This window comes from Protopterus annectens, chromosome 9.part0, assembly GCF_019279795.1.
Source record: "Protopterus annectens isolate FY-2018-M chromosome 9.part0, PAN1.0, whole genome shotgun sequence".
In the NCBI taxonomy this organism is placed as follows: Eukaryota; Metazoa; Chordata; order Ceratodontiformes; family Protopteridae; genus Protopterus; species Protopterus annectens.
The window spans coordinates 660142303-660214391 of record NC_056743.1 but is presented as its reverse complement, the minus strand read 5'-3'; positions in this window follow the sequence as shown (position 1 = coordinate 660214391).

Here is a 72089-nt window from a genome sequence, read left to right as displayed (position 1 = left end):
TATAGTGATTGCCATTACAGGTGACCTACTTGGTACATCCAATATTGTGTCACTTATAGATTTTACCATTAAAATTGGTGAATAGAAATCATGCAGTCTCTTGTCAGAAACTTCGTCTATCAACCTCTCTAGTAAATCTTCAGGATATCCACGATCCAGAAACATCAACTTTAAATGGTCACACTCACTATAAAAGTCAGACATCTGTGTATTAATACAGGCCGCTCTTACCAACTGGCCTTTAACAACCGTACATTTCTGGTAGAATGGGTGGCAACTCGAAAAATGCAAAAAGTCATTTGAATATATTGCCTTCCTGTAGATATTGCTTGATAACAGTGTGAAAGTTTGTTTTTTACTACTAACAGGTCTAAGTATGCTATTTCCTCTGTTCCAAACGTCGAAGTAAACTTAAGGAAGTTAGTTGTATTGTTTAAGTACTGCAATGATTCTGACCCTGCGTGGACTGATCAGTTCAACAATGTAAAGATGTCATCCAGAAATCTGGTATAGTATACTATTTTACTAATTACATTAGGGTTATTAAATACATACTCCCTCTCCCATTGAGCCATGACGATGTTAGCAAAGCTCCCTCCACAAGGGGAACCCATTGCAACACCAGAAGTTTGCAAGTAGAATGAATCCTCAAACATGAAATAGTTTTTGGTTAATACTAGATCAAGTAGTTCAATTACTAAACTGATCTCACTACTAGATGCACCATTCTGTTTTAATCTGGAAGCTGCCCAGTCAATACCCACAAAGTGGGGGATGCAAGTATAAAGATCTTTAACGTCTATCGTTAAAAACTTATGGTCACTATTGTAGTCAATTTTATTTAAATCAGCTAAGAAAGACCATGAGTCCTTACATACTTGGGTCTCAGGCAATAAATACTTTTTTAACAAATCGCCCACAAATTTCGCTATAGGATATGTAGGCAAATTTTGACCATCAATTAATGGATGAAAAGGTGGATGGACTACACTTTTGTGTAGTTTGAGGATCCAAAACATGTAAGGATATCGTGGATAAGACAGAGAAAAATAATTGTACATTTTCTGGTCAATACTACCATCGATGAACAGATCCTTAATACAAGCATTAATCAACTGATAGGCTCCATTCACCTCGGAGCGTGAGCTTGCTTGATAAGCTGGTGAATTAAGTAACAGTTCCATACAGGACACATAGTCACTAATGTTAAATATTGCCAGCCCACCACCTTTATCTGGTTTACACACCCTTATCTTCTGTGTTTTGATAAAGGTTAAGAAATCTTTTTCTTCACTAGATATATTAGATTTCACTGCTTTTTTATTTAAACGTGGAATCTGTCTAGTATCTAACTCACAGATTTGTTCGAATATTTCTAACACAGGATTCAAGGGTGGGTTAAAAGTACTTGAAACAATAAAAGGTTCAGAAATAGGTGCAGATTTACCTAACATCAACATTAAGTTTAACTTTCTTACAAACAATGTAATGTCTATAATTGTTTTCACAATATCAAGTCTCTGGGTTGGTACAAAGGTGTAACCTTTTGATAATAAATCAGCCATCTCTCTAGTGATATTCGAACTGGAATAGTTATAAACTTTAAAATCACCTTGACTGTTAGATATTATTGCTGGGTTAGGCAAAACAGTACTGGCTTATCCTTGCCCGATAAAATCTACCTCACTAACTTCATTCAAATCAACACTAACAGAAAAATTATCAATATCAAATGTCACATGGTTTACGATGACAGTATTAGTTGCATAGGTGGTGTTGTCACTAAATGTACCCATAGTATCCATTGTGTCAATCAAATTTTCACGATCAAGGTCACAAGTGACCATGCCAGTTTCAAAATATGTGGATGGTTTTAATACTATTTCCTCCACCTCTTGGTCTTGTTGTTTTGTTTGTTGTTCAACGGAAATGTTTTTTTGCTTCGGCCTTACTCCGGTACGACTGGCCTCCTGAAAAAACAAATTTTGGTTTTCCTGATGGTGGTTATCTTGAGGTTTAGGGTTGGTTGTAGTATTACATAGTCTTTCACTGCGTCTTACACCTATATCACCGTCTGGAACAGACCAATTAACATTCACGCCAAACTCTTCATCGACAACCGACATATTGATATTGGCATCCAAATGGGTGGAATTTGAATTAATGATACCATTACTCAGACTGGCACTAACCATTTTATCATCATACATATTATGGTTAGATTTACGCCAGACCTGAGCTGAAGAAGGTTTGGGGTAGGCAATACCCTGTTCATATGCATGTATGTCTTGGTTCAATTTCTTAATTTTGTTAGATTTCAACTTTACCATATGGTCATTTATACTTGAAAAAACGGTTGAAGTTAAGATCTTGTTTAATTTTATGATCTAAGTCAGACACCGTTTTAGCCATGTTGTCGACCCACAAATTATAGTGTTTAATAATAACCTCTAAAAGTTCAAGACCCTGATGGTAGAAAAGACTAATTAGATCCGCATGGAAAGGTGAACCAGCTTCCAAGCCAGTTGGAAAATGGTGGCATCTGAGACCTTTAGGCACAACTTTAAGTTTTAAACATTCTTGGAAGTAAACAATTTCAAGTTGTAACTTTTTCATTTTAACCAAATAAGCATCGAACAGTTTTATTTATTTAACATTAATTTATTTATTTAACATTAGTGACTATGTGTCCTGTATGGAACTGCTACTTAATTCACCAGCTTATCAAGCAAACTCACGCTCTGAGGTGAATGGAGCCTATCAGTTGATTAATGCTTGTATTAAGGATTTGTTCATCGATGGTAGTATTGACCAGAAAACGTACAATTATTTTTCTGTGTCTTATCCATGATATCCTTACATGTTTGGGATCCCCAAACTACACAAAAGTGTAGTCCACCCACCTTTTCGTCCATTAATTGATGGTCAAAATTCACCTACATATCCTATAGTGAAGTTCGTGGACGATTTGTTAAAAAAGTATTTATCGCCTGAGACTCAAGTATGTAAGGACTCGTGGTCTTTCTTAGCTGATTTAAATAAAATCGACTACAATAGTGACCATAATTTTTTAATGATAGACGTTAAAGATCTTTATACTTGCATCCCCCTCTTTGTGGGTATTGACTGGGCAGCTGCAAGATTAAAACTGAATGGTGCATCTAGTAGTGAGATCAGTTTATTAATTGAACTACTTGATCTAGTATTAACCAAAACCTATTTCATGTTTGAGGATTCATTCTACTTGCAAACTTCTGGTGTTGCAATGGGTTCCCCTTGTAGAGGGAGCTTTGCTAACATCGTCATGGCTCAATGGGAGAGGGAGTATGTATTTAATAACCCTAATGTAATTAGTAAAATAGTATACTATACCAGATTTCTGGATGACATCTTTATATTGTTGAATGGATCAGTCCACGGAGGGTCAGAATTATTGCAGTATTTAAACAATACAACTGCCTTCCTTAAATTTACTTTGACGTTTGGAACAGAGGAAATAGCATACTTAGACCTGTTAGTAGTAAAAAGCAGACTTTCACACTATCAAGCAAGTATCTACAGGAAGGCAACGTATTCAAATGACTTTTTGCATTTTTCAAGTTGCCACCTGTACTACCAGAAATGTTCGGTCGTTAAAGGCCAGTTGGTAAGAGCGGCTCATATTAATACACAGATGTCTAACTTTTATAGTGAGTGTGACCGGTTAAAGTTGATGTTTCTGGATCGTGGATATCCTGAAGATTTACTAGACAGGTTGATAGACGAAGTTACTGACAAGAGACTGCATGGATTCTATTCACCAATTTTAATGGTAAAATCTATAAGTGACACAATATTGGATGCACCAAGTAGGTCACCTCTAATGGCAATCACTATAGATAGAAACTACAGTAGTCCATTATTTAATGCCAACAATCTCTGTTTAAAACTTATCACCACATTTACCTGTGACAGCCATCTAGTAATAGGTATACTTAAGAAAAACTGGGAGCTATTTAGATCATCCCTGACGTTATGGGAAAGATTAGGTGACAGACCCCATACAACTTTTAGAAGGGGAAGAAATTTAAAAAATATCTTTGAATCAGTAAACTCTCAGATTACAAAGGTAACTGGGATGTTCAAATGTGAAGCATGTAATTATTGTAAGTTTATGATTAATTCTAATAACTTTGTTGTCAATAATGTGAAATATCAAGTGCGATTGAAGTTTAATTGTAACTCCAAATTTGTAGTGTACCTTGCAAAGTGTAAACAGTGTAATGGTTTCTACATCGGAAAAACAGAGCGTAAATTATGTGAGAGAGTTTACGAACACCTGTATGCAATTAATAAAAGCAAATTGGACAATGCATTAGCAAAGCACGTACAGTGTTTCCCCGGCCATAGTTTTTCATATATGGCCATTGATCAGGTTAACATATCTCCAAGAGGGGGCGCATTACCAATTCTTTTAGAAGAGTTGGAATTAGCATGGCAAATTAGGTTAGATGCACACAGTTTGCCTGGGCTAAATGATATGTGTTCCGTAACTTGTATTTTGAAAAACAAAAATATGCATAGATAGCATATAAGTTGTTTATATATATATATATATATATTTTTTATATATAGAAATTTGATTATGGGTTGATACAATATATTTCTAATACATTTTATTGTTATATTACATTAAAGGCAGGTGATGGATATTTCAATATATAGAGAAAACAAATTCATATTGAAATACTTGTTTTATATGTTTGTACAGACACATGTTCAAGTCAAAGCTGTTGCACGGAGATGCAGAAATCTGGATACATAATGTCCGTATGTACTCAATGCGGCTACCTGCTACAGCACACCACCATGTGCTGTTTGAGTTTAAACTCAGCATATGCAGCTACAAAAGTCTCAAATTGCTATACAGCACTACTAGGATCTTTCAATTACACCAGTCAACTCCACCGAACAATAACTTGCAGATCGTACAGATAAAATAATCCAAGCGTTCAGCGAAGTAAAAGTAGATGAAAAAGTTTATTTAAAACACCCGGCAAGCGCTTTCAACAAGGTCTTCTTCAGGCCGTTATACAATTTTCAAAATACATTCACATACATTTATAGAGGATGTGACATAAGCATTTTGATATCACATCCTGTTCAAGTTTAAAATACATTAAAAATAACAAAATATTTTCCTAACCATTTAGGCGCTTTAAAAATGAAGCACCTAACATTCTTGTTAGGTATATAAATCACAAATGCTATTTCCACGTACATCACCTAGTACAGCTCTATAACTATTATCAAACAAATCATACATAGGATCTACGTGTGTAGATTAAGTATTACTCTAAAATGGTACATAAAAAGAATCCTAGTTCAATCATTATTAATAGTAAAAAGCGCTAAATCCAAAGGTACATAAGTACATAAATACATCATACCGGTGTGCTGCTTCGAGTTCCGGCATTTGGAAAATTATAACGAATGCAGAATCAATATTCCTGATTTAACATAATATAAGTGATCGTTATACTGTTGTGAAAGCCATGAATAGATGGAGTGCCTCACATAATCCAACTGAAATAGCAAAGAGTTTTTTATAAATAACTGCAAAGTTTTAATATATCTGTATACATTTTACATGATCTAACTTAACATCCTATTAGCATAGTATGCGCTGAACTCACAGTGCAGAATTTCAAGTGGCGGTTACTATCCGTCCCCACATGAGTGCGCTATTAGTTGTTTGCACACTAGAGTTTGACACTAGTATTCAATAATTTGTAGTTAAAGCCTCATCACCGGAAAAAGCATATTAGTTACTAGCTCACTTTTACTGGGTGTAACTAATTATGTATGGATCTATTACTAATGGCGCAAAGTGTCCACACTTGTTCCTCATTTCTATATTTAATATATTACAAAATGCAAAGCATTATTTTATGCTATAAGTGCAAGGTGCAATCGAAAGGGTATCTATGGCATTTATTACAGATAACATGTATAAGTATAACTATAATAATGATAATAATTATAGAAGTTTACATTTATTCCAAATAGCATATATAAATATAATGATAATTGTAAAATTTACATTGTAAAAACTTAATGATAACAAGTAGTTATAAAACTGCTTGTAAAAATTCCTTATAAAAATGTTATAGACAACATGGTGGTACTAATAATTAAAGCTATAAATACCTCTGTGAATAAATCACTTCAGATCCGTGGGGGGGGGTTCATGTAGGAAGGGCGGAATAAAGGGGGCAGAAAGGTGGAAAGGATAAAGGATGATACAATCACAAGTGGTAAAGAAGATGAATGGAAAAATAATATAAGCACAGCTACCAAGGTAATGATACAGTGCTGATAAGGAAGTGTGTTTGAAATTGTCTGAATATAAACTAGATATCTAGATTCAGCGAATGGATTTGCCTTTAAGTATGGGCTTAATTGATACCCTGTCATTCAGGCCGGGGCTCCTATCAGCCCTCAGTCTAATAATCCATTTCACCTCCGTCTGTTCTGTTTTGTTAAACACATCCCCTCTTCTATTACTAGGTTTATTCAAGTCTATTACTTGAAATACGAAACTGTGTTCATTCGAGGTGTTCGAAATATGTTTGGCCAGTGCATTGGATAAACATAGCACCTTAATTTTATAAACATGTTCCCTGATTCTCTCTTTTAGTTTTCTGTCTGTTTTTCCTACGTAAAACGCAGGACAGTGTACACATGTGGCCAAATATATAACATGTACAGAATCACATGTAGCTGGTGACGTAAATGTGAATTCTTGTTTGGTAGTTGGATGCGTAAAGACATTAGACTCTTTAATATATCTACATTGGTTGCATTTATGACATTTCTTAGTTATATTAATGTTATCACCAATAGGTGCTCCTCTATCTATCCTATTTGGACCACATAACATCTTATGAAGGTTCATTTTATTTTTATATGTAAATTTGGGGGTATCACCTATCACCTTAGAAATGGCTGCATCTGTCAATAGGATATCCCAATGTTTCTTATAAATGTACTTAATGCTATTTACGTCTTGGGTAAAATGTATAGGAATTCGAAAATTATTGTTACTGTTATCAGGGAAATATCCAGAACTCAATGTGTCAGCATGTTGCATAGCAAAATACGGATGTGCTCTACCTTCCCTTAGAGTGTCTATCTCACTAAAATTTTCTTCAATTTCTTCTTCTGTGTATGACCTATCTAAGAATTTAGTCCGTAAGTCATCTAACTCACTTAAAAATCCTGGATAGTCAGAGTTCAATCTAGAGGCTCTCATCACTTGGCTCCTCATAATATTACTGAATATGTGACCTGGATGCATGCTACTGCGATGGAGTAAGGTGTTTCTGTAACATTTTTTCCTATATACCCCTGTATTCAGGGTACCATCAGGTAACTTCTCTATGTACACATCTAAGTAGGGTATTACTTCTTTCGATTTAGTCATAGAAAATTTTAAAAAGTCAGTGGCCGTGTTCATTTCAAATTCCAAAACATTTAGTTCCTCCTCTGTACCACCCCAAATCAAAAAGAGGTCATCAACAAATCTGGTATAACAAAGAGCATATTTCCTAAATATATCAAACTGAAATAGTGATACATCCTCCCAATCAGCCATAATTAAGTTGGCGTAGCTATTGGCACAGGAAGTGCCCATAGCTACGCCATCCTTTTGTATATAAATCTGACCATTGAAAATGAAAATATTATTCATTAGTACAATTTCCATTAACTTACATATCACCTCAATTCTACCTGCAGAATAAGTGCCATCCTTCATTAACCGTCTATTTAGTCTTATGAGTCCATCTTGATTTGGGATCACTGTGAAGAGTGACTGGACATCAAAGGTTACTAACAATCTATCATGTATGTCATGCCTATTTTGGGTTTCTACCATTTTCTCATATAATTTGATTAAAAACTGTTTCGTATCCCTTAGTATATATTCATACTTGTTAACTATAGGTCTTAATAAAGATTCCAAGTATAAAGATATGGGCTCGGTAATCCACCCTTTACCAGCAACAATAGGTCTCATTGGTGGACATTTCCCATCTTTATGTATCTTGGGGATTCCTTGAATGATAGGTATAGTAGGATGTTCTACTGTGAAGTATTTAAACAATTCATCATTAATTTTACCTTCCTTCAACATAACATCTAAACTGGTATACACATTAGACGTAATCCTATCAACTATGTTAGTATTAATTTTTTGATAAAAGCTGGTATCATCTAACATTGAGGTCATCCGTTGCTTATAAAATTCCATATCCATCACAACAACTGGGCCACCCTTATCAGCAGGTCTTATCATAATTGTTCTATCATTCTTTAGGCTTGTAAGTGCTTTTCTTTGGGTTGGTTTTAAATTGCCAGCCCATCTCTTATTCCTATTAGCATGGTCATTTTTATATAAGTCTTGTTCAACAAGTTGAGAATACGCTTCTATGAGGGGATGGTAGCTAGGAACATAAGTACTAGGTTTTCTGAATGGATGTTGTATATCCAAGGAGTTACAAAAATTTACTTTAATTTGCAAGTTACGAATAAATAGTTTCAGATCAATAACACTATCAGTAATGTCGCTTCTAGTAGATGGAATAAAAGTTAGGCCTTTTTCTAGGACAAATAGCTCCTCCTTAGTCAATTACCTCGTAGATATATTCCATACTAGGGATTTTTGTTCCCTTGCCAGATCTTCTTTAATGTAGGTCCAGTTTGAGTTTGTTCTGCTGGCCTCTTTCTCTGTCTCCCCCTGCTTATGGACCGTCCTCTTGCCCCTCCCCCTCCTCTCCATTGACTGGCAATAGGGAAAGGGTGGGGTGGGCAGTTATTCTTCCTGGGAGTTCCATTAGTGGTAGTACATGGGGTCAAACTATTATTTATGTTATCTCCACTTATACTATTATTACCATCTTCTATATGTTCACATATATCTATCCGTCTGTTTGCTTCCTCAAATATAGAAATATCATGTACATTACTAATTGGTGATGCATTACCATTATTTCTGTTGTCATGGTGTATCAAAGCTGATGTTATTATAGTTTTATTTTTCATGCGATCTTGTTCACCCTCTTTTCTCTTTGCTGTATTATTACCACCATGTGTATCTGATACATTCAGGTCTCCATCCCTCCGTGTATCTATTAATATATCCTTTTTGTTACTATTGGTAGTGAGCGATTTATCTTGCATATGTTCTCTACCATCCTTTGGCCTTGTGACCGATGTCTCCACCCTAGGCCAGGTGAAGACATTCCCCCTTTTGAAATCGTTAGTATCCCTCCTAATTTTATCTCTTTTTTGTTGTAGTAATTTTTTCTCAAAAATGAATACACCATCTAACATCCTATCTAGTCTAGTATCTAATATTTGTTTTGGAAACAGTGTGTATAAGCTTAGTTGTTGTTCTTTAATTTTATCCCTTAGGGCATTTTCATTAGGCAAAAAATACATGTTCAGTAATTCCATATATTTATAGCTAGTTTCTAAGTTAATTTGTTGCCATAAATACAGTAAATCTGTATATACTGTTCCAGTAGTGGGCATTTTTAAAACTCTCAACCCCCTAGGAACAATTTTACGTGCTATACAGGCTTCAAAATGTTGTCTCTGTAATTGGAGATGTTTTAACCTCATAAAATCACTTTCCATTTCTTGTAGCATTATATCAAGCCCTTGATATTCATGCAATGTGCCTTCATTCTCATCATTCCCAGTTGGGAAACTGTAATGAAGTAGTGGGTTACTCTCACCTTTAACAGCATTCTCAAACCTGCTATTGTTTTCAACAGGACACGTCTTAGATTTCATTATAACTTCCGGATTATAGGGTAGTTCTACAGAAAAACTTTCAACATTTTTATCTGCCATGCTTGTGTGAGTGATATAAAGTAAATAATCAAAATACAGAGACAAGTTAACACTCGCAACAAGCTCCGTGCACAAACAAAATAATACCAAGTCCAAATGTTCAAGTCAAAGCTGTTGCACGGAGATGCAGAAATCTGGATACACAATGTCCGTATGTACTCGATGCGGCTACCTGCTACAGCACACCACCATGTGCTGTTTGAGTTTAAACTCAGTATATGCAGCTACAAAAGTCTCGAATTGCTATACAGCACTACTAGGATCTTTCAATTACACCAGTCAACTCCACCGAACAATAACTTGCAGATCGTACAGATAAAATAATCCAAGCGTTCAGCGAAGTAAAAGTAGATGAAAAAGTTTATTTAAAACACCCGGCAAGCGCTTTCAACAAGGTCTTCTTCAGGCCGTTATACAATTTTCAAAATACATTCACATACATTTATAGAGGATGTGACGTAAGCATTTTGATGTCACATCCTGTTCAAGTTTAAAATACATTAAAAATAACAAAATATTTTCCTAACCATTTAGGCGCTTTAAAAATGAAGCACCTAACATTCTTGTTAGGTATATAAATCACAAATGCTATGTCCACGTACATCACCTAGTACAGCTCTATAACCATTATCAAACAAATCATACATAGGATCTACGTGTGTAGATTAAGTATTACTCTAAAATGCTACATAAAAAGAATCCTAGTTCAATCATTGTTAATAGTAAAAAGCGCTAAATCCAAAGGTACATAAGTACATAAATACATCATACCGGTGTGCTGCTTCAAGTTCCGGCATTTGGAAAATTATAACGAATGCAGAACCAATATTCCTGATTTAACATAATATAAGCGATCGTTATACTGTTGTGAAAGGCATGAATAGATGGAGTGCCTCACATAATCCAACTGAAATAGCGAAGAGTTTTTTATAAATAACTGCAAAGTTTTAATATATCTGTTTACATTTTACATGATCTAACTTAACATCCTATTAGCATAGTATGCGCTGAACTCACAGGGCAGAATTTCAAGTGGCGGTTACTATCCGTCCCCACATAAGTGCGTTATTAGTTGTTTGCACACTAGAGTTTGACACTAGTATTCAATAATTTGTGGTTAAAGCCTCATCACCGGAAAAAGCATATTAGTTACTAGCTCACTTTTACTGGATGTAACTAATTATGTATGGTTCTATTACTAAAGGCGCAAAGTGTCCACACTTGTTCCTCATTTCTATATTTAATATATTACAAAATGCAAAGCATTATTTTATCCTATAAGTGCAAGGTGCAATCGAAAAGGTATCTATGGTATTTATTACAGATAACATGTATAAGTATAGCTATAATAATAATAATTATATAATTTTACATTTATTCCAAATAGCATAAATAAATATAATTATAAAAATGATTGTAAAATTTACATTGTAAGAACTTGATAATGACAAGTAGTTATAAAACTGCTTGTAAAAATTCCTTATAAAAATGTTATAAAAATGTTATAGACAACATGGTGGTACTAATAATTAAAGCTATAAATACCTCTGTGAATAAATCACTTCAGATCCGTGGGAGGGGGGGTGGTTCATGTAGGAAGGGCGGAATAAAGGGGGCAGAAAGGTGGAAAGGATGATACAATCACAAGTGGTAAAGAAGATGAATGGAAAAATAATATAAGCACAGCTACCAAGGTAATGATACAGTGCTGATAAGGAAGTGTGTTTGAAATTGTCTGAATGTAAACTAGGAATCTATATTCAGCGAATAGGTCTGCCTTTAAGTATGGGCTTAATTGATACCCTGTCATTCAGGCCGGGGCTCCTATCAGCCCTCAGTCTAATGATCTATTTCACCTCCGTCTGTTCTGTTTTGTTAAATACATCCCCTCTTCTATTACTAGGTTTATTCAAGTCTATTACTTGAAATACAAAACTGTGTTCATTCGAGGTGTTCAATATATGTTTGGCCAGTGCATTGGATAAACATAGCACCTTAATTTTATAAACGTGTTTCCTGATTCTCTCTTTTAGTTTTCTGTCTGTTTTTCCTACATAAAACGCAGGACAGTGTACACATGTGGCCAAATATATAACATGTACGGAATCACATGTAGCTGGTGACATAAATGTGAATTCTTGTTTGGTGGTTGGATGCGTAAAGACATTAGATTTATATGTTTGTACAGACACTTACACAATATGGTTTATGTAGATATATTACATGTTACATATTTTATTATAAATACATTGTATAACATGTAAGATACAATTGTTTTTTGTTAATTTAAAGTGCTTGGTAGTTCGAGTGGTTTTATTTTCATGTACTGCAACTTTCAATTTTAAAATCATGGTATTGGTTCTGTGATGATAGCAGAACAGAAAACCAATTTAAACTTGCGGGAATTTTTAAATTACAACGTCTTCTGAGGAAGTTTGTTTTAGTACAAACGAAAAGTGTTTATTTATTATTGTGCTTAAAGCATTGTACAATTGTTTTATACAGTAAACATCTCTTTTTGATTTTCACTTTGCAAGCTGTTATTTGTTCAGTTTACTAGTTTTGTTTGCGTATAAATTTTCTGCCATTAAGCAAAAGCCCATCTTTTCTTGGATGACCCATCACCACTGTCTGGTCAAAGTGATTTGCAAAAAGATAAACATAAGACAAATGAGGGATGAGAGTATTAAACAGACAACTGCACAATGATGCAAATAGCAGTTGCCCTCTCTGTTCCTCAGTACAATTGCCTTTTCATCTCTCATGCTCAGAAAGCACAATAGATAGGAATATGTAATGAGTTTGAAATCCTTGCAGACCCACACTCCAGAATGTGTACATCAGTGCTGTTGTTGATCTAGATATTTTGAGTTGTTTTGCTGACAATATAATATATAGCAGAAACACTATATGTGAATAATGCATCTGTCCCAGCCACATGATGATTTAAGGAGTAGGTGTAGGAAGAACATATGCATTTTGTCTTCAGATGTATAAGCAAATAGCAAAAAGAAAAAAAAAATCCCATCATGAATCATCAGCATTTGACTGGTGGAGGAGGAATTAGGAAAAAAAATTGTCATGCACTTAACTCACCCATTTCAAGTGTTTGTTGTTTCACTGCTAGGTAGTGTCCTGGGAAATAAGTAAGGAAGAGAGACATGTCATTGCTTTTGCAGCACTCCAGGCTTTCTGAATGCTATTTTATTTGTCTACACAAAAATCTAATATAGTACAAAATGTATGGAATCAACCAACATTATACTCTGACCCCTCCAAAATTAGTACAATTCAGTACAGGTCATTTAGATAAGTGTGCCAAAATAAACTACTTTGGTCTGCTGTAGGGTGTGATCACAAAAAGCAGTTCCGTCTTCCTGTAAATTCCAAAAGCTTCTAAGATAAATGCTGAGATAAGAAGACCAATTAAACATAAGGAAATAAAATACGTATACTTATACATAATCTAAGTGCCTTTTATAGCTGCATCATATGTCATTAAGCACGCTGCATCAAGTAATGTGCATTTACAATAAGCACATTGCATACACCTTATACAGCTATGAAAACATTTATATCATAACATTTAGGAAACTACTAGAACAAGTAGTTTCCTTGTGGAGCTTTTCTCCCTGAGGTCTCTGCTGAAAATGTTTTTTGCCCATTTGGACTTTCCAGTTAACAAAGACAAATAAATAAATAGCAGTAAAGTGAGACTGTTATTTCATAAAGGCATTCAGTACAGCTTCATATGAAACAACAAAAAAACACTTTTATTTAGTAATAGCCATCATCTCTAATAGTATTACTGAAGCATGTTTAGCTTTCAGTTGTGCAGCAATGTAGAATCCATTGCATTTCCGAAGAATCTGCAACATTTCAAAGAACTGCAACATAATGGTTTGCCAGTCTGAACCAATACAATAATTCTGTAGTATTGCTTGCATTTGCCTAATTATATCAGATATAACATCTGATCATTGTTCTATTACTTTCCACATGGTCTGCAGACTGCAGCACATAACAAATCACCTCTCTGAATGTAACTAGGATTTCTACAACAAACTGCGTTTTGCAGTAGATCATACCAGCTGCACTGACAGTTAACCTGAGTTAAGCATGAGCTTTCCAGACCACTCAGATTGAATATGTTAACTTCATTTAAGAACCAGGACTGTGCATCAAAAGTGCCCATGAACTGACAGGTGTTTGCAAATGTGTTAACAGATAAACAAGTTTCATATACCTGATTTGTCAGAAGCAGTCACAGAAAAGTCAAGATCACTGTAACTAGAAGGAGGTGACGACTTATCAGAACACTGTGCTTTTATAAAAGAGCATTTATCAATTTCTGGTGCAGCAAATCAAGATTCGTTTCATCGTTTCATGACGCAACTACAGCCCTAAATGCACAATGTAAACTGCCCTTATGTTAAGTGCCAAAGCCACACCTTAAATCTCAGTGCCAAGAAATGCATTATAGTACCTTCTGAAAAGTCAGCCACAATGGAAAACTATGTTTAATACCCTAGGAAGCCCAAGCTGCTGAGCGACCCTGGCCCCAGCACCTTTAGCTGTCTCAACACCCACTCACTGAACTCCATATCCTGTCCTTGGGAATCTGACTCCTCTGACCTAAAGGCTAAGGACCCACTCCAAGCTGGTGTTACAGCATAGCAACTACCATCCTGCTCCCCAAAGTATAAGAAAGGAAGCAAACACCCGCTCACTGAACTCCATATCCTGTCCTTGGGAATCTGACTCCTCTGACCTGAAGGCTAAGGACCCACTCCAAGCTGGAGTTACAGCATAGCAACTACCATCCTGCTCCCCAAAGTATAAGAAAGGAAGCAAAGTATGTTGGTATCCTAAACCTGCTAGTCCAGTCTAGTATTTCTACAACTAATTGAAGGTGACTAATAGGTCGCTTTAAGTCAGGATAGCCAGCAGCATTTCCAGTGTAGACTGTGTAGCTTTCCTCTGTACACACGCTGTACCTTACTTCTTGCCCATTAATCTTTATCCCTGGTCTGTCCTCTCAGAATTTCCACTGTAGGCAGAGATTGCGAGATGGCCGCTGTCCTGTAAGGAGTGCTGAAACTCAGGAGAGCACCACCTAAAAACTTCTCTGCTTACTATACATGTAAGACTTAACAATTTTCCCAGCAAAAATACGGATTAATTATCTCTATACTTCGTTTCACATACCTGAAGAAAAAAAAAAATCTGAAACTCTTACCTTTGGGGCTGAATTTGAGCAGATTGCCTGTACATCTGGGGCCGCATGTGAATCCGGTGCAGAGTGAGGCTAGGCCAAGGATCCTGAAACTAAACCACAGAAAAGAGTACTGCTAACTTTCTGCTTGATATTCTCAACAACCAGCAATCAAAATGCCTCTAGCCTCTGAGGATATGGAAAGCCAAACTACAAAAACTAAATTTACAGCCCTTAACTCTCCAGAGAAAGACTCTACATCCACTTCTAAAAGAGCCAGATTCCAGAAGGCTTTGGATACTAATAAAAACACTAATATAACCAAAGGTAAAACAGAAAGCCCTAACCTGGATGACCTAAAAGCTGCACTACAACCACTGCAAGATGCGATTCAAACTCTAACTGACCAGACAAAAGCTATTGGATCATCTACTGGCAAGATATTAACCAGGTTGGATAAGATGGAATCCAAAATAATGGACCAAGACATCAAAATAGATAAAATACAGGATGAGATGAACACGAATAAAAAATCAATTCAGGATCTGAATACTAAAATATTAGATCTCGAAGCTAGATCCAGAAGAAACAATCTAATTATAAGGGGTATTCACGAAAACGTTGAACAAAACAAACTACCAGAGGTGCTAACATCCATATTTAATCTCTTACTGGGCGATGAGCATGAGGTGAAACAGATCACAATAGAAAGAGCCCACAGAGCATTAAGACCCCCATCGATGGCTACCAATCCTAGGATTGTCTATGTTAAAATTCTAAACTTTTACCATGTACACAAGCTCTTAGCCGCAGCTAAACTCAAAAAAACAATAACGTGGCAAGGAATGAAAATTTCCATATCACAGGACTTACCTCAACAAATCAAGTTGGCAAGACAGCAATTAGCCCCATACTGTGCATATGTTATTAACAACAACATAAGATTTCAAATGAAGTACCCCAACTCTCTAACATTCTCAACCCAAGATCAGAAGCACACAATTTCCAACAAAGAAGATGCTGCAATCCTATTCACCAAACTTTTCAGAACCAACCCTGGTAAAGAAACGAAGTAAACCGACCTTATCAACTTAGCGATGTTACAACATTGACTCAGCTGCAATAAAAGCATAAAAAGTCGTTTACCTAAATCCTCTAGCCCTAGAAGAGTTCACCTACCTTAAAAAATATATATAGCCGCGGAAGTGCCAGGTCGAGGATGGGCCTGAACATTTTAGTCTTGCCCCAAGTGTTTAGTTTCTTGGCCCTCGCTGCTCGTGATTTCCAGAAGCCCTAGAACGCAAACGCAACCTCGTGGACATGAGGATTCATCCTTACCACCTTTAACTACAACTCCCAGAAGACGTACGATCATTACGTGGCCTCAGCGTACCTGCTAGCCTCCCAGAGTGCAAAGCAACATTAAAGCCACAGGACGGGCTAACAGATTTCTTGGTTCAGCAGGTTTATCTTCCTCGCACATCGCTGATTGCGTGTACTTCTCTGAAATGATAAGAAAACGTCCACACAGATGCCAGACAGGTAGTTACAGCGCCGGAAGAGTCAAGAGACGTTATCTGAAAGGTACTGTCAACCCTATATAAGAAAGGAGGTCTCAGTTAAGCAACAGCTTAAATTCAGCTACTGTATTAACCGCTCTCAACCTGCTATGATCCCTGAGCAATACATCTAGGGGACATCAGTTTACTTGTCGGAGCATGACTGGAAATTATTTTTTCTCTCTTTGCGGATATGCTTGTTGGGCTTTTAATGTGGAAGTTAGTCAGACACATGTTAAGGGTATAATGTTTATTGCTAGTCTCTTTGTGAAAGGTTCAAAGGTGGCCTGCTTGGTGAAAACGATCTTTTCACTTGGAGTCAGCAATTAGGATGGAAGCTTAGCAGCTTTCTTATGAGTGATACTGCTAGACAGCATTCACAAATATAGTGATCCACCACTCCTTTCTCCTAGTGTATATTGGTTTGGAGAAACCAGTGGTCTGACTGATGGGGAGGGAGGGGGGGGTATGGCTTCCCGGATGGGCGCAATATTACTCTGCCTTTATCTACATTTATCCAGATAATACGATGGTCTGCAACTATTTCTTGGATTAATTATCTCTGCATTTAAGCGATGCTTGCCTTTTAAAAGCTCGATTTGTGAATCAGCTGGTTCATGTTTCTGATACAGGGTTTACTTTGTTAAAGTGATTGATCCTTTCAGGTGCTACGTTTTGATCACACACAACATTGGAGGTACACTAAGAGGGTTCTTATTGCCCAGGAGCTGACTTTTGATCATTGATACGACTTCCGTATATTCTGTAAGGGATGACATGTTTTCTTACTTAATAACAACTGAGTGCCTGTCGCTGGAAAGGAACCTAAATAAATATAGCTGTGGATTAAATAATTTGTAGCCAATCTAGCATAACAGCTCAGCCACGATATACTACTCTAGTTTATCTTGCTTTATTTGACCAATAAACCCTGACTGCTGCTCAAAAGGGGGATACTACTACAGAGAGACATGACAGAGACATCCCCCCCCCCGGCAGTAGGTTTGAAGGCTACTGCAGACATAGTACTTATGGATCTTGCAAGTATGGTCCCTTACAATGCCCTAAAAATCCAGTGTCCTCAAGGGAATGATGGTCATACGGTTGGCAATCTTCAACCTCAGGCTACCCTCACTTTTACCCCCACTGACGAGTACAAGATTACAGGCTGATACACCTTGAAGGACAAGCTTTTGAGATTGATTAGAGGAAAAGTATAGATACATACAGTGGTAAGGGTGGATGCAGGTAATACTCATGACATGAGTAAGAACGGGACTCTCCGTAGTGCCTCCTACATTCCAATACCATTCCGATTTCTCGTATGGAGTTAGACTTCACCATTTACGTTCTCACAACTTTAAGGGCGAGGAACGATATGGGGTCCACACAGCACAAAAATAACTACTTGGGCTTAAGTAAAGGTATCCTATAGGACGGAGGCAACACTGTCCTCCTCCAATAATCCCTGAAATAGGAATGATATCCATGTAGCCAGGCAGTAGTAAAAGTTACTCGGTAGTACCAAGGCCCCCTACATCAAAAGAGACCATGGCAATTGAAATGGCAGGACGCACTCTGTAAGGCTCACTTTCGAGAGCTGTTACTACCTATAGCAATTCTTAACTCATTGACTCGATCAGTGATTCTCCCAAGGTCTGGGACGAAAACATCTTTGGGACATATAGACATATTATGATTATCACTCACTGAATGATATAAAGTAGTAACCTGGAATAGGGATATGTAGGAGCACATATTCTAGGTAGACATGTACCCACAAGACTGATTTGAACAAATACATTTGTTTTTTGGGGAAACAAAACTTGGGTCAATATTGACAGATTTATGAATATATTAAATAATTCTTGGAAGTCTTACTAACCTATATAAGTAAAAATTTGTAATATTTTTTTATTTAAGGTTTGCTCTCATTGAGTTTGTAGGTATTGTTACTAGAGACAGTTTAGCTCTCTTGTCGTTGCATAATTGAGCTCAGTAAGCTGGGATACATACTTCTTATAGTATACATGTGTTTTACCCTTGTAGTTAGAAAGTTGTTATTTGTAATGATTGAAACTCGTTCAAATGTTGTATATCCAACCTCTTCCAGGAGGAAAGAGGACGTGGTTAGGCACTGGATGATCGCTGGAGGAGTCACCCATCTATGGCTAGATAATAGAATGCTCTTTTTTATACCCTCTGTACTGAACTCTTTTATCATGAATAGGTTTAACCTTTACTGTCTCCTACAAATGTTAGGATTGTTATGTGGAAGATAGCCTCATGGAATGTCAAGGGTTTACAGTCTGATAGTAAAAGAAAATTAATCCTTCATCTGGTATTCAAAACCAATTTAGACTGCATTTTGTTACAAGAAACACACTTGTTAAAAGAACAGTGGAACACCATAAGTAATAAAAAATGGAACAAAGATATTATAGCAGCGGGGAATAGTACTAATAAGGCAGGGGTAGCTATCATTATTAAAAACTCCTTCTATCACACTATCCTAAAACAAGAATCTGACCCTGAGGGAAGATGGTGCTACTTTGTAGCTAAAATAGACTACTTGGATAAACCTATTATGGTCTTAAACCTATATGCACCTTGTATGTTCCAACACAAATTTATAATGAACCTATACAACATCCTTCATAACTTCCAAGAACACTACTTTATAATAGGGGGAGACTGGAACTCTATCCAGGATCCAATTCTAGACAGATCTAATAACCTATCCTCATATAATTCACAGGCCTCCTCCGCCATCTCGGAATTTAAAAATGATTTTAATCTATTTGACCCCTACCGGAGTAATTATGGCAATCTGAATAGTGAAGGATATACCTTTTTCTCACAATGTCACAAGTCCTGGTCCAGGCTGGACTTTTTTCTAATTTCGGACATATTTCAGAAATATACATCTTCTGTCTCCATCGAACCCAGATCACTCTCTGATCACTCAAGGATTACTCTATCCATAGATCGATCCCGCTCCATCCCCCCAAATAATCTGGTGAGATGTTGGAAACTTGATTCTAATTTACTAGGTAAGACTGATATCAAGGAAGAAATTGATACTTTATTAGACCAATGTATTCTTGCCATTAAAGACGCCAATACTCCGTTCGATATTTCATGGGCTACCACCAAAGTTCTGATCAGAGGAGTATTAATCAATAAAGCCGCCTATTACAGGAATAAGTACATCTCTAAAGAGAGGAATATACAGGAGGAATTAAAATCCCTAGAAACACGAATTCAAAAGAACTACTCGGTGGAATTAGAGAAAGAAATTAACCAACTACAGATAAAACTTATTTCACTTCAGGCTGAAAATCTAACATTCCACGAAATCAAGAACCTGGCTAATTACTCACACTGGGCTCAGCTCCCTTCTAGGTTTCTAGCGAGATTAATTAACCAACATAACAACTCGCCCCCTATTTCTAAAATTAAGGTTCATCAAAAATATATCACTAATACACAAGACATAATAAAACTATTTGAAGAATTGTACGAAGGAGTATACAATCCCACCCCCAGTACTATAGACGAACATGAACTAAGCCTATTCCTCGATAAACTAACAATACCATGTATAGAAGAACAACATCAATCTGTTTTGGCAGCCAAGATCAATCCAAGGGACACTAGTTCTGCGATCAATAACCTTAAAAATAATAAAGCCCCAGGACCAGATGGCTTCACAGCCGAATTTTATAAGGCTTTTAGTCATAAACTAACAACCATTCTTTGCCACCTTTTTAACTTCATTATTCAGAATGATGTTTGTGACCCCCACTTAAATGCTTCTAGAACTATTCTAATTCCCAAACCGAATAAAGACAATACCAATCCTAATAACTATAGACCCATCTCTATTATTAATATAGACATTAAAATTTTGGCAGCAATTGTAGCAAATAGAATGAAATCTGTGATTAATAAAATCATATCTCCGGAACAATCAGGGTTCATAAACCACAGACAAACATTCGACCAGACCCTCACCCTAAATGCTATGTCTTCCTTATCACTGATTAAGCATACCCCTATTTACGCACTCGCTATTGATGCATCCAAAGCATTCGACAGAATAAACAAAAAATTCTTGATCTCGGTTCTACAAAGATTTAAATTCCCTACACAGTTTATCTGCATTCTTAATACTCTTTATAAAAATGCATATACTACTTTACAAATAAACAAGCATAGCTCAAAGAGGATAGTGATTAATAATGGGATTAGGCAGGGATGCCCCTTATCACCACTTTTATTCAACCTTTATATAGAGCCTTTGCTTTTACTAATCAAACAGAGAACATTCCATTATATCCCAAGGTTATTTAATACCGTAATACCCCTATCAGCATACGCGGATGATTTGAATATTTACTACTCCCTTCCCAACTCTGATATTAACAAAATTTATAATGCATTACAAACTTTCTCCAATTTCTCAAACTATAAAGTGAATATAGATAAGACAACGATCTTCCCAATTAACATTTACTCACAATTACCTAGTGAAAGATCCCTACCTAATATAAAGGTTAACGACCACCTACAATACCTAGGAATATTTTTTCATACAGATGGAAATATGCAACAACAAGAGGGGTTATCGAAGTGTTGGACCATGATACAAAAAGACCTGGAAAGATGGTCTCAACTTAAACTGCCGGTTTTCTCGAGAGTGGCCATTATCAAAATGATATTCTGCCGAGACTGCTTTACGTCCTGAATGCTACCAATACTCTGATACATAATAAAACTTTTAATAATATACACTCATCTCTCTCAAAATTTATATGGCACCCTAGACCCATCAGAATAAGCTACCAAAAACTTATTTACCCTAAGGATAAAGGTGGTTTAGGACTTCCAGATTTCAGACTAATGTATGAAATAAATAGATGCAGCAGAATAATCAACATTGCCACCTTCAGAGAAGAATCAAATACTTGGGCCCCTTCTTGGGTCAAGCTTTACCACAATTATATCAAAACGCTGTCCATTAATCCCATGGCACTCCCTTTTTTAGACATCTCAGCCAAAAGAAAGTATAAAATTCAAAATGACCTATGGTCCCAAATCAAAACTACGCAAAACCTGTTTAAATCCCTAAATCTATATTTACCTTTTCTCCTTCTCCAACCCTTACACCTTAATCCTAACATTAAACTAAACGAGAAGGTGATTAACTTGAATCCATTCCCCCTGATCAAAAGTAAAACCGTCCTGGATTTTTTTGTACTCAAGTTGGATGATACTTCTTCCATCAGAAATAAACTTAAACTTTCACCCAAGTACACCATCATGATTCGACAATTAAAAGACATCTGCAGTAGATTCTGGATAGATATTGACATTCAGGAATACCAAATTGAGTTATGTAAGGTTTTATGGAATCTACTAATTCGTAAAAAGAAGATGGTCTCTCACACATATAAACTAATCTCTACAATCAGATGCTCAAAGGATGCTATTCACTCTGATTATTGGATAAAGCAAGACCCCTCGATTTCCTCTGAGTCTATAGCCCAAGCCATTCGGAAATTTTCCAAAGCTATTCCCCTGCTAAAATTCAGATATACCCAACTTATGATAGTAAATAATTCATACTACACCCCAGCCTTATTCAACAAGATGTACAAGGAAGTCCCTCCTTTTTGCCAATTTTGCCCAACGATGGTAGCAGATACCATTCACATTTTTTGGAGCTGCAAATGTTCATACAAGCTTTGGTGTGCCCTCAGAGTCAAATTAGAAAAAATGGGCTATGAGAAATCTACGCTCTCATGGCAATTCGCCCTCCTACATATACCCCCCCGAAGGAAAGGACATTAAGAATATACACTTTCTTATAACGTCTTTTATGCTGATAAAATTCTATATCACCTTAAATTGGAAGGATAGATCTACTCTCTCTTGGGAGGGTCTCAAAAAGATGGCTGGGAAGCATATTTCTGCTCACAAATATTTGTGGTATTCCATGAGGCTAAATCCTACACAGAGGGACACATGGAGAAGGGTGTATGAGTCTATTCTAACATAATTTCACTGCATTTAAACCTTCTATTTAGATGCCTCCCATAGGTGGGTTCTGTATATAGTTTGTTTTTTGTAGAGTGATTTTTGTTTGTATGTTTTATGGTATTATAGTTGTATGATAATTTGTTATGATTTAATTAAAAGTCAATAAAAAGAAATTAAAAAAAAAGAATTTCCACTGTAATTTTAGAGTTTTACCACTAGGTGGCACCCTCTCCAAGCTTTTTTTCTCCCCTCTCAGCTTGCCTGCTACCTCAACTATTTATCCCTTTTTTATCTTCTGGCCCAAGCTTCATGGTTAAATATTCTCCACTTCTTCTCTGTGACTACTCTAGTACACTCCACTTCATCCTGCTATAAATATATTTTACTGACTAACCCCCCCATACTTATCCCACTTCTACCCTATTTCTCTTTACTTACCTCTTTTACTACCCTACCTTATAGCATACGCTCTTTTACTGATTGTTTTTCTCAACATTCTGTCCTCTCTTGTCTCTACCCGCTCCGTTCACCCTGCGGGCTCACTCCGCTCTCTCCCCTACCCCCAATTCCCACCCACCCCCAGGGGTCCTACTCTTATACTTTCTAACCACACCTCTTCCTTTCCCACTACCCAATTCACATTTCCCATCAGCTAATTGATCTTTCATTTCCCATCTCAAACCACTCCCCTCTTTAATCACCACACCCTCCTATCACTGCACACTCCCAGCCTTTTCACCTCCCTCCCTACCTAGTCACAACATATAACTAATCTTTCCAAATGGCCTATTCAACTATCCCTTTGCAAATTCGATTCTGCTTCATTCTTTTACTGCTACCATTACTAACCTTTACATATTTTCTATCTTCATATGAGCACCTATTATATCCACAACCAGACCACCCCAAACAACAAACCAACTCCCAGTCCATACCACACCTATATAACCATGCAAACATAACATACTCACCTAGCTACCTACTTTCAAAGTATCATAGAACACTACACATTAAATATAATACAAAATATTTCAAAAGACTGTTATTTCTCTACAACAAACTCCCTATCCCAAGCCATCTACTACAACTTCTCACAGTAAAGGATGGTGATATTCATCCTAACCCAGGTCCAACTGCAACCCCTGTCACTCTTCATTACCTTAATCAGTCTATCAATTCTCCCCTTGCAAGACCTTCTAACTCACTCCTACTGGCTCATCTCAACATACATAGCATTAACAACAAATTAACTCAACTCCATGCTCTCCTAGAAGTGTACACCTTTGACATTATTTGCCTAACTGAAACATGGCTAAAACCTGCCATCAAATATAATGAAATTATCCCACCTGGATATAATATCCTAAGGCTTGACAGAGTAGCTAAGAAAGGTGGTGGTGTGGCTATTCTATTTAAATCAGGCTTTCAACTAACCACTTATAACTGTAACATACCACTGGACTCCAAAACAGAAATTTTCATTACTAAACTTGAACTTAACAATGCTAAATCAATCTATATCATCTGTATGTATCTGCCCCCTGGAAATAACATAGCCACCTTGGAAAATATCCTCTGCTGGCTATCCCAACACCTACCTCAAGAAACCATTATCCTAGGCGATATGAATTTAGACTGGAATACTTATTGTAGTAGCCTCCCTACCACTCACATAAACCTATATGGTTTCTCCCAGACCATTACCTCCCCCACCAGAATAAATAAATCTAACAAGAAAGCTAACACACTAGATTGGATTCTAACTAACAATCATACTCACTACTATGACTCTGGAACCCTCCCTGATGACATTAGTGACCACTCACTCACCTATATCATTAGACATAAAACCAACACCCCTAACCCAACCTCTACCAGACATATTAGATCCAAAAAGAAATTTAACCCTGATCTATTCAAAATTGAACTTACAGCTTGCAACTGGGCTCCCTTAAAACATCTTCCTTTAGATGAAGCAGTTAATTTCTTTAATTTTACCTTCCTTGCCATTCTTAATCACCATGCTCCAACCAGATCTATAAGAATTAAGGCCAAGCCTGCCCCATGGCTTTCCAGTGAAACCAAACACAAAATTCACATCAGAAATAAATACTGGGCCAAATGGAGAATGACAAAAAACACCACTGACCAACTAACATTTAGAAAGCTAAGAAATGACACTAAAAAGGCCATACTCTCTGATAAGCAAAACTACTACTTACAATATCAACAACCTAATCACAACAACCCACAGAAATTCTGGGCCAGCATCAAGCAATTACTGCACCCAGGTAAATCTACTACACCAAACCCTCAAAATACAGACTTGAATAATCCAATCCAAACAGCTAATACCTTCAATACCTTTTTTACAGATACTAGCCAGGCAACTAACACCTAATACCTTCACAATACCCTCATACTCCTCAACACCACCCCCCCCCCCTTTAATTTCAAACCTGTTACAACCTCATTTATTCAAACCCTTTTGAATAAACTGAAACCATGCTCTCCTTCTGCAGACCTACTGCCTTCTGAATATCTACAGATATCATCCAAGGCCATAGCCTATCCTATTTCTATATTGATAAATAGATCGATTACTGAAGGTTACATCCCCACTATATGGAAAGTCTCCCACATAATCCCCCTACATAAAGGAGGGCATTCCAAAGAAATATCAAACTATCGCCCCATTGCCCTACTTTCTCCCCTAGCTAAAATTATGGAGAAGTGTATCCATAAGCAACTACTCCACCATCTAACTGGAAATGACTTACTTTCCAACTGTCAACATGGTTTCAGACCCTCACACAGCACTACCACTGCCCTCTTGTCTTTCACTGACTATATTAACAGGCACCGAAACCTGAACAACCTTTCTTCTGCTCTATTCATCGACTTGTCCAAAGCATTCGACATGGTAAACAACCAAATTCTCTTAAACATCCTGAAATCTCTCTCATTAGACCCACTTTCCATAAAATGGTTCCAATCCTACCTTGACAACCGACAACAAGCAGTACTTTGGCAAAACACTTTATCCACCCTTCTACCTGTTACCTTAGGAGTCCCTCAGGGATCCATACTTGGACCTCTTCTTTTCTCTATATTTATTAATGACCTTCATCTAGCTATCCCACAAGCCACCTGCATACAATATGCTGATGACTCAACCCTATTATGTTCAGCTACATCATCCCATGACCTTCATGCTCTCACCCAAAAAGTATTCAACATAGTTGAAAAATGATCACAGGATAAAATTGAACGTGGAGTAAACCACTTCTCCAAACAAAGTACGTAAAATTAAAAGAGTAGAACAGCAAAATTGGAGAAGCGGAACACAGCAGACAGGAACAGGATGTCCTAGTGATGAATGTGGAACAACTCAGTTCATAGTCAATATCCAGATACTCCGAGAATGGTTAAAAGCTTTTATTCATAAAGTAGTTGAAAAATGGTTCTCTTAGCATTGCCTCCTCTTAAACCCTAAAAAAACCAAACTTCTCCTCTTCACACCTACTCATAAGTCCTCCCCTCTCCAATTCTCAGTGACATCTACCAATGATACTATTATATCTCCTGACTCTACCACCAAACTACTCGGTGTCACCATTGACAATAATCTCAACTTTGACATCCATATCAATAATACCATAAAGACTGTTAATAAAAAAATCGGTACCCTCTACAGGATAAAACCCTTTCTTTCCCCCACTGCTAAAATTACAGTTGCCCACACACACTTGATCTCTACACTCCTTTCTGCCTCTCCCATTTTTACTAATCTCTCCAAGAATAACCTCAACAAATTGGAAATGGCTTATAATAACATAGCACGATTTGCTACAGGCAACCCATTCAGAACCCATCATTGCATTAACCTAAAACAGCTAGGATGGTTAGAACTACAACACCTGATTAAATTTCACCAACTCACCCTTGCCCACAACATCCTTTATAAACCTTCTAATACTCCAAGTTTATCTACCCTAATCACCCCTACACAAATCTGAAGTCCTTACGCTCATCTCACAAACTACTAGTCCACACCACTAAACCTAACAACAGAGCTGGGGATTCCCTTTTCTCTAATTCTGTAGGTAAATCCTGGAATCTTCTCCCTTGTGACCTCTCCTCACTCACCTCATTATCTCTCTTTAAAAATAGACTTAAACTTCTCCTCAAAACTCACTGGCTATGCCCCTGTTCAAAACCAGACTAGTCATCTACCTCTACTAAGTTATCTAACCTATCCAGTGCTTACTAGCCTCTGCTACTTTTTTTCCATCTTATCATACTTTTCTTATCTACCCCTTTTCTTTTTTTATATCCTCTTTTTACTTTCTCTTCTTAAGTAACTCCTTTGCTACATTACTACTCACTTAACTTACTTTGTTTAACTATGACCTAACCTGATATGTCTCCTACTTGAAATTTCACTGTTTTATGATTTGTTACCTCAATAATATATTCTGTTACAAACTCTGTACTGTTAATTACTTAATACCATTGTTGATGAGTTTTATTTCCTTTTTAAAGTTGCTATTTTTATTAGTATATTGATATTTTTTTTCTGTGTTGTTTGAACTTGTACTATTGTATTTAGACCATGTCTTGGAGCTTATCTCCCCGGGCCTCTACTGAAAAAGGACATGTATCCAGCTAGACTAGCCCGGTCAACAAATGTAAAATAAAATGTAAAATAAAATAAATATGTCTATGATAAAACACCCCTAAGAGTTGACTCACTAGTCATGGATCTGGGAACTTATGGAGATAGTAACCTAGCTTTCAACCAACATGTGTCCATGATAGTAAGATAATTCTTTAATGTTGCTCATCTTTTAAGTAAGGGCATGGCATGCATGTCCAGGAAAGTCATCTTACCATTGTACTCAGCCCTCATTAGACTGTATCATAGAATATAATCCTCCTTTCAGTATGCACATGACCAGATGCATGCAGTGAATGGAATGTCCACAAAGGCTCCTTACAAAACAAATACAGGGCATAATCACAATGTCCTATGTGGATTGTCTCAAAGCCCTGTTTCTATAATTGGTTTTCCACAGACTACTGAATGGAGATCTATACTTGGCTTGCAAGTCATCCTTGGAGCCACTCCAGTGAACCTTTTGCACATCTAGAAAACAAACAGCATCAGAACTACTAGATCCAAAGACTTAAATTTTGCTTGCAACATAAATAGGACATGTTTGAGAGACAGATATTGCAAAGAATTCCCATTCTGTGGAACAGGCTCCCCATCCATGTGAAATAAAGTCCCTCCCTAACCCTGTTTAAGCATAACTTGAACCACTGGATGGGAAAGTGTAAATTCACACCTGGTCTGACACCTATGTCACTGATGAATAGAGGCAGCCAGCAAATTATGTCCAAACCAGAAATCACCCCATGTTATTCTTCTTTTGGCTTTTCCTGGTTAGGGGTCGCCACAACGGAACTCCGGTCCGCTAATGCTTGGCAATAGATTTTTAATGTGCTGAGGTGCCAGCCCAATGCCCAACCTTCAACGAAGGCACACCTACTCACGTATGTCTTTCGAACACCACTCGACCGTGGGGAGGATGTGCAGACTCCACACAGAAGGCACTCCAGCTGAGAATCGAACGAGAGAACCTCTTGCTGTAAGGCAACAACACTACCACTGCACCACCGCCAGAAATCACCCCTATATAATGTCTAAAACATAAAACAACTTGTGGATCACATTTGGGTTGCTCGGCCTGGATTATAAAGGCCCTAGTCAATATTTGTCTCGTACACCTGTGAATCTAAATACATTTCATTAGGTTATTGACAGCTAATGGAATGTTACAGAACAAACAGAGGTCTAATACTGTAAGGCAATTAATGAAAGTTACATGTTGATACAGAAAAAAGCATACTTCAAAGGCACCATATAGGGAATTTATAGGCGACACTGCTTGCGTAGCATTTTTTTGCACTTTGTTTATGAATAACCAAACTTTACTACATTATTACACAACACTTAACTTTAAAACTCATATTTATCAGGAAAGTAAATTAAGATTTCACAGGTGCCATCAAAACATTCATACTGGGAATATACTGAAATGAGGCAATTTTCAAAACATCACCTAGCTTCCTGCTATACCCACCCATGGCATAATTAATGGCGGGATAAATTACTAACACTCTGTGGTTGTCAGTAGGAGTACTAACTAACTGGCTGACCTGCTTAGCAACTCAGCCTTTTATTCTTACAGTTCCAAATGCATTTCAGCTACCTGGTCTGGATGTACTGTAACTAAAGAAATTAGAAACCACATGTCATTTACAAAGGATGGTATGACATGAACTGAATCATGGAGAAATTTTATTTTTGATTGGGAGATAATTTTATTTTGCTGCTGTGACATACTAAAACATAGTGACAAGATTAAGATCTGTGCCACACACCTTGGGAGTTCCATCCGTTATTTGGTCATTGTCCATGTAGAGTTTTACATGTTCTCCACATGTCTGTGTGGGCTTTCTCCAGATATTAGAGGTTCCCCCTAACTTTTGAAAAAAAAAAAGATTTTTGATTGGTCACTTTCATCTCTACATACATACTAGGGATATATGCAGACTAGGTCAAGTGAATCCAGGGCATCAGTTTTGGCCACATTACAGCCGCCATCAATGAGTTAATCTGTGAATATGATTAGTTAAGTGGGATGCAAGTTCCTGACTTTGACCTAGACTGTATTCTCATTTTCTCATGATGACAGGTCCAGTGACTAGTGAGTTTGATAAGGATAACTTAACTGAACAGAAGGCAGAACTTACATCCCACTTAACTAATCATATTCACAGATTAACACATTTAGCTGACCAGTGATTCTAAATTGCCCTTATATGTTATGGGCTGTAAACTCAGGAACTGTATGTTTGATATTGGACTGGCTGATATAGGAGGTTAGCAGATATGAACCAGACTCACTGATGGCGGCTGTAATGTGGCCAAAGCTGATGCCCTGGATTCACTTGACCTAGTCTGCGTACATCCATGGTCAGTTATGTGTTAGGAATGGTATGGCCCTGAATTAACATATTTGATTGCTAAGACAGCAGAAAAGGTTTGAGCAATCCTGGTGTGAAACTGACCTGAGTACACAGCTTAGTTTGGATCTATACTGTGTTGTATACCAAACTATGATATCATGGAAGAAGGCATTGTTTGTGCTTGGTGAGATCCTGCTGCATCTGGTGGACAGATTGTACGGCCTAGCCTGCTTTACCTATTACAGATATTTATCTTGAGAAATGGAAGAGGAAATCACACACCACTTTACAGAAAAGCTGTCCATGATTATGCAGTCATTCTACACTGAGCTATTAAAAGTACTTTGTGATGGTTTCTTCACTGTCGTGCCATCCGGCTGACAATTTGATCTCTGAAGTCATTGGAACCATCATAAAGGATAAGAGTGTTAAAAGAAATCTTGATCATTCACATCTCCACAAAAAAAGACGCTTGACACTGACCTCCAGGAAAATTACCACACTGTTTCTAAATTCCTAGTTTTTTGGAAAGTTATACAAAATGTAGTTTATGCACTGATATATATCATGACTTGTAGAAACATTTCAGTGCAGTTTTAGACCCAAGAACGAGACTAAGATCACCTGTTTTCAAGTGGCCATTGACCTGCTAATGACAAGGGATCAAATATGATACTCCATCTTGGTACTGCTGAAGTATCTGAAATGTTATTGCAGTTTTATTGCCACTATACTTGAGTGGTTTGCTTCCTACCTCTTGGGTCACTCCCAAAGGTGGTCAGGAGCTAATTCTTTGAACTCTGACACCCTGGAATTCAGAGTACCGTAGGGCACCATCCTGGTAATTCAATTGCCTACAGTGGATATGCTGCCCCTGAAGGAGGTCATTTTCGGAGAGGTATATGTCCTCATTGATAATTTTATGATATCCAGTGTTTTTTCTCCTTGTCTTAGGAGACTGCTTTATTTTACTTCAAAGGCCTACTTTGGAGATATTCTATATTAACTGGTTCTGAGCTAAATCAAATACAACCCCAACAAAATCCAAAGCTCTGTCGATACATGTTGCCATCTGCCTATCACATTTTCCCCTCTTGACCACATAGATCATGTATGTTGGAAATAAGTTGGATCACGTTGTTCATGATCTGGGTGTGGTTCTTGACAATTGATTGACAATTGAAGACCAAGGTTCACCTGTCATTAGGAAATATATTTCTAGCTCAAGAATATATCCTAGAGCAAGTGCTTACTTTCTTTCATATATTTATTTATTAAAAGTATTTAGATATCTAAAGCTAATTATTTTCTATAAAATGTCACAACAACAAGGCAAGAAAACAGATTCTGGCAAGCTTACAGGAGAATAATAATTACACTAAACTAAGTAACCATAAAAAAATGTAGACATCTGAAATTATTTTAGACACCCCTTGAAGTGTCTAAATAGACTCGTATAAAGATGGAATTTTTGAGCCTAATACAAGCTCTAAATATAATGATAGCAGTTCATGCTCCAGTAGTGACTTTCTCAAAGTACTGCTGTGCATTTAACCTGTGGCTTTTTGATGGTGTTCTGGTTAATCTGCTAGGAGTACAGAAATCCAGCACTCATGGATTTGACCAGCACTTCTTAACCTATTTCAATCATGTTAGTCCTGTGGGATTTGTCAAGGCATTCAAATGCATCAAGCTTAATATTTAAACTTTTGATTGTCAGCTGTTGTCCCCTTCACAGTTTGGTCTTTTATAACTGAAGTTTTGGTCTTTTATAACTGAAGTAGCACATCCAATCTTCAGCTGATGGGTGGCTGGCAGTTCCATGGACTCTTTTAGAGACCTAGGCAGGTTGTCCTTTCCATACCTTTTCCAGATCCTGTGGAATAAGTTAGCAGGTAAAGCTCAGTGCTCTTTCAGTAAATCCCTGAAATACTGTCTATTTAGGAAGCGGTGCTTGGTTACTAGGAGATCTTCACTTGGTTTTGGAATTCTTCATTTTTAACTCATCTATTTATCATGTTATGTTTACTTTTCTATCTTGTGGCATTTCTTTGTTTAAGTGTGCCACTTTTATTACTCTGGATATTCTAGCAATTTAACGTGTAAACTGCTTAGAAATTTCAAATCCTTTAAAAAGTAAATAAAATACATGCATACTTTTATACATGTATCTTCTTTCAGCTTTTCCCGGTTAGGGGTCACCACAGTGGATCACCTGTCCGCTCATGATTGGCAGTGGAGTTTTACAGTGTTGAGTTGCCAGCCCGGTGCCCAACCTTCCATGGAAGGCACACATGCACAAACTCACACCTAGGGCCAATTTGGAGTGTCCAATCCACCTACAGCACGTCTTTGGGATGTGGGAGGAAACCGGAGCACTGGGAGGAAACCCACACGACCACAGGGAGGACATGCAGATTCCGCACAGAAGGCATCCCAGCCGAGGATCGAACTGGAGAACCTCTTGCTGTGAGGTGACAATGCTAACCACTGTGCCACCATGGCTGCCCTCAAATAAGAAAGCACTAAAAAATAAAAAATAAAATAATCAGCTTTCAACAAGTTTTAAACAATAAGGGCTAACAAATACATGCATTGAGTGTGCATATATTAAAAGATACTAAGGAACAAGAAAATAATTATTACAACTTCTCTGCTTCTTAATCAAGTAAGGCTTAATGGAGATGTGGTAATTTAAACTGGGGGGGGGGTGACATTCAATTTTAACTGCCAATAGGTTTCTTACACCATAACCAATTTTCCCAATCATAATATATAATAATCGGATGATGCAGTGGTGCAGCAGTAGCGCTGTTCCCTCACAGCAAGAGATTCTCCTGTTCAAATTTCGGCTGGAGTGCCTTCTGTGCGGAATCTGCATGTCCTCCCTGCATTCATGTGGGTTTCCTCCGGGTGGTCCAGTTTCCTTCCAAATTTCAAAGACATGCATCTGGAGTGTTTCCCCCCAGGGCTGCACTGAAAATTGGCTTTGTTCCAAGTCGGACTTTCCTGGTAAATAAAAATGAAATAAAATTAAAAAAATATATTGCAACAAGAAATAATCATCTATTAGTGTATTTGAAAAAAATGCGTAACTAGTGGGCAGAGATTTTTACTTTAGAGTAGATTATAGATAGGACTTATTACCCTAGAAAGTGATTTCTGCTGAACCTTTGATTTATTTTAGAAAGAAATTGTATCAGTGATGAGGCAATATATTTTTTGGAAATTATCTTGAAGGTGTATGGCTTGTATTGATATAATTTGAAGTCTTAAATCCTAATAGTAACATTGTAGCATTATATATTTACATATATTCACACTGATACACACATTTACACCCACTCCCACAAATGTATAGTGATTCATGGCAGACCACCAAAATCCACAAAACTGAAAACTCACCACAGCAGAATTTTATTAACCAAAGCACATGCATTCAAGTAGTTTAAAAAACACAAAAACAGAGGGGGAAAAAGCACCAGTGCTAGTTACACCAGTGTTATACAAGCTAGACTTGCTTGTAATCAAGGTAGGTTTTCTAAATGTTGAAAAAAGCAGAAGCTGTACCAGAACCATAAAACTGTATAAAACCACTATGTTACATTCTACTTGTTTATTTTGCTAGTACACAAACACAAAGTACTTTCACAGACAGTGGTCTGCTTCATCAGGCATCAGCTCAAATCACAATAAGCATCATTATATAGCACTAATGAAGCAACAATTAAGACACCAATGAAATCTTAAAGCAGACGTTAATCATTAATTAAAATATATCTTACGTATAAATATATATATAAACATTTATGACTACAAACATAAACATTGTTGTATTTGTATTTAAATCATTTAATACAACTATGTAAAAATATGTATTATAAATGTTAACGGATTCTGATAATGGTCACCATCTTAACAATTTTAATTCTTCACTCAAATTTTACAGCTATAATGAATTTCCCTACGCTTTAACTTTTCCTCTTCTCTAAGTTATAAATGGAAAGGGATCTACTACATTTGTTCGAGTGCAACTTATTCGAGACATATTTGCTCACTGTTACTTGCTCTGACTGGTAAGTGCTCTAACTGCCATGAACCTGACAGACAGATTATAGTAAATTATATATTTCTCCCACCACCTAACCCTACAAAATTACATAGCCCTACAAGAACCTTAACTCTAATTCTAAAATCTCCCTGTCTCTAAACAGAGGAATCCTACCCCATAACTCAAGCCCATAATCAATCCCTTAACATAATTCATCACTTCCACCTCCCTAAATCTAAAGTCACCAATCACACCATAGCCTTAAAACTCCCCTCCCTCTTCCTAAACCCAAAACACCTTCAGGATTCCTTAAACTTAACCCTCCCCCTTTTCCATCTCTACACCTAATATCCTGAATTACTTCCTAACCCTAAAATCCCCTTCCCTCTCCCTAAACTTAAAACTCTTTGGTTACTCCCTAAGCCTAAACATAAACACCCCCTCCTGATGGCTACCTAAAACCCCAGCCTTTACTCCTGTCCCTACAGCTGCTGCACTAACCTCACCAAAACTCAAATACTATATTCGGGCAAGGTTCTCTCCCCATGGTTGCTGGGTTTCACTTGAACGCCATATCTGAGGTCAAGCTGTGAGCAGCAGGCTAAGTGAGCAATCAGTTGTCCAAGTTCCTTGCTGTAAGGCTGTGGGAAATGAGGAGCAGGGGCTTGTGAAGCTATTGTACATCCAATGGAACGTACATTTCCATATTAGTCAGTTATGAAACTATATGCTTCAATCACATTTGTCTTACCTCTTGGTGCCCTTCACTTACAGTTCCTCAAGATAACTTCATATTTGGAAATATGCTGGCTCTTGAGAGGAAAATGCCTTTGTTGACTTTTATTGTTAACTAGAATGATTCTGGCTATTCTTGTGATTTTGTTATAACTTGTTTAGCCAGTTTTTGTGTGTGGATTGTTAACTTGTTATATTTTATTTATCTGTGTTCACAAACTAAATGCACTGAATACTTTGATACTGAACATTTTATTAAATATTTACTAAAAGATTTTTGAGACAAAGTTCTTGAAATGTGCATGTCATGTGCATAGTTTCACTATAAACACATAGTAAATCTGTTTACAGGTGGCACTCTGACTTAATGGTAAGGTCTATACTTCACAGTTTCAGGCTACTGAGTTTAGGAATGATTTCAGGTCACCATATGTGCATGGTTGTGTATGTTCTTTTTCTTTCTGTATGAACTTTCTTTGGTGCTAAGACAATTTGGAGACATATGGGACAAAGCCACAAATTATAAAACAAGATTTATAATATTACAGTAAATCATAGTTCTTGTATGTGTTTTTCACTTATTATGACTTCAACTGCGGTGGTGGTGCTGTGGTAGCGTTGCCGCCTCACAGTAAGACGTTGTCCTGTTCGATTCTCAGCTAAAGCGTCTTCTGTGTGGAGACATGCATGAATGAGCGTACCTTCGTTGAACGTTGTGCATCAGGGCTGGCAACTCGGCACGTAAAAATCTACTGCCAATCATTAGTGGACCGGAGTTCCACTGTGGCGACCCCTAACCAGTAAAAGCTGAAAGACACAACAACAATGATGATTGACTTCAGTGGGTTATGTTAATTGTCTAAGTTAATACTGAATAAAAGTTAAGATAACTTAATTTTTTTACTTTTTTTTTGTATTTTTCTTTCTTAATTAAATTTTTGCTCTTATTATAGAATCAGGTCTATTTTACTAGAAGTGGCATTTTCAGTTAGCAAGTTGTTGTCAGTTTGATTTTGCATTTTATTAAATGAATGTTTTTACTTGTAAAATAAAATATTTAAATTCAAGGAGAGCAGTGTTGTTCATAGGCGTATAGGTTTATACTAGGATAATGACCACAAAGATTTTTACAAGCCTAGCTGTACAATCAAACCCAGTTTTGTCCCCACATACCTTGGATGCCTATATGGTTAGGTATGTTTCAAGAGGGTTATATTAATTTGGGATTAATTTGCTTATTGTCAAACTCTATCCATCAGAGACATGGGAGCCAGACCAGGGGTGAATTTGGGATTTCCCATCCAATAATCAAGATCTTTTGAAGAGGGTCAGGGATAAACTCTGCTACATGTAGCTGGGGAGCTTATTCCATAGTGAAGGGATCCTTTGAGACACATATAGGTCTCTTCGCCATGTTCTATATATGTTGCAGGGAAAATGCAGGTCCTTGGAGCTATTGTTAATGGTGCTGTTTGTTTTGCAGATGTGCAAGAGACCATCACAGCTGGATCACAGAAAACCTTATACCTAGGCATAGATAACCTCTCAGTAACTTGTAGGAGACTGAGTACAAAGATAGGGCTTTAAGGCGATCTGTGTACTAGAAGGTATCCATACCCTGAATCCTCCTGGTGAGGAACCTTTGAGCATGTTCCACCTGTTGCAAGTGCCTGGTTAGGTGCATGCCGAACAGGGACATTATACTCATTTATGGGTCTGAGAAGGGCTGAGTAGAGTGGTACTATAATGTCTTTGGACCTGAATGCCATACTCCTTCTTATGAGTTGGTGAGACTGATTGTCTTACTATCTTGGCTAAATATTGGTCGAAGGCGAGATTAATGTCTATATATGATCCCAGATTCCTAACTATGAGATCAATTTTTAAGTGTGTTTTATCAATGGAGTAATTAGCTTGCATGGATGATTTTCCAAAGACCACTATAATGCATTTTTTTGCATTGAGTTTTAATCCATTGATTTGGCACCTGGCACTTGTCTATTACATTCTCTTATAAGATGTTAGAGTCATGGGAGTGGGATCTATGCTAGCCTCTAATTTGCAGTCATCTGTAAATTTGGTGAGCCAGAGACATTTGACATTAGCCTTGACTTCTGAGAAGATGATGCCAAAAAAGAGCATGCCCAACACAGTGGCCTGGGGTTCTCCACTGGGGACCAGTCTCCTGGTGGAGACAGGACCCAAGGAATCAGGATCAAAGTATGCAGTGTGCACCTTTTTTCTCTCATCCATAGCTTTGTTGCCCTCTCAAAGAAGTCCACCAGTTTATGTGAGCAAGACCTACCCTTCATAAAGCTAGCTGGGAAGGGTCCAGTGTCTGTAGGTTGCTATTGTCCTTGTTGATCATTTCCATGATAATTTGATTCAAGGGTTTACATATTAGACTTGTCAGATTGATGGGTCTGTAGTTCCTGGGGTCACTTGATGTCCTTATGAAGAGGGATGACTGTTTTTGCTCTCCATTCACCTGGCATGTAACCAGTTTTGAGGCTGTAGTTGTCCTGCTAAGTCATATGACAGATTATTTAGGAGGAAACTGAGGATATTGTTGGGGCCTATTGAAGCACTGTTTTGTGGTCTTAACAAGTGCCGGTAGGACCTGTTCCCTGATGTTAGTTGGGGGGATATTCTAGAAGGCATTTTACAGGCTGTAATGGGGGGGAGTATTAGTGACATAAGAATCAAATTTATCAGCTAGTCAGTTCACTATGTCACTCTTGTCTGTGAAAGTTGTGCCATTTACCACTGGTTTTGCACACTGGTGAGTACTAACTTTAAGGTTCTTGGCATAGCTGAAGAAGGTCCTTGTGATTGTCTTGAGCCTAAGAAGCTATCCTGACCTCATAATTGATCTTCTTGGACTTTATCGGACTTCTTAGTTTCTTCTTTATTTGAATCAGATAGCTCATGTCTCTATGAGAGATGCTCTTCTGATTTTGGCCATGACTCTCTTCTTTTGTTATATACCCTGTTAAGGTAAGGATTCCACCAGTGTTTTTGGTGTTATATCTTGGCTTCATTCTGGTAGGTACATCAGCCTCGGTGCAGACAATTACATGTATGTACAGGGTTTATGTAAATAATTTTGCATAGGTAGCGATGCTTTCAGGGTTTGGGGGAGCCATGAATTTTGACAAACTTGATAGGAGGTAGTTTGCTTTAGAACAGCTCCTAACCATTAGATGTTTAGTTGAGTTTTCCAGGTTGATTTTTTATTTCGACAGCTTTGTCTTCCAGTCTTATCAATGAGGGCATGAAATGGGGTGGGGGGTGCAGTGCTGTCACATGTTGAAGTGTAGTAGGTCCAATATGTTTGATCCTTTGAATAGAGTTTGCAATATCTGGTCCAGGTTGTTTCCTCTGATAAAGTCCAGGAAATATTGTGCCTGTGAGTTTGAGGCAGTGTATGCTTCCCAGTATATAGAGAGGTAGTTAAAGTCTCCCATGAATATGGTGTTTGGTTGGATGGTGAGCACCTCTAGTAGGTCTAGGTAGGAGTTGTGAGCTTCATGGGTCATAGAGGGTGACCTGTAGTTGACAGGACACAGTGAGGAATATCGTCTATTGGAACTTGGAACTCCAGGGCATCATTCGACCTGGAGTTGAATTTGTATTAAGACATCTCAACCTTTAGTCCTTGTCTATCCTGCTGTGCAGCTTTAAACTGAGTCTCAGTAACAGCACAGATGTCTACATTCTCCAGACTGAGAGAGCTTATATGGTGAGGAGTTCCTTGTTTATACTTCTACCATTGAGCAGTAATACTCTAAGTTTGCAGTGAGTTTTTTTTTTTCTTCCCAGGTTGGTAGTTTTTTTTTTTTTTTTTTACATTGCCTAAAACAGGCTCTAAGGTGAGTGGATAAAGTTTTAGCCGATATTCGAGAGGCCGGGGGGAGGGAGGTCAGGTGCAAATAATCATTGTTCAAAGCAACATGGTCTGTTAACCATGTCCTCCCATGCAGCTGGATATTACATTTATCCTAGAGTGACAACAAAAACTAAGCTAGTTCTTAAAATCATACTGTGGCATCATCCCTGAAGGCAGAGTTTGGCACATATCTGTGTGTAATACATATTCAGAGAGATCCAAAATGTCTCTTTTCATATAGTCTAGTGAGAGATTTCTCAGGTCATTTACACCCAAATGGACTATGATAGAATCATATGGGTTCCTGTGGTACAGTGACTTAAGTGAGTTTGTGATATCATGGGTCCTTGCTCAGCTATGCAACTACCCATAATCCTCCCCTTGTCCAGCCTGGTGAGAGGGACATCTGCATGTCATACAGTAGCATTCCCTATGACAGGAGTACTAGGTAAAGTGATGCTTGACTTGTGGGCTTTGTTCTTGGGGGATCAGTGGGTTTAGACGTATGTGTGGTGTCAGGTGTTGCATTTGGTGTGTGCTTTAGTGATTGCTGGGGATAGGTGATGCTGTTTGATGACTTAGGAGGTCTTTGAGACATATACAGAGGTATAAATGCCTCTGAATAAGAAGGTCTATGTGTGTTGTGAGTAGTATGTGTGAAGAATGTAATGTGTGTGTGTGTGTGTGTGTGTGTGTGTGTGTGTGTGTGTGTGTGTGTGTGTGTGTGTGTGTGTGTGTGCACGAGCATGCATGTCAGCATTGTTTGCAAGTCAGATTTTTGCCTCCAAAGAAGTTATGAAGGTACAGCATTTGCCTATTGTGTTTGTTTCTTTAAGAATTGAAAGCTTATCTTTATACATGACACAATTACTATATTGTCTCAGAATGCCCATATCTACTAAACTGACCATAGAGACATTAAGAAATTGCAACCCCATGATGTTAGGACCTGTATTAGCGATAGGCTATTATGGTTTTGGGACATTGTTTTACAGGAGTCACCTGAATGGTGTCTAGGTTTAAGGCTAGACATTAGATAGTGGTATGATCTGATATTATTGCTGTTTGATGCACTAACATACCTTTCAAGCATTTCTGTGTTTCACATTAAAGTCATAAGTAAAAGCTTTGTAGGTTTGATAATATACAGGGTACTGCTAAACACCACCGCAAGATGAACAGCTCCTACAAAAACTGCCTAGTTTATAGCAGAGAGAAAAAAGCTGAAAATGAACTCTGATGCCTTCTGATCAATAAACTATTGCATGTTGAGCTCCCTGGAGTACTTCCCATCTCAGAGAGACCAGAAAAACACCTTCTGCCACAAAATGGCTGATCCTGGAACTTAAAGTTCTTAAAGTTAGCAAAAGTGCAGCTTCACACCAAATAACTAAGTCTATAAAAATCCCTCTGACTGATCAAACAGTCTCACTTTAAGCCTCTCTGTGTATTGTTCAACTCAGACTGACCAGGTTACTTCACTACTGTCATTGGAATAGCAGTCCAAGTCTTTTTAATGTAAAAACACCACTAGCTAGTCAAAAGAGAAAAGGTACCAACTACCTGTAACAAGTAATTATTTTTTTCTTTATAACTCTTATCAATCCAATACTACATAAATTGCTCAATTCCTACCTGCTGGTAAATATTATTTCTCCCCTCCTGAAAAAGATTATTCTGCATATATTGTTCCCACAATTTCCATTTTTCAGTGTAACTTGCTACTACCTTTTTCTAAAGATCCAATTTTCAGTTCTTTTATCTCTGTTATACATTCTGTACTTCAAATACAGCTGTTTTAGACTTTTGATTTCCATTTTCTAGTAATTATTTTTTTGCAACCACCAGAATTAAACTTAGCAAGACCTTACTATGTATAGGAAATTCTGATCTTATATTGTAACTTCAAATATCATTTCTTTAGTTACAACCATTTGCTCACTCAATATTCTGCTAGAATGATTGTGTATTTAATAATACAAGTTGGCTGCTCTCCCATGGACAGGTTTGGAGCATACACATGATATGCCCTTTCAATTAACAAACAATGCTGTGGAATACAAGTCCAGTTGCTTATTGGTGCTGTCATAAAATTAATACAGTTGGCTCCTACCAATTTCTATGGTATAGCAGAAAATCTCAGGTTTTCCCTGCATGTTCTGCCCTCTAACTCTACCATTTTTTGAAACAGCTCTTCTTGAGGAGTCTCATGCTCAGCTGGCCTTTTCTTCATTTTAACCTCTAACTTTTTGCCATTTTATCAGTTCAGCAGAATGACTCTTTAAGGCTTCTTCCATTTTTTCCCAGCCTTTCGTTATGTGAGTCGATATACTTCTTCAATGTTTCATTTATTTTAATCAGCTCTGAGCACATCTGATTTATTTTTTTCCCTCTTGATTACTGGAAGCCATGCCTTGCAGCAAAGCTGTAACTTGAATTGTTTTTGACGAACAGCTACAGGATTCTTCCCATTCAGTGTTTTCTCTTCATCTTTTCTAGTTCATTTTCTTTAAGGCTCTCCAAGTATTATCTTTGCTATCATCCAAGCAGTATATTTACTAGCCAGTAACTGAATTTATTAGTACTGGCAGAGTTACTGTCCCTTAACTCTCAATTTCTTTTTTTTTTTCACAATGTGGGGGTTGAAAGCTGTTGATATGAGTGTGGCCATCTTGGAAGCTCTGCTGTCCCAGTCTTCTTAATGTAAAAACAGACTTAATTAGCCAAAAGTGTAAAGAATCTTAATCAAATCAGGCAACTAGCTATGATGAGTAATTTCACTTAAGCCTACCTGTGTATATCCCAACTCACACAACGCAACTGAGGAAAAGGAAATCTGTGCTATGCTCTTTTCTGTACACAATGAGGCAAGCCAAATGTTCCACAAGCACAAAAAGTTTATTCAGTAAAAACACTCTGGAAAACTGGTAAGTGCTTTCGTCCTGAACCACAGAACTTCATCAGACAATCCCCTTCAATTAATTACACATATTTAAAGTATAATCAAAGCAATCACATGTCCCAAAACACTAAATATCCACTCCCCCTTTTTAAAGACATACATCATATACATTAAAACACGTATAAAACACAAACACACACACACACACACACACACACACATATATATATATATATATATATATATATATATATATATATATATATATAAAACATTAAACAGCACATTAACACATCATAAGTATAATTAACTAATATTTTCAAATGTAGAAATATATGAATAACTAATAAATATTAAATATTAAATATACATTGTTAAAATGTATGACAAGCTTGGACCTAAATACTATCTTCAAAGTGCAAAATACACTACATGAATAAGGGTTATTGGCTTATGTTAAAATAAATAAATACATAAAATTCGTCTCATTAATGTTTTTAGTCTTAAAAGGGAACTTACAGAAATACTTTCATTCAATCCTGGCCAACTACATGCATCCAAAAGGAGCTGCCAGTATAGTTCCCTTTTCTCCAGCAATAATGACCAAGCACCCCCTTTTAATTCAGTACATATATTATCAATCACAAAAAATTTAAAAGTGTGCCCTTCATTCTCCATTACATGTTTGCTTAAAGCATTAGTTTCCTTTTTCTTTTGAATTTCATATAGGTGTTCATATATTACATTTTTTAATTTTCTGTCTGTTTTGCCCACATAATAACAACCACAAACTTCACATGTAGCACAATATATTACTCTTTCTGAGTTACAATTATATTTACATGTAATTTTTAGATTATAGTTGTTAATTTGAAACACCCCTCCTTCTTTTATATATTTACATAAATGGTACATATCACACTTATTTATGTACCCAACAGTCTTATTATCTAAACTATGATGTCTTTCAAATGTAAAGTAAATGTAATACATCCTTTATATCTAGTTTTACTGTTGATAGTCTGGATATAAAAAATATTTTTATGAAAAATTGGACCATTTTGAAGCAAGAAAAAAGTGTGAGACAATTTATAGACTTGAGCCCTACAATGGGTTTTAGGAAGTGTAAAAACTTGAAAAGTACATTTGCAACAGTTTTTTCATTTATCTGCTATATCCCAACTCAGACAGACCAGACTACCTTTCTTCTGCCACTACAATTGCAGTTGCAGTCTTCTTAATGTAAAACACACTTTAGTTAGCAACAAGACATGAAAATGTACCAGAAACAAATCTAACAATTAGCTACAAGTAATTGCAAGGCATTTCAAAGGCAGACAAGCCAGCAATGAGGAACACATACTCTTTAAGGCTATTTCAAATTATGCTGACAGTCTAAGGGTGGGTCCTTCCAGTTTCTTCTGTTAGTAACTAGAAAGATGAGCAGAAGATATAAGACTGGAAGGAGCTTAGGGTCACATATACAGTCGGGTCAGACAGCTCCAATGCTTCCAAGTATAAAAGCACAACAGGAATAGGGTAGGTGGGGAACAAATTCAGAAGAGAGATTCTAAAAGTGCAGTAAAAAGAGGGCCCAGTCAGAGCACCTAGACCCAGCATAGAAACCAAAGAGCACTGGAGGCTATAAAAATGCCTTAAATTAATAGTTTTAACTTTAGATAAAGAGCAAACACGACGCACAAAAATGATTTAAAAGGTAGGATAAGCCAAATATATTAAATGTAGTTTAAATGTATTTTCCTGGATGCAAAATATAGTCCAAATGCTTTGTTTTCAAGCATTCAACCTTCCCACAGTACTAAGACTAAGGGACAGTTTTTGAGATATTTATGTCTGCATATTGTCTATAATCTGGATACAACCTAGGTCTGTATAATTTTCTAAATAACCTTTTGTGTAATGCAGTGTCACAAAGCTAAATAAAATCTATATCATCTACACCAGTTGTACTTTTCTAGGTAATCATCATGATTATCCATTCATGTAAGTATATTATATTTAACTAGTTTGACCTGTCTTCTTTGAATCCTTTTTGAGGTCCTTTGCTAAATTACTTCCCAGAAATATCCTAGTTATATCCTTTACTGTTGACTTCATAATTTGTCCAACAGTTGAGATCAAGTTGACAAACTGATGGCTCATAACCACTGCTTCACTCCAACTATGGTGAAGGGAATCATTTCCTTCCTCTGCACTTTAAGAACCTAAGCATGCCCTCATGATTTAACTAGCTTATTTTGGGGGTATTATCATTAGTACCTTCAGTTTTCTAAGAATTCTAAAGTGATTTCCAACAGGCCCTTTTCCTTCTCCCCCCTTTATGTCCTTTATTTTTTCTGAACTCTTTTTTTACGGAATAAATGATATCTTATTACATTATCTCAGGCACTTCTACAGTCAAAATGTGATAAATTGCCCTTCCCTTCTTTTGAACTTCATGTGCATTTCATTTATCTTCATTAACTGTTCTTTGCTCCCTTATTTATGTGTTAAAAGTCTCATCCTCTTTCTTAGTACTGTACTCAGTATTGACATTTTTGTGGATGCTTTTTCTTCTTCCTTAGTTCATTATACTCTTCTTTGCATCCTGTTGTAATGTTTCTCACTGTTTCATAAAAGCCATTTTCCATAATTCATGGGAGCACTTCATTTGAGAATTAGAATACATATACATGTTTTCTTTGTTGTAATGTATATTTATTTCAGGTTAGTTATTTCTCTGTTGGCATTCTTGAAGCATGCTCATGTTTATTTCATATTACCTCTTTGCCTATTTATGCAGCTTTTCTGAAACACAAATAAAATGCACCCTTATGAATGCAAAATCATGACTTTTGAATAGTTGGCCTGCTTGTTCCCAAATGGCTGCCCACTTCCAGGTCAAAGATCCTCTTATTATTCTTATTTGACCATACTAGCTCTAAGACCGCTTTTCAAAACTGGATTCTAATAGTATATGTCTTATTCCTGCTCCTGGTAAGTATTTAAGAAGTGTGTTGTTTTCAGGACAGCACTACTTTTAGTCAGTTCAATTCTGGTTAGTATATATCTCATTGATTATAATTTGTCAACTCTTGTTTTATAGAATGGAGTAACATTGTTTACTCTGAGATCATGGAACTGTAGAATACACATATTCTGCACATTCACACAGCTGAAAGTCATTGGATTTACTATATAAAAAGTTCTTAGGATACTGGAATTCCAGATGCAATTTCCCAACTGCAAAAACACTTTTTTAGGCAAAATAAGATGATGTTTCATTTATTAGTATTCGCAAAGTTAGACTTGTTGGGTTTATAATTCATTTCTATCCATGGAGCCCTTTATTAGGTATAAGTACTTGCAAAGTACTTTAGTTGACATATGGCCCATTAAGTTTCCCTATCAGCATCTCTCCTTCCCTAAGACATTTTATAAATGCTGCATGTTATTTATTATCTTTTTTCCCAGTGAAGAGAGGTTCTACATGCGAGCCTTCTGTTGACTCTGCTACTACATACTTTGTTTATCCTTGCTTACTCTTTTTTTCCCCTTTAATTATATAGAAGGTGATACTATCTATTTTCCCTGTGGTGGTGCTGTGGTAGCATTGTGTGGAGACATGAGTGAAGGGGCGTACCTTCGTTGAAGGTTGTGCTTCAGAGCTGCTAACTTGGCACGTAGAAATATTCTACCAATCATAGTGGACCGGAGTTCCGCTGTGGCGACCCCTAACCGGGAAAAAGCCGAAAGACACAAACAAACTATCTATTTTCCCTGCTGCATTCTATCCAATATATTTACATGCATTTACCTCCCAAATGTGATTCCATGTTTGTCATGTTCCTGCTATGACCAAAATATAAAGAAATTGCCCCCACCCTTATCAACTGGAGGTTTCTTGTCCAGATTATGCAAGCATGATACCAGTTGTCTTCCATGTCTCTTTTGTCTTGCTCTTGGTGCATTGCTGATGTACACAAATTATATTTGCTTTTTTATGTACCATTTACTTTTTTCTTGTGTTCACATTGCTACAGTTTATTTTACCATACACTTGGCTGTCATGAAAGATAAGGCCAGGGATTACATTTTTTTGTTTGTATCTTCTTTTCAGTTAATTTAAATGCTTTTAAACTAAACACTTTAAGTTGTCCGTCAGTATTCTGCCACTTTAAGTTGTCCGTCAGTATTCTGCTTCCTCTGCCTGACAGCTGCAGGTTGTTACGAAAATACATTCCTGGCTCACCCTGTGTGGAATATTAGTTCCCAAAAGGATCTATGCTAACTGTTCATCTATCTGCGGAATTCTAGGATGTAAAGCATTCTGGCTTCAATCATGCCATGTATGGTTAGTAATAAAACCTTTCCCTGCACTTCATACATTAATGTACTAACCAGAGATCCTTCTTTGCATATTTCTGCCACACTTTAGTTGCTGCCAAACCCTAAACCTCCATTTGACACTCTTGCTGGCTATGGCATGTGGGACACACCTGGCCTCTTTGCTCTTGAATTCTTACTTTTATCTTCTAAACTGACCCTTCAGTCAATCAAGTTCTTAGGCAAAAACTTTTTTTTCTTTCATTTCCCTTGGCCCAACTATTGTAACTCTCTAGTTTGGCACATCTTAGTATTCTTGGTATTTGTTTGGTTCCTTTGCAGAGAAGATAATCTGTTTTAGGACAGCATAAAAGCTGCAGACAAGTACAAGGGTAGCAACTTTATTTGCAGCTGTCAGAAACTGTTGACAAGATGTTCCTATTTATTCTGGTCTATGTTATAGGTTCATAGGTAGGTACTAGGCTAGTGGCCCAAGGGCCTAAGTAAGCCTAGACAACAAAGTTCCCTGGCTTACGTCAACCTGAGAAAGTAGGTCAGAGGGATTTGGATTTCTTTAGGTGTAGCATGTCCAACAGCTCTGGATTTGACATAGCTTTATATGTTAGGCAGAGATCACCTCGGAGTAGGTGATATGCTACAGAGTAAAGCTGGAGTTTTTTGAGATGATCAGTGTAGGACATCTGTTTGAGGCCAGTAATTCTCTTTGTGAGGTACTTCTGTGGCCTTTCCAGCTGCTACAGATGTCTTGTGAGGTACATTCCAAAAGGGGCATTGTACTCTGTAATGTGTCTAATGAGTGTTGAGTAGAGGGGAACAATGACCTCTTTTTTTCTGGATGAGAACCCTTTTGTGATGAGGTGTGCTATGTAGAAGGATTTCCTGACTACTGTGGCAATGTGATTATCAAAAGAGAGACTACTGTCCACTTGGGTCCCAAGGTCTCTTATCACACATTCAGTGTTAAGAAGACTGCCGCATATGAGGTAGTTCATGGGTACAGAGTTTTTACCAAAGGGGATGACAATGCACTTTTTGGCATTGAGCTTGAGGCCATGGCTCTGACACCAGGCATCTGTCTCAATGAGGCCCTTCTGTAGGATGTCCACATCATTTGGGGACTTGACTATAGCTCCTAGTTTGCAGTCATCTGCGAACTTCATTAACCAGAGGCCTTCTGTGTTAGCCTGTACTTCAGAGAAGTAGATACCAAACAGAAGAGGTCCCAGGACTGAACCCTGTGGTACTCCACTTGTCACTGGTTTGAAGTCAGATTTGGAGTCTGCAACATTTACAGTGTGGGTTCTGTCAGTGAGCCATTTAGCAACCCATCTTGTGACATAGGGATTTATACCTAGTTTAGTGAGTTTAGCTATAATTCCACAATGGGGGATGGTGTCAAAAGCCTTGGCGAGGTCAAGATAGGCTGTGTGAACCACCTTACCCTTGTCTACGGCTTTGGTGACTGCCTCAAATAAGTCAACCAGTTTCAGGAGGTAAGATCTGCCTTTCACAAACTTGAACTTGGTGGGATCCAGAGTTTGGAGGTTGCCAATGTCTTTGTTTATGAATTCCATGATGATACGTTTCATGGCCTTGCACACGAGGCTCGTCAGGCTAATAGGGCGATAGTTCCCAGGATCAGTGGTGGCTCCCCCTTTGTGGAGTGGGATAACTGTTGCTGTGCGCCACTCAGTGGGCACAACGCCTGACGTGGGTCTGTGATTGAACAGGTTGCTTAGGTGAGGAGCCAGTCCGTTGTAAAGTTCATGTAAAATGCAGCCTGGGATGTTGTCCCATCCCATGAATGCTGTGTTTTTGGCTTTAGGGAGTGCTGCTTTTACCTGTGAAGTTGTGATTACAGGGACTCTGCATTCTTCCTGTATAGATATGGGCCCTTTAGGGGGTGAGAGAGGGGGTAAAGTTAGCACTGAACCTATCTGCCAGCATGTTGGCAATATCAGTTGGTTCTGTAATTTTTGTGCCATTGTGTTATAACTCAGAGCAGATCTGGGTGTTGCCATTGAGATTCTTGACATAGCTATAGAATGCTTTGTGGTTGTCCTTAGAATCAGTGGCAATCTTGTTTTCATAGCTAGGTTTGGAGGATCTTATAAGGGCTCTCAGCTTCTTGTTGAGGCTGACCAGGGAGCTCCTCCACTAATGGGATTTTACTCTCTTTTGCAACAATTTCTTCCTTCTGTTGTAGAGTTTGTTTATGGCGGGCAACCACCAGATTGGCTTCCTTTTTTTGGAGGATAGCATCTTGGTTCTGTTTGGGATAGTACGATCCATGCATTCGTGTAAGTGCTTATAGAGTGCATTTGTGCAGGATTCAGCAGTCGTAACTGTATTGTCCATCTGCATGGGTGTCATGAAGTTCACCACTTCTGTCTTAAGAAGCATGAAGTTGGCTTTGGAGAAATTTTTTACCATGGTTTCCTTAATGGGGGGTGGGGATGGGATGTGGATATCTAGGGAGATTAGCTTATGGTCGGATCTGACCAATGAGGAGTTGACTTCAGGTGTGGAACACTGGTCACTCATGTTGGTAATGACTATGTCTAGGATATTGTTTCCCCTGGTGGGGGTCCAAGTCCTTTTTATTGTGGTGACAAAGTTTAGATCCCTAGAGCATATAGCTCAGAAGGATTGGGGTTTGTTTAGGTGTAGCATATCCAACAGCTCTGGGTTTGACATAGCTTTATATGTTAGGCAGAGATCACCTCGGAGTAGGCAATATGCTACAGAGTAAAGCTGGAGTTTTTGAGACGATCAGTGTAGGGCATCTGTTTGAGGCCAGTAATTCTCTTTGTGAGGTACTTCTGTGGCCTTTCCAGCTGCTGCAGATATCTTGTGAGGTACATGCCAAAAGGGGCATTGTACTCTATAATGGGTCTAATGAGTGTCGAGTTGAGGAGAACAATGACCTTTTTCCTGGATGAGAACCCTTTTGTGATGAGGTGTGCTATGTAGAAGGATTTCCTGACTACTGTGGCAAAGCTGTTGGACAGAGCTCTTGGACATGCTACACCTAAAGAAATCCCAATCCCTCCGAGCTACACGATCTAGGGACCTAAACCTTGTCACCACAATAAAAAGGGCATGCTGGAGGGATAGATTCCTGTCCCAGAGACTTCCCATACTCTGGAACAGGCTACCCATCTATGTCAAGCAAAGTTCTTCATTAGCACTCTTCAAAAAAAATCTTGATGAGTGGATGGGAAATTGGAAATACACCCCGGGGATCACTGCCGTGTCTCTGCTCGACAGTGGCACAGGAAAATAACTTTCTTGGGTGACGTAAGCCAGGGAACCTTGTTGGCTAGGCTTACGTAGGCCCTCGGGCTGATAGCCTAGTACCTACCTATGAACCTATGTGGTCTGGAACTAGAATAGGGGAAGATCATATGTTGTTATATTGCATTGAGATCCTCTGCAGTTTTAGTTTACATGTCATCCAACTATTTCTGTACTGGGTCTCTTCATTTAAAGAGACACTGTTAACTCAAGAAATTATCACTAAATATGTATTATATGATATATTATAGTCCCGTGTCTCAATGGCCCTCTTTCTAAGGATTGATTCTTTTGAAGATATGGTCTATATAGTTGAACTACTTGCTAGAGGCTGCAATACATAGTTTGTCTGACACATTTCAGTCAGCATTAAAGTGTAAGTACAGTACTGAAGTCAGCCTCATTATAGTACTCAACGAGCTCCTAAAGGTGGATCGGGACCATCACCCTTGATATTTCGACAGTATTTGATAACATGGACCACAATGTGATTATGACTTCCCATATAACTGGAGCAGATTTTCTATTTTTTCAGATAGTCCTAAGATGGTTTATATCTTATTTTATTGGTATGCTTGAAATGATCACTTCAGGAATAAATTCCTTAGGTAGTCCTTCCCTGTCATGTGTGATATCGCAACTTTTGTTGATCCTGAGTGTGTTTGGAAAACTTTCTGAATGCATGGGGGTTGAATTTCCACTTCTGTGCTAATGGTATTCAGCTCTGCCACACATTTGCAAATAATAAGGGATTGGAATTAGGAGCTGTGCAAAAATGGCAGTCCGATGTCTAGAAATGAATTTAGCAATATGACTAAAACTGAACCCCCTGAAATGCTGAGAAAACAAAACAAGCTAAGCTCAACTCAAGATTTCTGTGGCTCTGTGTATCACAGTGGTTATTAAACAGAGAGGTTGTGTTAAAGCCTTGAGAGGATCCAGGAAAAGAGGGTATGAGGCTATTACTTAAGCCACAGGCAATAGCAATAACATCCCTCTTAGAAACATTTAATGAAATACCTTATTTATGTTTTCAATCTCCAGACAGAAGTTTATGCAAATATTATAGTATGCAAATATAATATCAATCAAAATGGATTACTGCACATTTTACCTAACACTTCAGAATGTGGATTTCTACAGACTGTAGGTCTATCAAGTTCTATAATCAGGATATTCACACTGTTATGATGTACTGCCCATAGCAGTCATTTTCCATGAGAACTACATTGGTTATACTATGGATAATGCCTTTAATACATTTATACTGACATGACCCGGGCCCCAGTAATCCAAAACAGTTGAATATACAGGAAAACGATGTCCAAGGTGTAAAATCAACCAGGTTTATTGCACAACGCACAAATACAGCTGCAGTCAGTTCACCAATGACCTAGGTTTCGTCTTCAAACACTGACTTCATCAGATTGGTGAACCAGTATTGAACAATTTATATAACACCTAATTAAGAACTAATTGATACTTTAATACACTTCATTGAATTACATAATTAGTACCAACACACAAAAAAAAAAAAAAAACACACACACTACCTGTGAACACTAATTCTACGAAAAAAACACAATATAGTATAAAATATGGAATATGAATAATATTATATTACCCGAAGGTAAACCACATGAAAAATGAATGTAATGTATTACTAATCCAACAAGTTATTGTAAATTTCGAAACTAAAAATTAATGAGCTATAAATTGTAAAAATGTATGAGTATACAAACATGTCTGGCAGAAATAAATGTATGTGTATGTATAAATGTATCCCTAATTGTCATAATACTAATGACAATGAAATCCACACTGACCCACATCATGTTAGAAAATAATTCAATAAAACACAAGTCTACAAAGTAACATGTGAAACAGTCACATATATTAAAAATTTATGAAAAATTTGTCAAAACAATCCACTGAACATATATACACTGATAATCTATTTAACTAAAAATGTGTATGTATGCTAAAATTGTTAACCACAAATATGTTTCATTCTAAGCCATGGCTTGATGGAAAGATATTAATTTAGCCCTGGGAATGTACAAGCATCTAATCTTATTTGCCATACTAATTCACTCATATCCAAGTGATACTGGGTGATCCTACCCTGTTGATGATGAATCACATGGTGTATAATACGAAATTTAAACTTGTGATTGTTGTTATCCATTACATGTCTTGCTAAGGCATTAGTGGTTTATTTATGTTGTATATCAAGGATGTGCTCCTTAATCCTATCTCTAAAACGTCTACACGTCTTTCCCACATAAAATGCCTTGCAATCTTGGCACTTAGCTAGGTACATCACATTCTTGGTATGGCAATCATAATGCCCACCAATAGAAATACCAGAATTATTAAACACTAATTTTTGTCCTGTTGTCAAAATGTGTGTGCAAGTTGTGCACCTGCCACATTTGAAATTACCCAATGCTTTTTTCCCCAATTTAGGGTAATGGACTGTACTTTTTTCAAAGATATCTTTAAATGACATGTCTTTTTTGAAAACAAACTTGAGTTTTTGAGTAAAAAGTGTATTTAAGTCCCTACTTTTTTGAAATATTTCCCGATACTTTTTAATTGTCTTTATTACAAATTCTGTATCTCCATTATAAGTTAGAATATATAAAATGGTATCACTGCCAAAGGTTGATCTACCATCACAACCTAAACAAAACCCAAACTTGTCAATATCAGATTTTAGTATTGATGGCATCACTTTAGTTTCTCTCTTATGTTGGATTTCCTTACGTAAATCTGCACATAACTGGTCCGGATACCCTCTGTTAAGAAACAAACCTGTAATAAAATCCAATTCTACATGGAAGTCACTATCCTCACTAACCATGCGTGCTGTCCTAACCATCTACCCCTTAACAATCGACCTTTTTTGATGGTTAGGGTGCCAACTGTCATAGTGCAGATATGAATTTGAGAATGTAGCCTTTCTATAGATGTTAGATCTCATCAAGCCTGTAGAGTGATCATATGTCAACTTGACATCCAAAAATTATATGGACGTGTCATTGATTTCATGGGTGAAATCTAAAAACCAGACCGTGTTGTTAATATATTGTATAAAGGTATCTAACAAGAGTCTATCACCTACCCATACAATAAAGATATCATCCAAAAATCTTGAATATAGATGGATAAATGGACTAAACTCACTGTTCAGGACAAAATTTGCCTCCCAAAATGCCATGATGTAATTAGCATAAATGGGGGCGCAAGCCACCCCCATGGCAACTCCTGCCCGTTGCCTAAAGTAATGGCCCTCAAAATATAAAAAATTATTGTCCAACACTAATTCCATAAGTTTGACATATGCATTGATTTCTTCCTGTTCGTACACACCTGTAACATACAATTGTTCCTCTAACCAGGCAAGTCCAACGTCATGTGGAATCACTGTAAATAAATTACAGACATCTATAGTAACAAAGTAAAATTTATCCGGTACAACCAAATGTTTGATCATTTCTAAAAAGTGCCAAGAATCTTTTAATATGTACGGTAATTTACTTAGACCAACCCTCAATTTGTGGTCCAAAAACCGACTAATGAAGCTCACTTTGCTCCGCTTGCCATCCACAATAGGTCTAAATTTAACAATGTCAAGTCCTTTGTGGATTTTGGGAATTCCAAAAATCCCACTTACAACAGGGTATTCATTAATCAAAAAATTGTATTCATCCTCAGTTAACTCCCCTTGAAAAATCATATCATCCAAAAACAAATCTATTTTTCTATGGGCTATATTGATTTCATTAATACTTACTTCATTGTAATTGTCTTCCAACAACATGGACATCATAATACTTAAATATTCCTGTTTGTTAACAATTACAACCCCATTGCCCTTATCTGGCTTCATGATTTGTATACAACTCAATTCACTTAGTTTTGTCATCATTTCATACTCATTTTCAGTCATATTCAGTTGTACTTTATCTTGCCTATGCCTAAAATGTTGTCTAAGATCTTGCTCACATATGTTTTCAAACATAGCCACTATTGGGCTCATAACGGGATTGCGTTTTTTTGTGTTTTTTTTATGTTGGTACTAATTATGTAATTCAATGAAGTATATTAAAGTATCAATTAGTTTTTAATTAGGTGTTATATAAATTGTTCAATACTGGTTCACCAATCTGATGAAGTCAGTGTTTGAAGATGAAACCTAGGTCATTGGTGAACTGACTGCAGTTGTATTTGTGCGTTGTGCAATAAACCTGGTTGATTTTACACCTTGGACATCATTTTCCTGTGTATTCAACGTATTGCCAATTGGACTTGTTTCTCAATCCAAAACAGTTGCTGCAATCTTAACATTTTGGATACAGAATTCTACCTGTGTATTTAAGATCTATCAGAGAGAGCAGTGCATTATTACATTTTACAGGAATGTGTACTGTACTGTTTTACTGTGTCATTTTAATGAAAACCTCTGGTTTGGCACTAATGCGGTTGGTCTTCATTGCAGGCCTTTCAGGCTAAGCGTAAAACAAATCTTGCTAATGCTTTTCTACATTTTTAATATTGTATTTTCCTTGGATTTATACAGATTTTTTCAGCACAGTGTAATGCTTTCTTTGTATAACTACAGTGATATGGTCTCACATGCATACCTCTCAACCTGGAAACATCAAAAATCTGGACAAGGCCCATGAAAAATAGGTACAAATCGGTGCGCTGATTAACATAAAATTTGCATACATAATTACATAACCTCACCCACTCTGATGGAATTGCGGGATACCAACTTTCAAAAGCAAACTGAAGAACAGAACCAAAATATAGCACCTGAGCCCCCTGCAACCATTCCAGTGTTCAATTATCTGGCTATTTCACCCAATTTACCATAACCACTAATGTGTGCATCCTGCTTTACTTCTACAATATTTATTTGGATTTTATTTTTGCATATTATAGCACAATGCACAAACACTAGATATATGCTAAACAAAGCAATACAATACTGTCTCACAATGAAAATAGACTTGGCATTAAAAGTTCTCTGCCCTTGAAACTCAAATTTATTGAAACAGCATTGAAACCCACACCACATCCACATCCAAAGAAAATGCATCTGACCAGTGGTGGATAAAGATTATCTTTGGGCTGTTTTCAAATCATAGGCCCCTTGCACACAAAACAAGAAACATACTTGCATTCTTTGATACACCTTCCTGACTTTATTAAATAATATTCCTTGTACAATACAGCACACTTGTTAGACTTAAGTTAGAGTGCATTTTAAATTTACTATTTAAACATATTTCCAGTAGGCAATGAAACAAAATGCATGAACTAATAATGACAAAACTGCCCTATACAAGACAAAAGGTCAAAAAACAGGGACACATTTTAAACATTGCTTGTATAATTTTGAAAAGTTGCTTGAATAAAATGTTTTATTGCCACCATGCCTTTCACTGCCAAGTTTTGAACCAGGACCCTACGCACTACAAGCAGAGCAACATACCACTAAGCCAAATAAGCAGTTTCCTGAAAGACAGGAAGACTGAAACTTAAATGGCTATCATTTAATGAATTCAATTCTCACTTCTCGCCATAGCTCTCAACCTCTTAGCACAAAAAACCTGGACAAAGCCAATAATGGGGACAAATTTCAAATACTGATCTTATAAACTTAGAAAATTGCTAGAATAAAAGGTTTTGTGTTGCCATTTATTTTCTGAAGTCTGAAATTCAAATGCCTGTCATTATTTAGTGAATTCAATCCTTCACTGATTTGGAAAACCACAGATTTAATGAGGAACAGAACAAAAATATGAGGAATAAATTCACAAGTGGTGGTGGCTGGAGACTTTAGGCTCTTTTTACCGGTACCCAAGGTACAGGGTTTGAGCCTGAGTACCTCTAGCCACCAGGTGTATTCAGTTGGACAGACACACACACACACACACACACACACACACACACACACACACACACACACACACATACCTGTAATAGAAAGTGCGGGTGCAGGATCGGACCATAAGCAAAAGAAACCTCCTATTCATTCTAGTAACTCTGTGCAGGATTGGACTATTAATAATTAAGCAAATGTGGCTTAATCAAAAAGCAAAGTATCCTCCAATTCACTCTTAACCACCAACTTAACAAATAAGGAAAAGCAGCCTCCGGACTGTGTGTGGCTTAAGCAAAAAGCAAAGTAACCTCCTCATTCCCAACTCCGTGCAGGACTGGACCATTAATAAATAAGTAAAAGCAACCTCCAATTCACTTTAGCAACTCCGTGCAGGACTGGACCATTAATAAATAAGCAAATGCAGATTAAGCAAAAAGCAAAGTAAGTAACCTCCAATTCAATCTGTGCTTTAAACCTTCAACTTAACCTCTGGACCGTTAACAAGCTTAAGCAACTCCGTGCAGGACCGGACCATTAAATAAATAACTCTGTGCGGCACATACATAGAAAGCAAAAGCAACCTGCTTCAGACCATTAACAAATAAATAACTATAACTCACTCTGTGCTTTAAACCTCCAACTCTGTACATAAAAAGCAACCTCTGGACCGTTAACAAATAACTCACTCTGTGCTTTACATAGAAAGCAAAAGCAACCCCCAGACTGTTAACAAATAACTCACTCTGTGCAGCTTAAGCAACTCCGTGCAGCACCAGAAATCTCCGTTCACAAATAAATGACTCACTATCTTTGTTTATAATTGCAGAAATGTTCTCTGTGTAGTGTAGAGTTCCTTGCAGATCCCAAGCAGAAACTCAGAAATAAACTCCTTTCTCGATGTAGAATTCATCAGCAGTTGTTTCCTTGCAGATCCAAACAGCTGAAAATGTGTGCACATGAGCCCTTCAGCTCAATTCCAACAGGCTGATGGAGCTCACGTCATCACACACGTGATGACGTCAGCTCAAAAGTGCAAAGGAAAAAAATTTAAAAAGCTGGAAAAAAATCAGAAATGAAGGGGTGCCACTTGGGAATCATGGCACCTCATAATTTGGACCCCAAAACTCGTTAAAAAATTAGTAATTCAGTACAGTTGGGAAGTATGCTCACATGGACTACCTTGATTACTAATTTAATTATTTGTCAGATGGTAATCATATAAGATTTCTGAATACAACTAAACATCTTCAGTGGTGACCAAAAGCATCAAGCTTCTAAATGTAAAATCTTACACAAAGTGGAAACTTCTGTATGTCCAGTAATAAACTAAGAACTAAAAGGGATGTAATCAGAGCTAAATCTACAGCAGTACTTTTTATTGGCAATCTAAATCCACAAAATTAAGCTAGCATAAAAGTCTCACTGCTGTTATAAATCCTCAGACCAAAGCAGTTCCCTATGCTTGCATATAAGCAAACCTCTCCGGTTTAAAATTTTCCATAGGAAACTCTCTCCATAGTATCCCACTGTTCACAGCAACTTGAAGACCTTCCAGTTTGTGCAGAGGGTGGTACCACTGCAGGTCATCTAATATTATAATAGCAAACATTTTCACTTTGACCTTTAAGTGACTCTTCCTTTATCTTTGCTATCTAGGAATTGTGTTTCCTTGCCTTATGTATCATATGCTAGATTCAGACATGCTGAATTTAGACTGTTTGGTATCACTGTGCTATTAAACTTGCCATCTTACATTATGAGGGCCTCCCTGCACCCTTATAGCAGAAGTGTGTTGCTCAATACCCATGTGAGTTGGGGATTGCTGGAGAAAGGCTCAGTTTGGTATTTTCTCTTTGGAAGTTGTGTTAAAAACTGTTTAAATTCACCTGTATAGCAGCTTCACATTTGTCTGTTGTTGTGCACCATGCAACAGGGTTTAGCAGTGCCCTGTATAGATGCAAATGCCTTGGGGCATTATCTTTCTTTAGAGACATTCCAGTAGAACCTCCTGAGCTTCCCTACTCAGCAAAGGGTAACTCAATTGCGCTCTTGGCAGCTTTCTCACACTTATCATCCACAACCTACTATACACTCACAGACTTTGCTACTCAGGTCACACTAGCCCACTAGTTAAGCCAAAGTCCTAAGTTCAGCTAGCCCACTTCCTTCCCAAATATCACAATCAGAAAAATATTGCCACAATGGAAGGGCATTTTCACATTATTTCTTCTGCCAGCTTGATTGACATGGGCATCTTGAAGCAATGCAGCAATTGCTTCATGTATACTGACAACCATTTACTCCTAAAGCAAACATCCTATGTGAGAAATGCAAATACACTGTGGAAATGGAGTCATTTCTCTTAGGTAAAAACAGACTAGACATCAAACAGGTTGTCAGCACATACGGTTCATCTTTCACACAAAATAAGGTCATGACACATAAATCCACTTATGTGGAGGTAATCACTAAAATCCTACCAAAAGAACAGAGACCTCCCAAATGCACACCACCCACACTCACCGCTATGCAAAAAGAACCACTACACATATCAGCACACACACCCATGTCTCAACAGATAAGCCCCAAGGCAAAACACATGAAATATCATGGTCATGGGCAACTCCATACCGAGGCGTACAGATGTTCCCCTCACCAGACTGGAAAAGGAGAAGGTCACAGTCAAGTGCCTATCAGGTGTCAGGATCCAACAAATCATGCATGTGCTCAAGTCACTCAATTATAAGTACCATTATGACTCTGTCATAGTCCATATTGGAGTGAATGACTTGAGACATACCTCTCTGGAATATATGAAGACAGCCATAAAGGAACTCTCTAACTATGTATCCCAGACAGGTATGTCCCTAGCCCTAAGCTGTATCTTACCCTCACCCAGGATGATGCCACTGTATAAACCAAAAATTACTGACTTCAACAATTGGCTTAGCTTCTGGTGTCACTCCATGGGTTCCAGCATCTATCAGCCTGAGACAATATGGTAAACAGACCTTGCTTTGATAGAAATAGTTTGCACCTGTCCCCCCTAGGCTTTTGCCTTCCCCATAGTGTCTTCTTTAGGCAATGTCAAAGCACCAAATTTTCCAACGTAACAAAATCTAATCGAGACTTTGGATTGTGCTTCTTAATTCTAGGAGTTAAAACACAAAACTCCACTCCCTGGAAGCACTGCTCAACATGGTGGATTCTGTCATCTATGCAGTTGGTGACACGTTTCAAGGCTGCTGAGAGCACCTCGACCATGCAAAGCTACAATGCCTTCCACATGTTCAGACCTCAAAATGAGTATGAAGGAACCAAAGGTGGAGGTATAGTCCTCTTAATTAAAACAAAAAACACTTTGAGACTGGTCAAATATCATGACTCTCTCAAGCTACTCCATGTCCTATTAAATATTGGGAAAGTACCATATCACATCATTTCTAGCTATAGATCCCCCACCATGAACCAGGATAAGTGTAGCACTTGCCTCAAAGTATTGGAATCCCTCGCCATACAGCCCAGCACCTTAGTCATGGGAGATTTCAACTATCCTTCCATAGACTGGTGGCTATACATGAGCAAAAACACACTCACCCAGAGGTTCCTTGACTTTGTTAGCACAAATGCTCGGGAACAGATAGTCTGCACCCCCACTAGGGGCTGTAATGTTCTGTACATAGTAATCATCAACATGGGGGGGTCACTGTACTTCCCCATGTGTGATGCCCTCCCTGGTTAGGTCAGACCACAAATTAGTCTGGTTTGAAGTAACTACTGGAACTGACACCCTCACAGGAACAAAAGTTATAAAAGACTTCACCAAAGCTAACTACAGCGTAGTAAGTGATGGTATAAAATGCTTCATACCACCCAGAGTTGCAGACATCAGTGATCACTAAGCAGAAGTGTATGCAAATGCCTTGTACAAACAGTTAAGGAACTGCATAAACTCTGCTGTACCTGACCAGATCAAAACCAGGTTTTCCCATAAAAACACACACCACAGTAGTAGACCTCACATATAAACAGATTATGTAACAAAAGGAAGAATCTGTTGTCTAAAAGCAAATGGGATATTACTCCACAGAGGAAGAGTTCCTTTATAAGTCTAAACAAGAAAATCAGAAATTTTGTAGAGTCTTCTAAAGCAAATTATGAAACTAAAATTGCATCCCTAGTCAAGGAATAGTCATAAAGTATTCTTTAACTATGTTCGAAGACTAAAAGGAAATGCCCAGCTATATGCCAAACTGGTTGTAGATGAGATCACTCATACTACACCAGAGGATGTTGCCAACCTGCTAGCTAAAAGATTCAATGCAAACTTCACTCCACTATCCCCATCTACCATATCCCAAAGCATATCTGACACCAGCCCTCTACCTAGTATTTCTATGGAACAGGTCATCTCTGCACTGACCAAGGCCAATAACAAGCCCTCAGTGGGACCAGATGATATCCCAGGTGATTTACTAAATCTAAAACAAACCTAGTAGATTGACTTGACGTTCTCTTTTATTATAGCTTGAAAAGGGTCTATATCATATTATCGAATACTCACAACCTCGAACGGCCAAAACATCGAAAGTGCCATTCATCGAAACTGTTCTTGTGGTGGGCTGTGCTCCCCACACACCCCCACTAAATATATATATATATATCAACTCTGAGATTACACTACAGTGAGGAAAGGGCAAATTGACTGATCCTCACTGTACCGCGATCCCACAAGAACAGTTTTGATGTACGGCACTTTCGATGTTTTGGCCGTTTGAGAATGTAGGTTTTCGATAATGTCATAGGAATCCCTTGAGAATTGGCTTTGTTCCTGCAGAATGGAGAACAGCAACAATAATCTCCTTGCACAAAGGGGGGACATCAACTGACCCTAGGAACTACAGACCCATGAGTCTAAACACCCTAATCTGCAAGGCCGTGGAAAGAATTATCATGGACCTTATCAACAAAGACATAGATGACCTACAGACACTGGACCCAACCCAGTTTGTCTTTGTCAAGAGTAGATCATGCTTATTACACCTGGTACACCTCTTTGAGAATGTCACCAAAGCCATGGACAAAAGTAAGACAGTGTGCACAGTCTTTCTGGACGTTGCCAAGGTGTTCAACACAATTCCCCACTCTGGCATCATTGAGAAACTCTTCATGTATGTGATTAATCCTTACATTTCTAGATGGATAGCCAGTTGGCTCACAATAGAACACACTCTGTCAAACTTGGTGACTCCACCTCTAGCAGTAGACCCGTCACTAGTGCAGTACCACAGGGCTCTGTGCAGAGCCACTTTACTGTTTGACATCTGTTTCTCAGAAGTCCAGTCTAAAGTAGACAGCCTCTGGCTCACCAAGTTCACTAATGATTGCAAACTGGAAGCAATAATTGAGTCCCCCAATGAAGTCAACATATTATAAGAGGAGCTAACACAAACAAATGATTGGTGCCAAAGCCATGGTCTAGAACTAAATCCCCCCAAAAAATGCATTATTATTTTCTTTGGCAAAATGGAGTTCCCTACAAATTAAAATATTGACAGCACACCCCTGAGTTCCAATCCAGTAGTCTGAGACTTAAGAACACAGGTTAATAGCAGTCTGAACTTCAACCACCAAGTTTCCACAGTGGTAAAGAAAGCCTTCTGCATAGCGCACCTCATAAGCAAGGGAATAGTATCCAGGTCAAAGGACGTCATAACTCATAACTCACTAATAGATATAATGCACCCTTTTGCACTTGGTTCACCAGACACCTGCAGCAGATGGAGAAACCTCAGAGGTTTCTCATTAAGAAAATACAGGGACTCCAAACCATGACCTACGTGGACAGGCTGAAAGCCCTGTCACTTTACTCTGTATCTTTTAGGCTGCTGAAAAGTGACTTGTGCCTGGTCTACAGGGAAATCTCCAACCCTGCCCTAATGGAAATGCTGCACATCCGCAAGTCAAATGGCACAAGGGTTACTCGCTCTAGGATCGCAACCTAGCTTGTGACATTAAGCGAACATCTGGAGAGACAGACAGGTCTCCCAGAGACTGTCCCTTCTGTGGAATAGACTTCCTATTCACATAAAACAAAGCTCCTCACTGAACATGACCAGATAATTGGATGGGAGACCACAAATTTGCCCCTGGGTGGTACCCATGTACCTCATGAACAGAAATAGCCAGTGTTGATCACAGACCCACTCTGTTCATAAATTTGTTCTGCAAACTATCCAAAAAGAACAAAAGGGGATACTTGGGATTAACATGGCTAGGCTTATAAAGGCTCTAGGGCCACTAGCCGAGTAACCTCCTATGAACCTATAAGCTCTTTCATGCTCTTACAATATGGGACTTCATCAGAATATGTAAAATTCTCATTAAAACCATTCACATTATTAAACCACATGACTCTAAATTGCTATCAAGTGTTCTATATTAAAAACTATTCCCAAGCATTTATTTTGAAATTGAGAATTAATTTTAAAAATAAATACTGGCCTGAAGTGATGTTATACTTTATCCCAATTCTAAATCTTACCGCATATATAAGTAAGCATCTAAATAATTGTACTGTGATCATGTATGGGAACTAACTGTATTCAATTCCTTTATTACTTATTTTCTTTGGTCCACATTATATTATGAAAATATGTCATTTGTAAATATGTAAGCATCAAAGCAATTGTATTCTGTGTATGTAACTGTATGTGGCATTCTGTGTATTTAATTGTATGTGACAATACTAGTACTACATATGTAATTGTATGTGACGATACTAATACTATGTATGTAATTGTATGTGACAATACTAATACTGCGTATGTAACTGTATGTGACGATACTAATACTGTGTATGTAACTGTATGTGACGATACTAATACTATGTATGTAATTGTATGTGACAATATTATTTATTTATTGTTTTATTTATTTATTTGCAGTTGGTTTATCAGGATAGTCCATTGGGCCAAGATGAACCCATTTTCAATGGAGTCCTGGGGAGAAAAGCTCCATTAACAAGGTTACAATAGGTTATACATTAAAATTACAATATTTACAAGTGATACAGCTTAGAGTATGACATTACAAGTAATGTAGCTCTAGAAACCAGGTTACAATTAGGTTTTTGGTTAAAATACAATATTTACAAGTGATACAGCTTAGAGTATGACATTACGATTAATGTAGTTAATGTACTAATACTACGTATGTAAGTGTATGTGACAATACTAATACAAAATTTCTCTATGCTACTTTATATCTTTTAAAGCTTTTCTCCTCGGATCTACACTGAAAAAGAGCACCTGCCCAGTCGGACTAACCTGGACAACAAATGTCAAATAAAATAAACAGTATATGAAATCCATCTCACACATATCCTATTGTTCACATGTTGGACATGTATTTTTATTTATAGTAATTGGGAATGTGAAAATTAATTTAAGAGGATGACCATGGTAGGAATATTTGGAGGCATATGGGTTATTGTGGCAGTTAGAGCTGAATGCGAAAACACCATCAGGGATGGCTGACCACATTGGCAGTAGCAAGTGTCTTGAAGTTAAAAGGGTTGCAAATTAAGAATGGATTTAATATGCTGTTTATTTTTAGAATTAATTCACTGGTTTAATAATATTAATGATTTTAGCAGGAAATTCATGCATGTAGTTCTTTGTGAAAGTAAAACCCAGACTAGCTGGATGCAGTTGCGTGCAGCTTATTACACTAATCCCTAAGCTGTGCTCTAGCCATTACACAGATCTCACCTTTATATAAATGGGAAAACATTTAAGTAGTAGAATGATCACAATGATTTTGTCTCAACTAAAACCGTCGTGTGAACTCCCCACCTTTCCTATAATCCTCAAAGCAATTCCAGTGCAAAAGAGGTGGTGAAGTTTGACCCACATCTTTGGTGTACATGAGTAGAACTTTAGTGTGACCCAGATGACATGAGTTTAACTAATGGTATTGGTGCTGGAAGACCTGTCTTGGGGTATGGGTATGAGAAGGCGATGCCTGGGGTATGAGAGGCTGATCTTTTAGGTATGGGTATGAGAGGCTGATGTTTGGGGTATGGATATGAGAGGCTGAAGTTTGGGGTATGACAGGCTGGTGCTTGGGGTATGGGTATGAGAGACTGATGTTCAGAGTATGAGAGGCTGATGCTTGGGGCACGAGTTTAAGAGGCTGATGTTCAGGGTATGAGAGGCTGATGCTTGGGGTATGGGTATGAGAGGCTGATGCTTGGGATATGGGTAGAGAGGTTGATGCATGGGGTATAGGTACTGATGCTTGGGGTATAGGTATGAGAGGCTGATACTTGGAGTATGAGTGGCTGGTACTTGGGGTATGGGTATGAGATGCCCATGGTTGGCCATGGGTTATGATGCTTGGGGTATGAGACACTTAATGCTTACTTATCCATAAAGGAGGATGGAGTGATGGTTCCTATCAGCTGATCACTACCATGTAAGCATAGGTTTACATGGCACTGAAACAGCCAGATCCAAGGACAAGATTCTGGTGCTACCAACTGTGATAGTAACTTTAAATAAGTGCATGCATAAGAGCATGCATTCTCAGGGTGATGGCATAGTAGATCCCCATACAATGATGTGGATGCTAATGTCAGTCACATGGGCAAAGGGTTAAGAACTATTAGGAATGTCCGAGCTATTTGTGCGGATTCCTGTAGGTGTGCAGTTAATCTGGATGTATTAGCAGTAACAGGTACATTAGGCAGGGAGAGAATTAATCATATTATTATTCTGTCCCTGCAGTCTCAATGGTCTGCTACACCACATGATCTGTGACTGAGGTTGGCTACAGGAAGGATGATAGTCCAAAACTAGCCATAGAACATGCAAACCGCATGCTCCTGCAAGTGGCTACAGCAAATGTTAGTGACCATTTTTGTCGTCGTTAGGGAGAGAATGACATAAAACATTTTGAAAGGGAGGAAGGAGGGTAACAGCTGCTGGTTTGGGGGGGGGGGTCAAAAGCGCAAAGAGAACAATTAAAAAGAATGAGTAGTCTTTCCATATCACTCAGTGCCAGTCATATCTGGCAGAATTTTTAATGTTCAGACTTGTGAAATAAAGAACTATTATTTATATTCATTTAAATGTATTTATAAAGCATGCCTGTGGTTTTGGAGCCTTGTACATATATTTTAAGCATCCTGGAACTATTTCACATTTAATGTAATCTCAAACTATTTCAACAATGTGGTTCTTCTGTACTTTTTAAAACAAATTCAGATTACTGCACATATGAGTTTATCACTGTTCACAAACAATTACTACACCCCTGAAGTAAAATGAGCAGTAAAAGAGAGATCAAGATTCATAAATGGTGACCTTTGGAGTGGCAGAGGTAGGCTTCAGGGTGATTAATGGGACCAGCTGTGAGGCACTGTATAGCTGATGGTATTTTGGGTCATACACTGAGCCATCCACCCTTCTCTGTGGCAAGGAGGTGACCTTTATGAACTGAATTATTACATGTCTAATTTGCAAAGTGATGGGCAAATTGGGGATCTGGTGAAGCATACCTGCGATGGAAATTGTTATGTGCATAACTGCAACAGTGAAGTCAATAAATGAGTTGCCTGAAAACGAGAAGTGGCAATGGATACTGATTGTCTGTCCAATAACCACATCACTGCAGGCTTCTAGATCAAAAGTGACTTTAATGGCAAATCACAGGAACCAAATATGCAGTCATTTTGTGTGTGATTATGGCAAACTTCCTATTCTATTCAGAAAAGAGGTTGCATCCTCTGCACTCACCTATTAAACTACTTAAATCTGACATTGTCAAACTGCAGCGCTTCCTGTACATTGTCAAATAACTATTCCATGAATATCAGGTGCCACAACACAAGCTGCTGACTACCAAAGCACTGATGCGTATCTTCCATTGAAAATGACTCCTAGTGCAGTTTTATTGTGTGCTGTAACAATGATTCATTTGCCTTAAGAGATTTCTCCCTTCTTTGCATTTGTACAACTACAGAATTGGTATATATGTTTGGGAGGTATGGGAGTTTAAGTCAAACAATGGGGGTGCAGGGAAGAATTTCAACTCATACAAAAATGCATATCATTTTATTTTTTGCCCTTGCATATTTTCATCATCAGTTTTTGATATTGTGAATGATCAGATTTTACATGTTTGGGTCTGAGCAGTGCAACCAGATCTCAGTGCTAAATATAAATGTCATGACAAGTGCAAATTTACCGAAGCACCACTCAGTTAATCATATCAGATCTTTAATAAACAATCTTCAGTAAGTCACTCGCCAATATGGAACTGATTCCTATGGCCAGTAGTGGCCATGGTGCTCCAGCCAGCAAAGAAATGAGTTTTGGAAGAGTCAGGACCGCAGAAATTTTTGCAGAGTTAGTTACTAGAAAAGCAAGCTGTAGTACTGGAGAAGAGTATTTTTCCCCACCAGAATATAACTCACTTGGAAGGGGAAACAGCTGCATTGTTCTGATCACTGACAAGTAGAAGCAGTTGGCCAGCAGGGAACTCAGATTGCTACAGACAGTAAGGCAAGGACAATATCACCTCACAGACTGAGTGGTAGTAGCAAAGCTGCATTGACATTAATGCTGGGAAGGGAGCTGTTAGGGCACTTAGATCACTGATACCATCCAAGGGGAAGTGATAATGGAGTCTTATTCACTAATAAATCCAAAGGTCGGCAAAGCAAGTGCTCAGATATAACTGCTGCTGTTTTGGGGAAATAATTGCCACCAGAACAAACTAGGGTGTGGCTAGAACCTTTGTCAAAGTCACAAAGGATCCGATGCACTTGCAGGCCAATGGGGTGGCATCTTCTTGTAAATCTTTGGTAAATGAGTTCTACTCTAAGATTTATAGAGTAGGCTTTAAGAAACACTGCCAAAAGCAGACACATAGAAGAACTGCATCTTTACTCACCTCATATACATAGGGGTATTTTTTTGTATTCTTGATGTAGAAGCAGCATTGATTTGTTGTGGTAGGCTTCATGAATCATGCCTGTCTATTTTCTCCTTATGCCTTGCACAAAATTGGTATTTGGACTCCTACAAGATGTAATTCACTTATCAGCCTCAGCCCAAGTGTCCTTGCACAGGCATCTTTACAATGTATTATTTCATAATAAAAACTTGCAAGTTAGTTGTTTGTCGGTGCTCAATATCACTATAAGCTAAGAAATCCAGACACTCAAAACTAAATTATTCTCATGCCTAGGCATTTATAATTATCAAACACTTCAGTTTCTCTAAAATGCCTGACCTTGTAGCTTCTACTACTACATGATTGTATTTGCATTTTCATGGTCCTCTGCATTCTAGTAGGCACTGTAAAAAAATATACCACTAAATTACTGCTAAATAAACAAAAATGTAATCTTCCAGAAATCAGTACTTCACATGAGGATTAAAAAGCTGTGTTTAAAAGGTCAAAATGTTATATACAATCATGCATCTTAATTGCTCATCAAAGAAACAATGCTATCTCACAGTTTTATTTACAACTCCCCCTCTGCACCAGTGAATGAATGATTGCCTCTCAACAGATATTGAGCTTTGAAAGTTGGGGTTTGGCTTAATGGTTGAGGTCTTTACCTTACAGACACAAGATACAGGGTTTTCACCTTTGAGAAGAATGGCTAGGCTTAAAAAGGTCTCCTGTGGTCGTTAACCCAGTAATTACCTATGAACTTATAAGGTGACCTGCTATAGTTAATTAAAATACTCATGAGGTGATCTGCTAGAGTTAATAAAAATACTCATGATAGTTAATTAAAATACTCATGAGGTGATCTGCTAGAGTTAATAAAAATACTCATGATATTTCTAAGTGTTATGTTATTGAGCTGTTATATTCCTTAACTTTATGTTGTTAATCTTTCAGTCTGCAGCATGGATATTCATTTAAAATATCACAGATTATATTTTCTGTATCTTCTTTTTCTTTTGTGGTCTCTTGGTGGGCAGGACCATGTGCTACTGAGTGACATCACAAGGAAGGAACTACTGTCCTATTTGGGGTGTCCTTCCCTCACATGATGACATTCATATATGCATATACCTGGAGACAATTCAGGATTACCAACCACCTGCCAGAGGCTCTGAACATTCAATAGACAGCTATACTCCCCTAGATTGGGGCTCTGCACTTCATCATGGCCTCGTGAGCATTTCTATTGATACCGGTGCAAATTTGAGCCCACCTACAAATTCAATTGAAGTACTTCTGGTTGGTGAAGACCTTGGGATGTTTGTTTCTGCTCTGAAAATTAGTAAATGCAGGCTGAGAGAATTCCTCATTTAAAGTGTATTGTGATAGAGAGCACCTTCTTACTGCGGAACAACTGGGCTTTCTTCTACTATATCACAATGACATTTCTGAACATTATCTAAGGATACAGTCAATGGCAAGAATGTTACATTTTCTGCAAAACAGGCACATGTATTGCGTATTGGATTCCACTTGTGATATCCTGCTTACATCCCCCATAATGGTCAAAAAAGCAAAGTATATTTCTTTCAGCTTCACACACAAAACTGACAGAATACTGGAAGGAAATATGCTTTAAGCTTTTTCTATGCAAAGAGAAAGTATGAAGCTCTTAATTACCTGGGTCATAGGGCTTTATGATTTATAGGGTGCATTCTAAGAAAAAGTTACTTTCCACTATCTACTTGCTGCAATAAATCATTTACTCTTATCAAGAGAATGTTGTTGTTTGTCTTTTCGGCTTTTCCCGGTTAGGGGTCGCCACAGCAGAACTCTGGTCCGCTAATGATTGGCAGTCGATTTTTATGGTGCCGTGTTGCCAGCCCGACGCCCAACCTTCAGCAAAGGCACTCCCATTCACGCATGTCTTTCGGAGGCCACTCAACCATGGGGAGAACATGCAGACTCCACACAGAAGGCACTCCAGCCGAGAATCGAACAGGAGAACCTCTTGCTGCGAGGCAGCAACGCTATTACCCTTTCAAGAGAATAATAACTTAAATTAAGAATTAATTTATATAATAGTTACTTGCTAAAAGGAGTTTGTAAAAAGTTTTTTGGGGAAGGCCAAAGGCTTGAGTATGTTGTGTGCAGTGTGTGATGTGAAAAAAGGGGTCTACTACAGTGTTAGCATATTATATACTTGCAATAGATTCACTCATTGTCACTTACCTGAATAGGCAAGTGCTTAAACTCCCACTACCTCAATCTCCCATAACTGCTTAGCTCCCATAGCATTACCAGAGCCCTAACTCTAACCCCTGCAACTCCCTTCCTGCTCCCTAACCCTAAAACTCCCTTCCCACTCTATAAAGCTAAAATTCCTCCTAATCCCTAATACTAAGAGCCCCTTTTTGCTCCCTTTCAGCTCTGTACACCTAAAACTCCTCATCAGCTGTCTAACCCTGAGGCCACCTTCATACTCCTTTCCTGTTACCTAAACCTAAAATCCTCCTCCTGCTCCCCAAACTTAAAACACCTTTTTTCACCAGTGCCCTAATCCACATCTTCACCCTCTCCCACTCCCTCCCATGGCTATAACTCAAATATTGTGTTTGAGAAAAGTATGGCAACTGCTTGCCTGAATTTGTAATCAAGTTTGAGCATAAGCAACAGCCAAACTAAGTGACAAGACACCCGAGTCCCTGACTTTGAGTAGGTCACCTTTGATTGCTTCCAACTCGAGGGCTTGTAGAGCACCTCAAAAAAAAAAAGGGCTGACGTCATTCGGAATAACTAAGAGTTAAATGAAGAAAAGTACAAATTACATTCCATGACATTTTTTCCTTAGTATGAGAAGGTGACATGGTGTTTTTCAGCGTGGGGGTAGAGTTCATAGCATTCTCTTCAGGAACCCTGTTCTGTATGATAATTTCTAAAGGAGTGGAAGCTATCAAAACTAATTTACTATAAGTAGCCAAATAGAAATATAAACACATTTCAGACTGCATTATTTCTAAACCAGGACTGTTTTAGGTGCTAAATCCTGACTTTTTTTTAATTTTTTTATTTAACATTTGTTGACCGGGAAAGTCTGATTAGGTTCCACAGATCCTGTTTTCAGCAGAGGCCCAGGGAGAAATGCTCCAGAAGCATGTCTTTAGAATGTGGGAGGAAACCGGAGTACCCAGAGGAAACCGGAGTACCCAGAGGAAACCCACACAAATGCAGGGAGAACATGCAAACTCCACACAGAAGGCACCCCAGCCGAGAATCAAACCAGAGAACCTCTTGCTGTGAGGTGACAGCATTAACCGCTGCACCACTGCGCCGCCCAAGAAGAACTTAGAAGAAGTTCACGCCTGGCACACCCACATCTCAAAGAAATGAGACGCCATTCTTTCGACTGAAAGTAAAAACATTCATGCATGCTCTGTTAAGTATTTATTATTTATTTTTTGTTCTTTTTTTGTTAGATATGCCCTGTGTTCTCAAAACCACAGCAGCCTGAAAAAACAAGATAATGCCGGAGTGTTAAAACTGAATTTTCTCTGTGTACTAGAAACTGAGAAAATTGTGTTACCTAACTATTTTGTATACTTTTATTCAGTTTGATATGCCTTGTCTTGCAAATGTCTAAACTAGGAAACGGAAAAACAACAATATCGCCAGCATTAAAGAAAGATGATTTCTTAGCTGAATTATTAATGTTAGTACCTGTAATTTTTTTATTTCACTGAAATGCCATTTAATGAGTTATACAGATGGAACTTGGAGAATGCACTGAATGCCTATATAAAATACATTTTCTCTGGAAAGTTGAGTGGTGATGTTCCAGTTACAAGAGATTCTTTTTTTTTTTTTTTTTTTTGGACCATCAGAAGGCAGATGTGAGGAGAGAGAATTGTCTGGGTGTTAAGGAATTGCAGTGGCAGATAAAGTGAAATGCCTTTGTAAGCCTGGGTCTCAATGACAGAGAGAATTTTAAGTATATCTTGAAACTGGTGGGAATTTAATCAAAATATTAGGAGTGTGATGCTATTGGTTAGGTTTAATCGTGTGGATTTTTAAATGACAATAGGAATATGTTGAATTTTAAAAAAAGACAGAGCCAGCACAAAGTGTGGTATAACAATTTAATATGCCAAAAAATACAGTATCATGGGTGAGGGAAAAAGAGCCCCAACACCCAAACCAAACCGATTTCAGATCAGTAGCCTTCTTCAGTGAAAAAGATAAACAGCATACAAGTAATGGGACAAAAAAAGCCCGTTATATATACATACACAGATTCAAGACAACATCCTATTGGTTAATCAAAGATGTTCATTTAGACCAGGAGGACCCCCCCCCCATTTTGATAATCCATTTTCTTTCTTTAACATTTAAAATGGTATGCCACCCAGATTTATCCCTACAATTCCCCAATATGCAATCAATTATGGTAAATCTAAATAAAGAAGTATTATGTTGGCAAGTATGTTTAAAGAGAGCATTGGACTGTCTTTTATTCTTTATGTCACTCACATGTTCCCCAATTCTAAGTTTGAGAGGTCGTGAATTTGGCCCAGGTAAAATGTGGAGCATAAACAAGTGGCCAAATATATCACTCAACTTGTGCTGCAATTTGCCAAGAAAGGGATATTAAAGACTTTGGATGTATTTCTGCTGGTAAATTCCTTAGTTTTGTTCACCCTGTAACAATGGGAACAATGTCCACAAGGGACACATCCCACCAATGTGTCCCCCGTGAGTGTCCATTGGATGGAAAAAGTCCCCCTATGGTCAAACCTTTTGTGATGACTAAATAGAGAACCCAATGTGCGGCCCCTGCAGAAGGAAAAAGAACATATATCCCCAAATAATCAGACAGTCTTTCCTCTGCTATCAGGATATTCCAATGTCTATTAATAATATGCATAGATGATTTGGTGTTCCTGCCAAAAGTAGTAACAAATCCCACACTAGACTGAGTATCTGGTGATTGTACTTTATATTCCAATAATATGGCCCCATCCTGTCTCAAAGCAAATTGGCAAGCCCTGCTAATATCCCCTGGTTTGTAACACCTATCCTGGAACTAATGGATCATGTCCCTTTTATATTGGTCATACATCAAAGAGTTGGAGCAAATACTCCTGACCCTTAAAAACTGAGATTTTAGTAAGTTCCGGATGATATGCTGTGGGTGGAAGCTGGTAGTATGCAAGAGAGAATTATACTGGGGAAATTTCCTATATACCTAAGTATCCAAGGTATTATCAGAATTTCTACTGACAAAAACATCCAAAAAGGTAATTTCAGTCATACTGAAAGTGACCTTGAATTCAATGCCCCATTTATTCTCATTAAGATAATCCACAAACTCTTGCAAGAGACTATCATCAGACTTCCACACCAACCAACAATCATCGAGGTATCGCCTCCAAATATCAATCTCATTGATATATGAATTGTGGCAAGCATCATAAATCAACGCCTCCTCCAGGTATGCCATGAAGAGGTTGGCATATATAGGCACAAAGGAGGCCCCCATGGCTGTTCCTTGTACTTGGCAAAAGCACTGATCTTGGAAATAGAACACGTTTTTTGTTAAAACATGTTCAGCCAGGCAAACAAGAAAGGTGTTAAAACCTGGTTCATACAATTCATATTTATCCAGCCAATGTTGTAATGCTAACAGCCCTGCCAAATGTGGAATGTTAACATACAAAGAAGTGACATCAAGGGTACATAAAAGCCAGTCCTGTTCAAGCTGCATTTCTGAGATAATACCCAAAAATTGGGTATTGTCCTGGATGCGAGGTCGCACGTAAGCCAACAAGGGTTTCAAATATAGTGTCAGAAATTGAGAGGGGTTCAGTAAGGGAGCCCATATCTGCCACTATAGGCCTACCCGGTAGATTTTTGGGATTATTTGGATCTTAGGTAAATGATAAAGATACTGTGGTTTGGGGTCAGGTACCTTAAGATGGAAAATGTCTGCACTAGTGATAATGCCTTCCTCCCGAGCTTCATCTAGAAAGGTATCAATTTCCATTTTGAACCTCCTAGAAGGATCCAATGGCATAGCCATATAGTATCTACCATCCTCTAACTGTTTCAATACCTCCACACAATAAGAGACACAGTCCTGTATCACAACTGTTCCTCCTTTATCCGCAGGTAGAATAACAATATCCCTGTTGTTCCTTAAACTATCTATACATTGTTCCTCAACCTTGGATAAATTGTTGGGAAAGTT